General features: G+C 35.5%; 1 non-coding gene and 1 pseudogene across 1 annotated transcript; one reads left to right on the top strand and one right to left on the bottom strand.

Moving 5' to 3' along the window:
- Positions 1-3,048: 3,048 nt before the first annotated feature.
- LOC107874415 lies at positions 3,049-39,997 on the top strand (annotated as a pseudogene).
- On the bottom strand, positions 36,377-36,532 carry LOC124899817. Its single transcript, XR_007057381.1, has one exon. It is a non-coding gene; the product is annotated as a 5.8S ribosomal RNA (ribosomal RNA).
- Positions 39,998-72,089: the final 32,092 nt, after the last annotated feature.

Consider the following 72,089-nt stretch of genomic DNA (forward strand, 5'->3'; position numbering starts at 1 on the left):
ACTCCAACTGTCGCTTCTCAAACTCCCGAGGAGCCATTATCTTCTTAAAGGCCAGCACATAGTGATTTTCCTTTTGGGACAGGGTTACGACTTCAACATACATAACAAGTTCTCAAGAAGAGCTTAAGTATTATCTTCGATAGTCGATAGAGGATCGTAGAGTAAGGATCAACATGTTGAATTGGTGAAAGAATAATGAAAGTCAATATCATGTGCTTCCAACATTAGTTAGAGATATATTGAATGTTCCAACGTCAACCGTTACATCAGAGCATTTTTAGCCAGGGACGACAACAGCTTGGAGACAACCAACACTCATTGGGAAGCAATGCTATAAATTCTAGTTTGCCTTAGAGATTGGATTAGAGCATAACGAAGAAATCAAGGAATGGAGGTGGAGCCGAAAGACGAACAGAATCTTGAAGAAATTATGACTTCAAGGGAGAACTCAGCACAATCAAGTCCAATGCATGGTTTTGCCCCCATTGATTTTGACTTTCCTATGGCAGTTCCCATTAATATTAACATTCATGAGTTGGAAAAAATTATGCATAATATGTAGATTTTTCATTCATGTAAATTATAAGTTTTGAATCATTTTGCAATCAATAAAATACAACATTCATTCACTCCTTACTTTGTAATTTTTTCATTAAATTGAATTTCTAATTTGAATTAAATACTTTTAATATATTACTATCAAATTTTACACTAAGTAATAAACATAACAAACATATATACACATAATAAAAAAATAAATATCTTTTAAGTTCAAATATAATGAAAATATATAATGAATATATGTTCAAAACTTCAAGTATTATTATATTAAGTAGCATATATTGTAATCTTGTATGTATATATGTGTTTTCTAAAGTAGTATAACATGTAATGTATATTTCTTTCAAATTTCAAGTGGTATTCAAAGTAATATATATTCTCTATATATGTGTATAGATTTTTTATAGACTCTAAAGTAGTATATATTTAACATATACATGTCTATATGTTTTCTAAAATAGTGTATGTATGTATATATATAAATATATATATATATATATATATATATATATATATTGTATATATGTTGTATGTATATTATTTCAAGTGGTATTTAAAGTAGTATATATTCTACATATATGTGTATATATTTTCTATAGACTAAAATAGTATATATTTAATGTATACATGTGTATATGTTTCTAAAGTAGTATTATATGTAATATATATATATATATATATATATATATATATATATATATATATATATATATTGTACATATATATGTTTATATATTTTCTATTGAATCTAAACTAGTATAGATTTAAAGTATACATGTTTTCTAAAGTAGTATATATTTAGGGTATATATGTTGTATGTATATTATTTAAAGTAGTATTTTAAGTAGTATGTATATTATATTGTACGTATATATGTGCATATATTTTCTATAGAATCTAAGCTAGTATATATTTAAAGTATACATGTGTATATATTTTCTAAAGTAGTATATATTTAGTGTATAGATGTTGTATGTATATTATTTAAAGTAGTATTTTAATTAGTACACATATTATACTGTACGTATATATGTGCATATATTTTCTATAGAATCTATAGTATATATTTAAAGTATACATGTGTATATGTTTTCTAAAGTAGTATATATTTAGTGTATATATGTTGTATGTATGTTATTTAAAGTAGTATTTTAAGTAGTATATATATTATATTGTATGTATATATGTGCATATATTTTCTATACAATCAAAACTAGTATCTATTTAAAGTATACATGTGTATATATTTTCTAAAGTAGTATACATTTAGTGTATATATGTTGTATGTATATTATTTAAAGTAGTATATATATTATATTGTACGTATATATGTGTATATATTTTCTATAGACTTTAAACTAGTATATATTTAATGTATACATGTGTATATGTTTTCTAAAGTAGTATATATGTTGTATGTGTATTGTTTAATGTATTTAAAATGTATAAAGGTGTGTATATATTGAAGAAAATATGTAAATTTGAATTTAATTTTTTTTTTAAAGTTTTGACCGGTTTTGATCAATCAAAACCGGATACACTCTAAGTGGGCCGATTTCGATCCAAATTTCACTGTTTGGACCTGGATCGGACAAGTCCGTTAAGAGTGATCCGGTACCGAACCGGCCTAGAACCCAATAAAATTATGTGGGCCGGTGTTGGTTTGAGCCGGATCGACCCGATTAACAGTATTAGATGAAACAAACTCAGTAGATATATCAGTTGTACTTTCATTTTGATTGGTCAATATTCCCTCAGACGGATAATTAAGTACCACTTTAACATATTTATGTCAATTTTATAACATCATTGCAGGTACAAGAAGAAACATATTATATTATTATTGCATTGAGTATTTGAATAACTAAACATCAGGCTCTCAATGAGACCAACACAATGTACGAGTTCGGAGCCTAAGCGGAAGTTTTTTCATTCAAAATTTCACAAAGGAATATGAAAACGCGAAAATTCTAAAATGGACAAGGTAAACACAGGTGTTAACCTTTTCCATTATATAGTTAACGGCGTTAGTCACATGGTAAAGTGTAAGGTAAAACCGTGATTTTACCTTACAAGGTAAATGGAGTCACTTACCTTTAAAAAGTGATTAAAAAGTGCATGGTAAAATTATAAATTTACCTTACAAGGTAAATAGAGTTACTTACCTTATCGTTTGACTGAAAAGTGGAGAGTAAATTCCCGCAAGGAAGGAGTGTCTGCAAGATGGGACTTACCGTTGACAACGAACGGAAAAAATTTCCTTTTACTGGCTTATTGTAAGTCAAGTATGGACTCTTGTAAGGTAGGATCTCATGTTCACCTTGTAAAGTAGGATCTCATATATGCCTTGTAGCAGTTTTAAAATTCACGGTGCTATATAAAAAGTGTGAGTGTAGGTTTCTTTCATTTGTAAAAATTCAAAAACAAAAATTGTGAACCTTCATAACTCAAAATATTTGTTGAACCTTATTCATTTCTTACTTTAAGATGGATGATAATAAGGTAAGATTAAATTTACATTGGAGTGGTGAATTTTTGAATGATGGAGATTCGGTGCGATATAGTCGGTGTTCTATAATGGTTCAATTATTTTCTTTATCTCTCAAATGTGATTGTTTGGAAAGGTTGTTTAGGAGAAAAATGAGTATTACTAATCCGTATGATGATGTGCTTATTTTTGGTTGATATCCGAATAATTTTACGGCCAATGGACAATCAATATTTGGTGAAACTCTTATTTAGAATGATGATTTTTTATCCTTTTTTGTTTGCACCATTGAAATCTTTGGTAATTGCCTTAATCACCAGACGCTTGACATGTATGCGTCTGTTGAACATTCCCCTATTGTTGAAGAACTCACAAATAGTGAGTTTGATCTTTTAGTAAGTCAAAATTCATCGAATTTAAATATTGATTCTTCAAGAATGGCAATAGAACAACAATTTGATGGTGAGTTTGAAACAAATTATCAAAACTCACCCGAACTTGTGAATAATTTCGATATGAAAGGACCTAACAATGCATCTATGAATTTAAAAAGTTCTAATTCAAGTGGTCCACAATATCCTTCTTCGGTGGAGACAATTGAGAGGTAATAAACAACCCATTTTATTCAATTAAGTAGTTTTTTTTTCTTATAGTTAATGAGATGATTTATCCATTCTGTAGATTTAATGATTGTGAAGGTGTGCTCACCCAACTCAAAGAATTTGTGAACAACAATAATGACGTACGAGTAGAGTTAGACGGTGATGAACCTTTACAATATTAATCATCAGATGATGATCAATCTTCTGATGATGATAGTAATGATGGAAATGTTAATGAAGAGTCTTCTCGAAGGGAATTTATTTCTCACTTTTTCAGTCAATGAATAAGTTAAATGACTCCATTTATCTTGTAAGATAAAATCATGATTTTACCTTGCACTTTTTCAGTTACTTTTACAGTCAGAGAATAAAGTAAGTGGCTCCATTTATCTTGTAAGATAAAATCACGATTTTACCTTACACATTACCATGTGACTAACATCGTTAACTATATAATGGACAAGGTAAACACCCGTGTGTTGGTGAAATTACAAAAAATATTATAACTTAAAAATTACAAGTGAAGAAAAATCAAAAGTTATCTTCTTCTTTTTCGGCTGAGGCGTGGATATCTCGCTCTTTTTAAGAAGATTCAAGCACACTGTAGCAAAATTATTTCACCAGTCCAATGGTAATCTTCTAGACTTGTCCCCTTCAGGATGCAACAGCCTTCTCACAAAGATCAACTCAACAACTCTGGACAAGAGTTGAGTTCAAAGCTCCACAAAAAGAACACCTCCCTTCAACTAATAAACTCTCTTTTTTACAAAATTTTATGAACTCTATATTATCTTGTGTCTCAAACCATGCAAGGTCACCTCTATTTATAGGTGAAGAAATCTTCCATGTAATGAATAGGAAGATAAATGTGGTGAATGAATGGCATAGAAGTTACAAGAGTTACAAAGATTACAAGAGTTACAAGTCAAAAAGTATAAGATAATGGAGGAATAAAGACTTAGAGGTTACATGAATTTTAAGAAAAATAGTGGCCAAATTCAGCCACTACTTTTCAAGGGTCAAAAATAATCAAGAAACAACATGCATGTTTCGATCCCTTAAAAGGGACATTTAATTCAAAGTGATGTTTATTAGCATTATATGCTATTAGCAGGTGCCATAACTCAAGAATGTTGTAATTGGAATTAGATGCTATTACCCACACGAAATGCATGCAACAAAGGAGAGTAAAGGCATTAAGTTACTGCTCAACTTAAAGGTAAACTAATGCATGATAATATTAAATAATAATAATATTAAAATGCAACATCAATTCTCCACTCATTTTAATATTAATATAAGAGAGTCTACTATCTAAAGGAAGAATACCATGCATAATGAAGGCGTGCTCTGCATTGAACCTCCATGTAGTAATACAGTAATTTTTACTCCAGAGCCGTAGCGGTCTCAGACTTGAACTATGACTGCTTAAGGGAAATAAAAAATTACTGCTTACACATAATAGTCAAGGTGTTAACATGAACTTTATAGCCAGCACGTTACGGCCTTATGCTATCTCAATTTCATGAGTGTCTTTGAGAATGAGCCTAGTTCTCATGGGAAGCGACTTACATCCACACTCACATAGGTGAAATCTATCGAAAGTGCTCCTGTAATTTTAGTACCCCACTCATACGAGCTATAGATTTTCATTATGAGTTTTTAAAACTCAACCTCACAATATTACAGGTAAATGTACTCACACCATAGGGAGGGATAATAAATAGTGCATTTTTCACAACAAGTCATCATGTGATTAGTTTTTTCCATTGAACCTGGTTATAGGATCTCTAGTCCCTAGGTTGGGTTTTCTCACATATGACTCAAGATTCAATAGGCTTCAATCCCATTTCCCTCGATGTGCTCCAGACATTTTCTCTTTCTAAGTTCTTAGTCAATGGATCAACAAGATTATCACAAGATTTAACATAATCAATATTAATGGTACCATTTGTCAAATATGATCTCACATTACTATATTTTCTCCTTATAGATCTGAATTTACTGTTGTAATAACGATTTTGAACTCTACCAATTGCAGCGATGCTATCACAATGAATTAAAATAGGATAAATTGGTTTTTCAAAATAAGGTATTTGAAATAACAAATCTCTCAACCATTGTGCTTCCTCACTCGCTGAAGCTAAAGTAATTAGTTCAACCTCCATGGTAGAGCTAGTAATTATAGTTTTCTTCTTAGATTTCCGAAAAATAGCACCACCACCCAAAGTAAAAGTATAACCAGTAGTAGATAAGGAATCACCTGATAAAGTATTCTAAATCGTATCACAAAACCCTTCAAGTTCAATAGGATATTTATTATAGAACAAACCATGAGTTTTTGTTCTAGCTAAATATTTCATTACTCTAGTTATAGCATGCCAATGTTCATTACCTGGCTTACTAGTAAACTTGCTAAGTACTCCTACTGCATATGCAATATCAAGCCTAGTGCAATCAGTCATATATCTCAAACTTTCAATTATTCTAGTATATTTCTTTTGATTTATAACATCATTTTCACTTTCAACAGGAAACAAGTGAACACTAGAATCAGATGGAATTACAACATGCTTGCAATCAAGGAAATGATATTTTTTAAATATTTTCTCAACATAATGTGACTGGTCAAGAAAACTTCCATCACATTTTCTAGTTATTTTTATTCCTAGAATAAAATTTTTCTCATCAAGATCTTTCATATCAAAATGGCTTCTAAGAATATTTTTAGTTTCACCAATAACATTCATGTTAGAGCCAAAGATCAATAAATTCTCAATATATAAATAATAACATGTGAATTATTCCAAGACTTATGATATATGCACTTATCACACTCATTTATTTTAAACCCATTGTCATACCTTGTTTATACCAAGGTTAAAAAAAACATGACTCATGGACTCTAAATGACTTAAAATTTATACAGAGTCACCACCTAATTTTCAAGGAAAATAAGGAAACCTATTTATTTATTAGCATGTGTGATTGATGTTTTAGTCTGCCAAAAAACAATTGAGATTCTAAGTAAGGGTTCAAATTATTCCGAAGGAAAGGGGTTAGGCACCCTTTGAATGTGAAAAAGAAAAGTATTTTGTGATGTATGAAAAGAAATGTATTTTAATATCTCATGAAAAAATAAATATTTATAAATAATATTCTTTATTTTGATTAAAATTACGGAGAAAGATAAAGATTTACTTGAAAATAAATGATCACAATATTTATGATGTAAAAGTGTGCAAATGAATTGATTAATCTAATTTGTTTGAGTAATATTGACGGCCTAAATTTGCCTAAACGTGTGCTATGTAAGTAAATAAGAATGTCCCGCCCGACACCCCAAAAGTAAAGTTTTCACTATATTCGTATTTTATGTACGATCACATAAATGAGAAATAAAAGACAAACATAAAGCCCGGGATTCCCTTTCGAGTAGCACCTTGAAATATGTTACCGAGAATAGGTACAAATATTTGATAGAAGTAAAATAAACAAACAATCATTAAATAAATGAACCCATATACACACATACATATATGCGGATGTATATAGAAAAATAGAATTTTGTTATGAGGTGGGCTCGGATTAAGTTTTGGATGCGCCATGGCTACGAAGTGGTTGCTCGATTTATCGGTCGTCCTAAATTGCTTTGCCAAGATACAAATCATAAAACCTTTTGTGTTGTCATGATGTTATAAAACTTTTGTCATTGTCCGAGTTTATTTATTTTTGTTACGTATTTATATACGTAATGTCCGTCTTTTATTTGGGAAGACCTCAAAAATCGACAGAGAATTTCTTCATCGACCATGTGTTGACCCTTGATATAAAATAATAAATTTTGGAAAATAAAGTCCTTCTTTGTAATAAGGTGGCCTCAAAAATCGAACGGAGAGATATCGTCATCGGTCAAGTATTTATTTTGATGTAAATAAGTACAGTTGAGAAATACAAATTCCTCTTTTGTTATGGGGTGGCCTTAAATATCTGACAGAAAGATAATGTCATTGGCCAAGTATTTATTTTGATGTAAATAAGTACAGTTGAGAAATAAAAAATCATCTTTTATTACAGGGTGGCCTCAAATATCCGATGAAAAGATAATGTCATTGGTCATTATAATACAATATTGTAGTAAAAATTGTACAACAGTAAAAGGGCAAAATCAAACCAAAATTTATTTTAACGCAGCCAATATGTGATGCTACTGAATAATGAAATTACCAACGACGGCATATCAAGCAATGAGCAATGAGCGAAATAATCACACAGCTAGCCCAAATAACAATATGATCAATATCAACATGAGTATCAAGAATGAACCTGTAATGACCCGAGACTACCCCCTAGTCATCACACAGTGCTTAGGGCCACAAGTGATCCCAAGCTAACCCTTCTACTGGAATAACTCATAAGAAACTAATAAAATACATAAATCTGAATAAAATAAGCGGAAGATAACTCTTTTCTGAATTTGATCAACACAGAACTAAATTAAAATGATTACAACTCTGCTTTTACAAAATAATATTCGAATCAAATACATTAACTCTACTGACTGTCTATGAAGTCTCTACTAGTATTGACTATAGGTAGCTGGGATATGACCCCCAACTATCTCAAATCAATACAATTGAATAAATAAAAGTAAATTACTACTCAAACTATATGACTGACTCGAGCCCTAGAATCAAGAGGACTCGTCACTTTCTGAATAGAAGCTGAAAACTGTCTGAATATGATATGCGTGCTACAACTGAATTGATACCTACATTATGAGACAATATAGCACATAGGCATATATGTGGATCAGTACTTTGAGGATATACTGAGTATATGGGGGTGAAATGCATAAGTAAAATATCATCTCACCATCATGATTTATAAAACAATGCATGCTACATGTAAATGACTCACATAAGTTGGAATATCTGAAATACTGAGATAATGAATAATAAATCAATCATACTTTATAAATCTGGTGTGTTATAACATTTAATTCTAAAAGCTATACTTGTATTCTGTCTGTAAATCATTCTGTCTAAGTGTAGAAAGAGCTCACTTCTGAAATCTGAAATCTAAGAGCTGAAGTCTGTAACTGTTATCTTTCTGTAAAGCATTATCTGAGTAAACTGTGAGCCTTTACACTTAGTTTTCTGAAAATCTTTACTATTAAACTGTAGGAAAATCACTTTATCTTAAGGGTTTAAAAATCTAAAAACTTATTCTACATGGGAGATTCTTCTGACAGACATAAACCATGTGAGCACGTTCTTATCCCCCTAAGGAGGAATCCTCACATTAGAGAGAGGAGTCATACACTTGCCAGAGAGTATAACCTATCTAACTGATCACATATCTATCATCCACGTAGAAGTGGGAACAATCTAAATCCTATGTTGGCACGTAGTTCTAGGGTATGAAACCATAGTAATATACCCATCTCGGTGCTAAATACTACTCCCATTAAATTTGTATGCTCATTCTGATGGAAATCCACTTCTAAAATAGTTTAATAGTTTATAATGAAAACCAAATATATATCTGTAAAGCTAAATCTGTAATCTAAATCTATAAAGTGGATTTCATATCTATTCTTGAGACCAAAAGGTCAAATCCTTATCAATAATCTGAAAAGGATCTAGTCATAAAGTGCTATAGCACAATCAATCTTGAAATAACAATCTTTAATTAGGGCTTAATGACCCATGCATCAAACTAATGTTAAAACATCATAATATTCATGCTTGGTAATGTTTGCATTTATAAATCAACTTAAAATCTGGAAATTTTTGCAATATGCATGAAAATATGAACATAGATATGCAATTTAACTTCTAAATCCCTTGAAATCTCATAATTAGCAATACTGGGTGTAAACCCTAACTTTAATTTCATGGGAAATCACATAAAATTTAGTAAATTTATAATTAAAATAAATTTTGGGCACAAGGATGAAAGGATTATCCTTGTTGAAAACCCCCACATACTTTGATTGATGATTAGATTAAGAAACTTGAATTATTGATTCCTTTTGAGTTCTTGAAGATGATTTCTTGATTATCATGCCCTGGGAATCCTCCATTTGGATTTTTTTTTTGGAGAATCAATGGAGGATTTTGATTTCTTGGAGAAGAAACTCTTGAGTTGTAGGGTTTTGTTTTGAGAGAAAATTGATGAAACAAGCATAAAGTGCTTTGGAATATGGTTAATGTTGTGTTTTACACGAATTGGGGCCTTGGGGATTGACCAAAATGGCCCTATTAGACTTCTAAATAGAACTACAAAAGAAAGAAAAAATCTCGATTTAATAGGCCACCACGACGCGCCACTATCGCAGTGGCTCACTGGAAAAGGACGAGTGGGAACTGGGCCTTCACTGTGACACATCACAATCGCGGTGCCCCTTTGGAATGCTATTTTGGCCACTAGTATGACTTGCCAGTATTGTATTGGGATACAGGATTTTGGACGATTGGGAATTTGGACCTCTCCGCGATGTGCCAATATCGCGGAGGTCCACTAGAATTGACAATTATGAAATTTTCCTTCTCCGGGACGCGGTGGTTTCTCAGGTGGGACACTTTCAACTTAAAAATGCCCTAATTTCCTCAATCGAGTATCGGATTAGGGAAAATTTGGTATCGATGGAAAGCTTATTTGATTTTCCACACAATGGGAGGTCTAAATCTGGAAATTCCACATGAAATAAATATTATTCATTTTGGAAGCTATTCCTTAATGTTCTAAGAATGAATTCAAGCTAGGAAAACTATAGGGTGTTATAATATCTCCCCTTTGAGAACATTTATCCTCAAATATGGCTAGATAAACTGAAAATACGGAGGAATTTGGGGCTATAAGCTATCATGCACAACAAAAATAAACTAAATAACTGAATCTCAACATAATGAGCTACTGAACTAATTTGTGAGTGCATGAACTTACATGAAAATAGATATATGGCTGAATCTAAGACTGGAAAAAAATGAATGAAGGAATACTATTACCTTCGAATGAATTTGAGTTCGTGGAGAAGAGATGAGGATACTTGGTATGCATGTCTACTTCTGCTTCCCAAGTAGCACCCTCAACGGACTGATTGGAATTAGAGTTCTGAACTAGGGCAACTTAGATTACATATTGAACATTTGCATCTGGGAATATACTTACATGACTAAGTCTGGAACATTAGAAACCTCTATCATGTTACTAATTTCTGAGCTGACTTGCCTTTATTATAAGAAGTAGATTCATGCTGAGAGTTTAGAATTTGCTTGAAGTTTTCATGATGCAATTATTCATGTATAACGGTGAAGTGATAAATTATGTAGGCATGAATCATAAGAAAATGTAATGCCCCAAATCTAGTACCCAAAATGCTACATAGTGCTCATGACCCCGAAGGACCACAAGCTAACCCATAACTGATATTTGTACATGAACACTGCATAATATATTATATAAATGCAGAAATAAAGGTTGTAAGGATGTAAGGTTCAAAACTGATACATAATATCTGTTAAAATATAATATCTAGGTGGGGTATGAAATACCCAAAACAACTAAAATAACTGTCTGAATATGCTAGTCTGAAATGCCTCTAACTGACTGAACTATCTGAATAAGGAGTTGATGGGACATATCCCCAACTAACTCCAACTACTAAATAAATTAATTAATGAGATAATAAAGTAATGGTCATGTACTCGAAGGATGAGGACTCACTTCTAACTCTAACTGGTGAGACTGGAATACTACTGAAGCTCTAGAGATCATACTTCTGAACCTATGGAATAAAACACCATAGCGCAAATGTGTCACTATGATAGAATGTACTGGTATGCATGTGAGGTAGGATGAATGCAAAGGGTTCACATGCATGAACTATACTAACTAACTGAATAACATAAGCATGAGAATACATGCATGAATACATAATAACTGTAACTGAGTTCGTGATAACATAATTACTGAGTCTGAGTACTGATAACATAAGATAGTGATAGTTGTATAACTAAAATAACAAATACTGAGTGACTGTATCTGATAGTTTAGGTTCAGATAAAACTAGCTGAGTTTCATACTATTATGAGTTGACTGTATATGACAGTCCTAAAATCTGAAGAACTATCTGAGTTCTTTTACTGAGACTGAATGACTGTAGCTGGCAGTCCTGATCTTTAACTAAAACTATGGGAAGTAGTCATCTAACCGACATTCCCCAAATAATGCATTATAGCTAAGTTAGGGTCCAATCTGTAACTCCAATTGGAAGGGTGTCAATACCATGCCACTGGTAAGGACAAGCTGTGGGTGATCCTCATCTGATAGTTTCCCCAAAAGAGAATAGTGGGACCCTCATCTAACAATTTTTATACACTTCATCAACCCTCATCTGACAGTGTTGATGTCTCAACCTATGCTAGCTACATAGTTCTGGAATGCAAGGATGACTTCTAAGAATCCCACCCGCATCTGACAGTGTGTGTTCCCATCCTTGGGTTCACTCAGTGTTAATTCCTACTCCTATCTGAATAGACACTGAACATGGATTACTGAACTGAACTGGACTGAATTAACTGAGTTCCGTTGACTAGAAGAATACGACTGAGATTACTGAGTTTACTGAGTTTTCTTGAGTCACATGACTGACGAATTTCTATAAACATGGCTCGACTGAGAGTATCTTGAAAACATGACACTGGCTTTAGCCACACAGCTAAATTATAGGGTACAAGTACCCCTAGGACTCGATAGCATGAAATTGACAAAGTATAACTTTCTTGAATACATGACCAACATCACAATCCATAATATAATAAGTTGGAGATTTCATGAAGTAGAAGTTCTAAAGCACCACAAGGGTTACACATATATCCATAATTCATTGACTAAGGCATTTCATCAAACACTTGACATGTATGAACTTGTACATGAATGGGGATTTCATATTATTATACTAGTATGACACTTTGCCTTTACATAGGCATTTAATCAAACACATGGGGAGCATGCTTTAGTTATACAATCATCAACATATCTGATAATCATAGATATATCAATCAATGTGTAAATTTAAGGATTTATCATGATTATTATGCAAATCACCACATCCTTGGGTCAATCATTGGAATATGTAGTTTCAAACATGAATCAAAACCCCACAACATCATAAACATGAATTTCAATTTAATTTAAGTCATGAACATTCATAAATACACAAATAATAGATTTTGAAAAGAGTTTCTTGAGTTTCATGGATGAAAGGGATCCATGAATCAACACATGACATACCTGGGTTGTGAGTTTCTTGAAGTTCTTGGACTTGAAGAACTTGGAATCTCTTAGTTTCTTAAAGAATGATTTGGATCTTGCTCTTGGGGATTATCTTTAAGAGAAAACCTTAATTTGTTGTTGTAGATAGATAATGAACTTATGAGCCTTTGTCTGATATAATTAGGGGTTAAAACCAGTGAAAAGAGACCCAAATACCATTTTAAAAATGACTTTAAAATAACTGAACAAACTATATGATGGTGGGTATGATGGTCCATCACTGCATCAATGGTCAGTCGATCCTGACAATCGCACCTGGGTAGAATAAGGGTTCACTGCCTCTGCTGTAATAGCTTGGGTGACGGTCCGTTGCTAGCTCAATGGTTCATCGGCTTGAGCCATCGCCCTTAGGTAGAAGGTGGTTTCATTGCCTCCTGTGATAGTTTAGGCGATGGTCCATCGCTAGCTCGACGGTCCGTCGGCCCTCATCATTGTACTTGGGCAATTTTGACTGCTTTCTGTAAAACGGCCATAACTTTCTACCCCGATATCAGATTTAGACAAAATTGGTATCATTGAAAAGTTAATTCAATTTCTCATATGATAAAAAGTGAAAATCTTAAAAATTCCACACATATAAAAGTGGATTCATCTTTCAAAGTAAGTTTTTAACATACTTAGGATGATTTCAAGATAAGTAAAAGTACGGGGTATTACAATATCTTCCTCTTGAGAACATTCAGCCTCTAATAAGACTGAGTGAGAGGGGAAAAGATAAACTTATACACATACTGAATATGAATAACTGGAACATAATATCATGACTTACATGACTGATAACTGAATATATTATACCGAACATGCATATCTGATGCATGTGTAACTGATTTATGAATGCATGACTGAGTGTTCTGATAAACCAAGGTTCTTACAATGAGAATGCATGTTTGATACATGATTATATAACTGAACCGATACATGAATGTATGACTGAATATACAATGGTATTTAATACCAAGTTTATAATGGAATTCTGAACATGAAATGGATACCAAGCTTATCACTAAAATCTAAACATGAAACTAAAAAAGCTTAAGGAGAACTATTACCTTGAGATAGATCTGATTTAGCAGTGAAGAGGTAAGGATACTTGGTACGCATATCTGTTTTTGCTTCCTAAGTAACTCTCTCAACGGACTGATTCTGCCAAAGAACTTTGACTAGAGGGACTTCTTTGTTCCTCATTCTACGAGTCTGGTAGTCAAGAATTTTGACTGGAATCTCTTCATAAGAGAGGTTGTTCTGAACATCTATACTCTAAATAGAGACTACAACTGTTGGGTTACCTATGCACTTCTTAAGCAAACAGACATGGAAGACTAGATGAATTGAGGCTAGATCTGAAGGCTATTCAAGCTCATAAGCTACCTTGCCAAAACGACTAAGAATTTTGAAGGGACCGACATATCGGGGACTGAGCTTTCCCTTCTTTTCGAATCTCTTCACTCCATTCATGGGAGAGATATTTAGATAGACATAGTCACCAATCTCAAACTTGAGATCCTTTCTATGCACATCTGTTGGCTCTGAGCAGCCTGGAGTCTTTCTCTAATCAACTGGACTTTCTCTAAAGTATCAAATACTAAGTCAAGCCCTATGACTGAGGCCTCACTAATTTTGAACCAACCGATTGGAGATCTATACCTCTTACCATAGAGAGCTTCAAATGGAGCCATTCGAATACTGGAATAATAGTTGTTTTTGTATGTAAACTCAATCAAAGAAAAATGGTTATCCCAACTACCCTTGACATTGATTGAACATGCCCTTAGCATATCTTCTAAAGTTTGAATGGACTTTTCTTCTTGACCATCTGTCTGAGAATGAAAAGCTATACTGATATGAACTTGGGTACCAAGAACTTTTTGGAATACTTTCCATAAATGAGAGGTGAACTAGGTACCTCTGTCTGAGATAATAGATAACGAAACACCATGCAATTTGATCAACTCTCTGATGTAGAGTTTTTCGTAATCCTCGGCTGAATAAGAGGTATGAAATGAGAGAAAATGAGCTGTTTGGTCATCCTATCTACAATGACCCAAACTGAATCATGCTGGCGATGAGTACGAGGTAAACCCATCACAAAATCCATGAGCACTTCTTCCTACTTCCAAGTATGAATATTGAACTCCTACATAGACCCACTAGGATTCTGATGCTCTATCTTAACTTGTTGATATGTAGAGCACTTATCCACAAACTCTCCAACATCTCTCTTCATCCTACTCCACCAATAGATCTCCCATAAGTTACGGTACATCTTAGTGGCCCTTGGATGAATAGAGTAGTGCACACCATGCGCTTTTGCAAGAGTTCGTTGCATTAAGTGATCTAACCCTGAAACATACAGACAGCCCTAACAACGTAATACACCTTCTCTCCCTTGGGAGAAAACCTCTAATTTTTTATCCTTGACTGACTCTTTCAACTTGACTAGACTGGGATCTCTATCTTGCTTTTCTTTCAGCTCAAAAGCTAGAGATGATTCTGAACTACTCTGAACCCATATGTCACCCTCCTCTGAATCGACTAAGTGAATGCCTAGTCTAGAAAGATGATGGATTTCTTGAGCTAACTTCTTCTTACTGTCCTCAACATGAGCAACACTACCCATAGACATTCTGCTGAGAGCATCGACCCTGACGTTGGCCTTTCTCGGATGATAAAGGACACTTATGTCATAATCTTTCAAGAACTCTAACCACCTTCTCTGATGAAGATTAAGATCTTTTTGAGAAAAGACATATTGAAGGCTCTTATGATCTGTGAACATATCTACTTGAACCCCGTATAGATAAGGCCTCTAAATTATCAAAGAACAAACTATGGCTGCTAACTCAAGATCATGAGTAGGATAATTTTTCGCATGGGGTTTAAGTTGTCTGAAGGCGTAGGAAATGACCTTACTATACTGCATGAGGACACAACCCAAACCTACTCTGGATGCATCACAATACACTACGAACCCATCTGGACAATCTGAAAGAGATAAGACTGGAGCTGAGGTAAGTCAAGTTTTCAACTCCTAAAAACTCTTCTCGCAAGGATCTGACCACTGAAACATTACTTTCCTCTGAGTCAATCTGGACATAGGGGATACAATAGAAGAAAATCCCTCAATAAATCATCTGTAATAGCCAGCCAAACCCAAGGCACTTCTGATATCAAATGGAGAGACAGGTCTGGGCAAGTTTCTTACTATTTGGGTCTTTTGAGGATCAACCCTAATGCCATCACCGAAAACATTATGAAAAATGAATGCTACTGACCTTAGCCAAAACTCGCACTTACTGAATCTGGAGAACAACTGATGATCTCTGAGAGTCTGCAATACTATTTTGATATGGTCTACATGATCATACTTACTGTGGGAATAAACAAGGATGTCATCTATGAAGACTATGATGAACACATCCAAGTACTGCTTAAACACATGGTTCATCAAGTCCATGAAAGCTGTTAGGGCGTTGGTAAGACCAAATGACCTAACTAAGAATTCTTAGAGACAATACCAAGTACGAAAAACTATTTTCGGAAGAAAAATAGCTGGCACCCTGACATTGGTCAAACAAGTCATCAATTCTGGGAAGTGGTAGTCTATACACATTCTGGGAAGAAAAATAGCTGGCACCGTGACTTTATTGAGCTAACGGTAGTCTATACACATTCTAAGAGAACTATCTTTCTTGCGCACGAATAAGACTGGTGCACCCCATAGAGATACACTAGGTTTGATGAATCCCTTATCTAAGAGATCCTTCAATTATTCCTTCAATTCTCTGAGTTTTACTGGTGCCATTCTGTATGGAAGAATAGATATAGGTTGGGTATCTAGAAGAAGATTAATATCAAAGTCGATTTCCCTTTCGGGAGAAATTCCTGGAAGATCTTTGGGAAAGATATCTGAATATTTATTCATGATTGGGACTGATTCTAGACTGGGAGTTTCAGAACTAGTGTCCATAACTCGGACAAAATGATAGACACTTCCTTTAGATATCATTTTCCATGCCCGAAGGTAAGAAACAAGCTGACCTCTGAAAGTTAAAGTATTACCCTTCCACTCTAGGATAGGTTTATTCGAAAACTAAAATTGGACCACTCTATTTCTGCAGTTGACAGTGGCATAGCAGGAAGGAAGCCAATCCATGTCGAGAATGACATCAAAATTAGTCATCTCTAATTCGACTAAGTCTGTTGAAGTGATTTTCTAAGATACCATCATCATACAGTTTCTGTATACCCGTCGGGATATGATGGTTTTACCCACTGGTTTAGAGACTGAGAAGGGATCTGCTAGAATTTTAGGACTAAACCCTAAATCAACTGCTATATAAGGAATAACAAAAGACAAGGAAGCACCTAGATCTAGCAAAGTGTAAACATTTACATGAAAGATCTATAACGTGCTAATAACCACATCAAGAGAATTTTCCTGATCTTATCGGGACTGGAGAACATAAAGTCTATTTAGGCATTGCCCACTAGTAGCGCTGGAAGTGGCACCCTGCTGATTCGGGCGACTAGACTGGACTGAGGAACAGTTATACTGACCCTGATAGCCTGACTGGGGACAATCTCTAGCTCTGTGTCCTAGCTTGCCATATCTAAAATAGACATCGCTACCAGCTCTACAAGCATCCTTGTGGTTCTTACCACAAGTCTGACAAAGGGGATTAGTTTGGGCATTCCTGACACTACCCTGATACTCAATGCCTGGTGCCCTATCTCTATTACCATCCCTGAACTTAGGAGCTGGAGCACTGGCTGAAGAAGGAGCAAGAACTGATGACTTAGGATGAAACTGAGAACGATTTCCTCGTTGTGATTTGGGCTGAGCAAAGTTGAAACTACATGTCTTTGCTCTTATTATACTTCTTTCTCATCTTAATATTTTGCTCCTCTGTTTTCTTTGCATGAGTCATAAGTCTGACTAAATTCATGTCACTATTCAACATCGCAAACCTACACTCGTTGACCACACTATCATTCACCCCAGAAACAAACTTACTCATCATGGCCATACTATCTGCAACAACATGAAGGGTATATTTGGCTAATTGCATAAACTTAAGAGAATACTTTTTCACCGTCATGTTACCTACCTGAGGTTGAGAAATTCTAAAACCTTAGCCTCTCTCAGATCTTGGGGAAAGAATCTATCTAAGAATGCGGTGACAAACTCCTCCCACTCAATAGGCTCTACATCATCTGGCCTTTCTAACTTCTACCAGTTAAACCAAGTGTAAGCAACATCCTGCAACTGATATGCAGCTATCTCCATAATCTCACTAGAAGTAACCCACATGATATCTATAACCTTCTGAACTTGATCAAAAAATTCTTGAGGGTCCTCATCTGACTTAGACCCAAGAAAGGATGGAGGATTCATTTGGGTGACGTCTCGAATCCTGCCTACAGCTGAATTGGCCATTAGGTTGGCCAGAATGATAGTTGGTCGTTCATTCTGAGTAGCAACTAAATGAGTAGGAGTAGTGAATGTAGCTCTGAACTCTGCATGAGAAACATGTTCGACCAAAGGATCTTCGGGCTGAGGGGCTGGCTGATTCCCATTTCTTCTTTTAGGAGGCATGTTCTGAAGAAGAAAAGGGGAAAATGAATTAGACCAAACTGAGAGATTTACTTGAGATTATGCTCACTGGCATGACATGAATACTAAAAAAGGGAAATTTTTCCTAAAACATCTTATAGCCTCCTGTACATAAATGTGATGCGCAACACTCCCATGTACAATACTCTATTAGATGCAGCTTTTAGACTTCCTAGGAAACTATTGAACCTTAGGCTCTGAAACTAAGTTTAAACTAAGTTTGTAACGCCCTGAATCTGGTACTCAAAATGCTACACGGTGTTCATACCCCTGAAGGACCACAAGCTAACCCATGACTGATATCTACACCTGAATACTGCATAATATATTGTATAAATATGGAAAGAAAGGATGTAAGGCCGTAAGGTTCAAAACTGATACATAATATCTATTAAAATATAACATTTGGGTGGGGTATGAAATACTGAAAACAACTGAAATAACTATCGGAACATGCTAATCTAAAAAGCCTCTAACTAACTAAACTATCTAAATAAGGAGTTGATGGGACATGTCCCCAACTAACTCCAACTACTGAAATAAATTAATTAATAAGATAATAAAGTAATGGATATTTCCTCGAAGGATGAGGACTCACTTCTAACTCTAACTGCTGAGACTGAAATGCTACTGATGCTCTGGAGATCATACTTCTGAACCTATGGAATAAAACACCATAGCGCAAATGTGTCACTATGATAGAATGTACTGGTATGCATGTGAGGTAGGATGAATGCAAATGGTTCACATTCATGAACTATACTAACTGACTGAATAACATAAGCATGAGAATACATGTATGAATACATAATAACTGTAACTGAGTTCATGATAACATGATTACTGACTCTAAGTACTAATAACATGAGATACTGATAGCTGTATAACTAAAATAACTGATACTAAGCGACTGTATTTGATAGTATAGGTTCTGATGGAACTAGCTGAGTTTAGTACTATTTTGAGTTGACTATATATGGCAGTCCTGAAATATGAAGAACTATCTGAGTTCTTTTACTGAGACTGAATGACTGTAGCTGATAATCCTGATCTGTAACTGAAACTATGGAAAGTAGTCATCTAACCGACATGCCCCGAATAATGCATTATATCTGAGTTGGGGTCCAATTTGTAACCCCAATTAGAAGGGTATCAATACCGCGCCACTGGTAAGGACAAGCTGTGGGTGACCCTTAGCTGACAGTGTCCCCAATAGAGAATGGTGGGACCCTCATTTGATAGTGTTTATCCACCTCATCAATCCTCATCTAATAGTATTGATGTCTCAACGTATGCTGGCTACATTATTCTGGAATGCAAAGATAACTTCTAAGAATCACACCTTCATCTAACAGTGTGTGTTCCTATCCTTGGTTTCACTTGGTGCTAATTCCTACGCCCATCTGAATAGACACAGAACATGGATTACTGAACTGAACTGGACTGAATTAATTGAGTTCCATTGACTGACGAAATACTACTGAGATTACTGAATTTCTGAGATTACTGAGCTTACTGAGTTTTTCCTGAGTCACATGACTGACTGAATTTTTATGAACATGGCTCGACTGAGAGTATCTTGAAAACATGACACTGGATCTTGGCACACAGCTAAATATTTGGGTACAAGTACCCCTAGGACTCGATAGTGTGAAATTGACAAAGCATGACTTTCTTGAATACATAACCAACATCACAATCCATAATTAATAAGTTGGAGATTTCATGAAGTTGAAGTTCTAAAGCACCACAAAGGTTACACATATATCCATAATTCATTGACTTAGGTAATTTATCAAACACTTGACATGTATGAACTTGTACATGAATGGGGATTTCATATTATTATACTAGTATGGCACTTTTCCTTAACATAGACATTTAATCAAACACATGGGGAGCATGCTTTTGTTATACAGTCATCAACACATCTAATAATCATGGATACATCAATCAACGTTTAAATTTAAGGGGTTATTATGATTATTATGCAAATCACCACATCCTAGGGTCAATCATTGGAATATGTAGTTTCAAACATGAATAAAAAACCCACAACATCATGAACATGAATTTTAATTCAATTTAAATCTTGAACATTCATAAATATACAAATCTTGGATTTTGAAAAGAGATTCTTGAGCTTCATGGATGAAAGGAACCCATAAATCAACACATGACATACCTGGATTGTAAGTTTCTTGAAGTTCTTGGACTTGAAGAACTTGGAATTTCTTAGTTTCTTGAAGAATGATTTGGATCTTGTTCTTAGGGATTATCTTTGAGTGAAAACCCTAATTTGATGTTGTAGATGGATAATGAACTTATGAGACTTGGTCTAATATAAATAGGGGTTAAAACAGGTGGAAAAAGACCCAAATACCCTTTTAAAAATGACTTTAAAATAATTGAACGAACTATGAAACAGTGGGTGCGATGGTCCATCGCTGGGTCAATGGTCTGTTAGTCCTGACCGTCGCACTTGGGCAGAATAGGGGTTCACTTCCTCTGCTGTGACAGCTTGGGCAATGGTCCATCGCTAGCTCGATGGTCCATCGGCCTGAGCCGTCACCCTTAGGCAGAAGGTGGTCTCACTGCCTCCACTGCAATGGTTTTGGTGACGGTCCGTCAGCTCTCATCATCGCACTTGGGCAGATTTGACTACTTTTTGTAAAACGACCATAACTTTCTACCCTGATACCAAATTTGGACCAAATTGGTATCGTTGGAAAGCTAATTCAATTTCCCACTTGACAAAAAGTCAAAATCTTAAAAATTCCACATATATAAAAGTGGATTCATCTTTCAAAGTAAGTTTCTAACTTACTTAGGATAATTTCAAGCTAAGTATAAGAACAAGGTATTACAGACAACGAGGCTAGGATCATACAATAGGTATTACATTGTCTGAGTTGGGATGCTCAGAAAACTAAGATCATTCACTGAATTCTTATGAACTAAATCATGACTAGATATCTAAATCTAAAACTGATGCCTAATGTATATACTGAGTTGAATTCACAATTTACCTGGATACGAATAAACTACCTCTTGAAATGGCCATACTCATGAAATTTCATGTAGTAAGACTAGACTAAATTGAAAGATGGAAAACTATAGAAATTTGTCTGTCTAACTGTTAAACTGGATTGTTGGCTATACAAAATGAATCATACTGAATGCTCATACCCAGATGGACTATCTCTTCAACATTTTTCTAGGAAATTTCTAATGTTATTAGGGAGTAAAGAACTTTGGTCATGATCTGAATAAAACATCTGAATAAGAAATCACAACATTGTTATCACCCTATAGCATAGAACATAGACCCATAAATCATAAGCTAGGATAGAATTACTAGGCCTTAAGCAGTGCAACTTCTTACTTTCAAGCTTAGCAACACTTTTCAAATACTCCCTCTCCTATAATATCCCTCTTTAAATACCATACTCGCTTGATTTAACTTATAATTTTCACATGTATTGATAATTCCGCCTACGAATGTCTAAACTGAACTAAATCCTCTCATTATGGTCGGGCCTAACTCAGAATCATGAGGTACTGGACATAACACCATAATACTAGTCTGAACCATGGATTCAATACCCCAAGCATTGTTATAACAACTCACTCTAGGATGATTCTTTTTATCACTTTAATAACTAAATTCAACCTCTTACTAGAAATTCATTAATGCACCATACACTTATCCTCTTATACTCCAACATGACGTTCAAGCCAATCTTTATAACCACATATGCTCTTATAAATGAATACCTATAAGAGTATCTTTCTCGTATTCTCTAACACCTCTATCAATAACAACTTCCATGCACTATTCTTAATAAGGCACACATAAAATTTTCTCAACTAACCAAGTCATACATAAAAAGTTGCATCTCAATATTTCTTCATTTCTAGACTTACATAAACTGGCATACAACCATCTCTCCCAATATAACATATTTACTCTCTCCCATCTATGCAATTGTTCATCATCACTATCTTAACCTTAGTAAAGGTCACTGAACGGTTGGAATACGAGGGCCTAAAACATGAAGAGATACCAAGCATAACTTAACACTTTACCGAGGCTTGGGGAATAGAGTGTTCATAACATTGATTCATTAAAGAGATCTAATCTGTGGACATACATAATATAAATCTAAATTTTACTGATCGCTAAGAGTGTTGCCTGAGTGCTGGAACTGAACATGCTATAAAGCATAAGTGCATAAGTCATGAGTTGCATGACCTGAATTTTGGAGTTCATAACTTTATGGAATATGATTCCAACTGTTGAATAAACTGGAACACCTCATACTAGGAACTGGGAGAGTACATAATCCTCTATTACGTATACGAAAATGAATTATGATCATAGAACTAACACGTAATGAATGAGTAGATATTGGGATAACTAAAATATCAATACTGAAATAAGAATGGGTTGAGTCTCACCCCTACTCTTTGATGTTCTATAACATACTGGCATCGCTACTAAAATCTGAGAGCTTAACTTGGTCACTCATTATATCATCTCCCCCTTAGCTTTAAGCCATCATTCTAAGTCTAAGAAACCCTTTACTAAAATCAAAACTAGACTACACTCACTGCACTTTAGAGTCGGGAACACAATGATACACGCAAATAACAAACTTACTCTGAAAGACTACACCTGAAAGTGTAAAACATACTCTTAATACTTCCTTTTGGGGTACAACTCTATCTTTCTATAGCCCCATTAATCATCATATAATATCTTGAACACTTACTAACCTAGATTCTTCATAAGTATCACCACATCTTGAGTTCACACCTTCTAGAGCTTCAACTCTCATTTCTATTCGCTCAATCTTCAAAGATTCAAACTTAGATTCTAACACTTAACACGAATATCTCCAACCTTTAGTAAACCATACTGCTTATCTATTAATATCGCATCTCTAAACTTATATTTCTAAACCATGAGAATCAAGATCATACCAAAAAGGCTCAACATTATCTATCCATAACTCAGCTCCTTAACTTAGCCATTAAGAACATCATATACTATATAACTAGTCTCCTTCCTCTTAGCAACTTAATAGTACTACTATCCACACACAACACATAATAACCTTAGAAGATAATGCAACCCCATATCACCTTGGGCATACTTCTTCATCATACATACAACATCATATTTAATTACGAATTAAAATGGACTCAAAATCTTGCACATGTTGTTCAAGCTTACTAAATCACTTCCATATAAATAGCACCACTAACCAAGAAATCATTACATTCACCTTGACGACCATCAATTGTTCAAACTTAATGTCTAGTGCTAAACATGATTTAACAACCCACCTTACATACAATTCTCACTTGGAAGCTATAAAATTAAATATCAAGAAACTCTAGTCCACTAGATCTTCATAATAATAGTAATTAGTCAAAATCATATGACCTATCTCATTATAATCCATTAGCACATACTATTTCTACACATCACTACTATTTACCTTTTCCCTTCCATACGCCTAAATTAACGATACTCAATCACCAAATACTTCATTAATATCCTATACTTTTCAATCACCATAAATATCATCAATAACTCCTTCCGTACTTCAAGCAAATAACAAGTCACCTTAACTAATAACTCCTTCTCTGCCTTCCACTAAACTAGCACGTAAGGACATATCACCTTAACAAAACTGGACAATATGCCTAAGTTTATCTCTATACTTTCTACCAATCGCCATTCCCACTTTCTTGCCACTACTCTTCTATACCCATACTTCCAACTATAATAGGGTTCTACTATTCATAAATCATAACACTGAAGTTCATAATACCTCTTGAATGCATATTTTATTTAACAGTCTAGGTTCATACTATCTCCTCTCATGAGCATTATTAGTATTAAAAGGGTCAATGGGCAATCTGAGTACATATCTAATTCTATCTTAACTAAACAACTCATAAGGATAAGGACATAAATTTCAACTTAATGGACTTATGACACACTAGAGAGCTCCTCTCAAGCCCTTTGGAATTGGCTAATCATGTTATCTCAAGAATAAGTCATAGACGAGGAATTTTGGGGTAACACACGAGTAGACAGGAATTTCTAAGAGAACAACTTTACTGCACAATCTAGAGTATGGAAGAAAGAAAACTTTTCTTAATTGTCTCGTAGCCTCTCGAAGAAAAATATAGATGTCTCCGTACCGTTCCGTAAGACTCTACTAGACACGGCTTCACAGACACCCTAAGACACTTGAATCTTGTGCTCTGATATAAAGTTTTTAATGACTTGAGACTATCCCTTAGTCGTCACATGGTGCTTAGGGACAGAAGTGACCCCAAGCTAACCCTTATACTAGCATAACTCATAAGCAACTAAATAAAATACATAAATTTAAACAAAATAAGCAGAAGATGACTCTTTTCTGAATCTGATCAACACAGAACTAAATTAAAATGATTACAACTCTGCTCTGGAATTAAATATATTAATTCTACTGACTGTCTATGAAGCCTCTACTTGTATTGACTATAGGTAGCCTAGACATGACCCCTAACTATCCCAAATCAATATGACTGAATGAATAAAAGTAAAATACTACTCAAACTATATGACTGACTCGAGCCCTTGAATCAAGAGGACTCGTCACCTGTTGACTGGAAGCTACAAACTGTCTGAATATGGTATACATGCTACCATATTTAATGCAGATAATACCCTCGATACCAGCATATGATATCTCATGCATCATCAGATATTTAATGTAGATGATACCCTCGATGCCTGCGTATGATATCGTGTGTGTCAATAGATATTAGATGATAATGATATCCTCTACACAAGCGTATGATATCTTGCATGTCAAAAGATATTAGATGATGATATCCTCGATGCCAGTGTATGATATCTCGCGTGTCAATAGATATTAGATAATGATATCCTCGATGCCAGCATATGATATCTCATGTGTCAACAGATATTAGATGATGGTATCCTGGATGCCAGCATCTAATATCTCATGTGTCAACAGATATTAATGATAATGATATCCTCGATGCCAGCATATGATATCTCGTGTGTCAAAAGATATTAAGTGATGATATCCTCGACGCCAACGTATGATATCTCGTGTGTCAACAAATATTGGATACAATGGCCCTCTCACCAATGAGATGATATGAAATGGTTCTTTTGGTGATTTGAAAATAGTTTCACCTGAGTTCGTTTGTCTGCGTCATGCTTTCTGCATGTACTTATACTCAAGGTAGACAATTAGTAGACACAATATCGCTCTCACTGGCGACCAAAGTCAAGCTTTATGATAGTTTAATGACAAATTTTGAGCATCATAATTTGAATGGTTTATTCTGCTATTAATCTTCTCTTTTTGAAGAAATGATTAAATAGAAAATCCACTGGATGCAAGTAAATGGGGAAAAACCCTTGTATGGGGATTACCCTAACACCGTTGCTTTGCTTCAAGGTGAATTTTGAGGATGACTTTCCGCTCTTCCTCCTATTGAGTGATTCTTTTATTATTGTATTTATTATGCAACCTCCCTTGAATATACCTGCGCTCAAGGTAAATATTTAGTAGACACAAAGTCGCTTTTGCTAGCGACTATTTTTTAGAAAAATTCTAAATAAAATATCAAAAAAGAAGATAAGATGTCTTTATTTGTCCTTCAAAATCTCAAGAAATGAGATAGACAATTCAAAAGGCCGTCGATAAATGGGTATTAAACCCATTTTTGGGGCTACCTAAAAATATCGTTCTTGAGCATTATGTTCTCGGGTGTGGATACCAACTTGCTAGGGTATTTTTGAAAAGGGCTCTTATTTTCATGTATAGATCCCTGCATCCATACAAAAATAATTAGTTTTGAGTAAAACTACTCCATGTTGACCACCTTCGATCATTGGTTTGCTCCTTACCATCTTTCTGGTGCTCCATTGTGTTGGAACTTCCACCCGGATCCCCATCCCAGTAGATGCCTAGGCAATCACTAATTAAAAATATTTGCATAGATATTTGAAAGTAGTTTTAAATTTTAAAAATAGTTTTAAAAATTCTGTAAAAGATTTAGAAAATCTCTGTTATTCATGTCATGTACTAGCTTCAACAAACGTTTTCCTCTTAGTTTTAACTATATCTGATGGAGAATTTCCAAAACTCATCATCATTGTTGGAGGGTTCTTCAAACAGTTCTGTCATAGCCTGAGATTGAGTCTACCTAGCCTTTGTCGTAGCTAGTGACTTCAAAATTTTAACTTTGACCTATGGTGATGGGGAATTTGAAATATATTCCAGTTCTTGGTGGAAATTTTGAGGCCTTTGTAAAAATTTCAACCCCAGTTTAAAGTTGTTTGAGATGATCTCAACTTGAGAGGATCTGAAGCCCTTTTTAGTCCTCATTCTCTTTGTTGGATGATGATATTTCTCCTATGAATTTTTGAGATTCCTTCTCAAAATTCTGCCCTAGTTTCCATTTCCTGGGGTTACATGACCGAGTCGTTGGGGCGCCTACGTATCCTGTTGAAGTAGGAATCAGGTCAAACATAGTTCGTATATGAAAGGAAGGGATTCTAGGAAATTACACATCATAAAATAGATATATCATGAAAGCGATTACAAATAAGCCAAGGAAATAAAAACTAAAATCTCCTTCAAAGATAGTATCTCTTTACTACATCAGAATCGATTGGTTTGGTCCACTCTTGATCATCCATCTCAAGTAGGACTAGGGCTCCTCTAGGTTGGGCTTATTTCAATTCTCGAACTCTTTCACTCTTCTGTTGACTATTCTAAGGCTATTGTCTTGTATTTGCCATTATTTTGCTTCTTGACATGACATTACAATGGCAAGTTTTAAGTTATTGTTGTATGATGGGCGACGAGTCACGGGTTGAGTAGAGGTCCAATTCAACAATGTTTCCTCCAATTAATCTTCCATAATCTCGGTTGTCTTGGAAAATTCTTCCCTCGAATTTTCCTTATCCCATCCTCGAGACCATCATTTATAGGTTTGAAAAATGATTGGTAGAGTCCAGTTTTACTACTAGTCATTTTACTTTTCCTATAATGAAATAATAGCCAAGAAGGGGATCTCTTATTTATTTTGATCTAGTAAACTAGGGCCATTTTGTGCCAACACAGATTAGTTTCTATTACCTGCAAAGTAAAAACAACTCAAAGGCTGATGACTTAGATTTCTTTAGTAATAAGCAAAGAAAAATGATAAAGTAGGAAGTAAACACATAGAGTTGTTTCTCATCTCATGAGAATTAATCCATAAAATAATGATGACTCGAGAATTTCAATGAACAGGATTTTGCTCAATGATATGGATAGGTGGAATTTATCAGGAAGGTTTAACTTTTCTACTTTTTGACCTTATTACTTCTTTCAAAGAAAAAATGGAGGACGACAGAGCTTTTGAAGACATGGGCTGGGCAGGAAGGCTGTCTCCGTATCTCACAGACGAGAAATCAGGCCCTACATAGTTTGAAACTATAATGGATTTTTCTGATTCTAAAGTCAACTTTCCTAAAACGGTAGCGATCATTTTGGAAGTTTTAAGAATGACTGTGGACTTTTCTGAGAAACTTGAGAGACTTGGAGTACGTTTGGTCGAATTTTTGAATAGTGGGGTATATTTCTGCCTAGAGATGCTTTGTGGAAAGTGAAGATTGGATCAATTCGCCTTTGATTCGAATCAACATAGCACGTATAAGTTCATAAGCATTTATATCACACAAACATATTGTAATAAACGTGCATCCTAATTGGGTGACCCTTTTGAGCCAAGAGTTGGCCTAATGTATTTGAAGGAAATATAGGCTTTTTAAAACCAATTCATTATCCCCTAAAAACCTTCAGAGGTAAAAATAAATGACATAAATGTCTACAAACGTTGTATAAAAAGTGATACAATCTTTAGAAAAAGGGAAAATAACATAAGAAAAAGAATAATGTCCCATGCAGGGGATAGGAAATACTAGTTCCTGAATGCTCTGCTATCGGCCTCCGCCCTCTTAACTTTGTCCACTTTTTGCCATTGGCGACATCCATTGATGATTAAGCGATTTTCGTGTAACTGTGCTCTAGATGAAATTGTCCAAATTTATCAATTTCTTTCTTGGCTTGCTCCAATTCTTTCCTTAATTATTGTATGATTGAGGCATCCTTACACAAAAGTAAACAATGCAAGCCTTCTCTTGACCCCCCAAAGGATAATGGATTGGATTAAACAAACATATATTTCTTTAACACTTAAATATTATTCATATTTAATTAACTCGAGGTCAATAGACGCAGGGCAAGTTTTATAATGGGCCCAATACCCCTTTCGGGTATTGGATCATCCTAGGCTTATGCCTAAAAGAGGGTTTTCGTTTAGCTCTATCCTAGGTGTCTAGAGTGGGTTTGAACATAGGTTCCCAAGCAGACAACTTGAGTTTGGTAACACGAACAGCCTCCGACCGCCTAATATACCGATAAACTGTTGTGTTTCCAACATTTTATTTGGAATTGAACAACAGGGGCCAGGACATCCACGAAACCTCACAACAATATAATAATCAATGCAGGAACATGCCATGAAATGCAATAATTAAATTCTGCAAAATCGAAACACATAAACACGTAAGTAATTTAAACAGTTAGTCAAAAGATAAATTCAACTATTTGGTTAGAACCTAGTTAAATATCCCCAACAGAGTCACCATTTCTATTTTGCGAAAATTTTTGTCTTATTTAGAGAGTCTCCACTTAGTTTTGAAAAGGAATTAAGAAACTTTTATTACTTTAAATGATCCAAAAAAGAAAAAATGTTTAAGCTAGATATTCTAGATAAGCGATTCCTATTAACGTTTTAGGAAGGTGTTAAGGCATCGAAAACGTCCACTAACTTGCGGTTATCCAGACTGTTTGAAAATGTATTTTGACTAACTTCAAAAAAGATTGATTTGTTGAAAAGTGATTGAGTTTTAGAAGAGACTTGTGTAAAATAGATTTAGGCGACTTAGTAGAGATTTTAACTAAGTCTAAATATAATGAATAAGCAAATAAACACATAAAAGGGGAAAGGGAAGGGAAAGTAAACGATTTAGGCCATTGGGCCCAAATCAACGAAACCTGTCCTAATCTAATAAGGCGTTCGGCCCATAACATGTCCTAAGCTACTTTCCTTGAACCTTCGGCTCGAGTATTGCTTCACCTGTATTAAGTACAACTTTATCTTTGAGGCCCAAATGAATGAATGAATAAAGAATGATACTTCTGAGTCTCTTTGCCACTTCAAGGATGATACTTCAACTCATTCTTCTTCTTTCGACTCCTTGTATGCCATGTGGCTCGTTTAGACTTTCTTTCAGGGTTTGAATCGAAAGATGGGCCCCATTGGACCATAATGGATATACGAAGGGAAAAAGTCCTTGTAGGACTCAAATGATTTCCATGCAAGAAAAGTAAAAGTAAAGCATATTAATACATATAAAATAAAAAAGAAAAGGAGGAAAAGTAAAGGAAGTCAGCATATGATCAATAAAAAAAAATAAGAGATGGTTATTATATGATCAACCATGGAAAATATGAAGAAAGTTAATACATAGTTAACTATAGACAGTAACATGACATAGTTATTAAATGATCAAAAGCCGATCAGAAAAACAACAGGACATGTTCATATCAATTTGACAGTGAAAGGCAATATTCCAAAACAATGCATTTTATATTTTATCTAATCTAACATTCCTCAAAAATGGTAAAATAGATTCAAAAGCACATAGGCAGAGAATGTTATGCTTTGGAATAGTCACTTTAATCAAGTGGAGATAAGATGAACCCAAATTTGAGAATACCAATCAAAGGGAAAATACCATAAGTATCTAGGCGGAAGTTATTTAGTTCAATCAAAGGTTCATTCTTGGAAGTAAAGCCATACTTTGGGGAAGTCAATTTTGATATTTCAGACAGAAGCAAATAAGCTTTATCCATATACATATTGAAACTTCAAATGAGAATCTTTTAGAAATAGAAGAAAGAAGAATTGATAAAGAACGCCTTAACAAAAGAAATGATCGATTAGGCACTTATTAGAATGATGCACAAATAAGACTTTTACAAATCCAAACCTAATATATACATGGCTACCTCTGACATTGTTTGCATTGCTCAACTAATAACTTCACAGAAGAGTTAATAGAAAAACAAATTCAAGGAATTTCTAAGTATATGACACCACTTTGAAGAATCATAAACTCCGAAAGGACTTTTCTTTAAAGCAACAATACTGCTGGAAAACATCATTCAAAAGAGGTGAAATTTCAACAGTTATATGCAAAACTTCTGTCAAAAAATAGCGACAACCAGAACTAAATGACCATGGATATTAAAAGAGCCAACTAAACAGGGAAGGAATCAAGTCCAAAAACAAACAGAACCTATTTAGACTGACTGGAGAGAAGATAATAGATTATTATATGAAATACTCCAACAAATGAATTTGACAAATTAATTTCCATAATTCAAATTTAATCGTACAGTTACTACTATCTTTAGGCTACTATTAGGATCAATACGAGATACTATGTCAGACCATGAAGTCCGTTTACATATTCAAGCACAACGGGCATATATATACAGGTAAAAATATCAAGGACAGGTTTAAACAAAAATGGGCTAACACCAGCAAAGATATTATCATCGGATAGGGACATCAAAAGCCTTCAAAGCTTAAATAAACTTGGCTATCTTACATATGAACAAGTACTATATTTCAGAATATATTCACTATCATAATGAAAACAGATAACATCGACGGTAACAGCATGGACAATAAACCCAAACGGAAAGAGCTACCAAAACAAAATCACTACAGCAAGGGGGGAACATCTATTTAAACAAGCGGCATAACAATTTGTATCACATACAAATCCTACGGCCTTTACAACCTCTACTGGGGAAATTAAAGGGGCAAGAGTACGTTTACCTCTTCCAGGGAAGCAAAATAGAATAATGAGCTAACATCGAGATGTGCCACCACCGGATATGTATGTTATCAATTTAGGAACCTCTGATTAATCGACCAAATTTTGAAAAGATGAACAAAATAAAAAATCTTTTACTAAAAAAGAAACTGTTTTCTCTCAAAATTTTCTCCCTTTTTTTTATCTGACTTTTCTCAAAAAATTATTCAACAACTTTTCTCTTAATAGTAAGTTGTTTATAGAGAGGAGGAATAGAGGTATTTCCTTAGCTTTGAATGTTGTGGGAAGAAGCAAATAGAGGGCAATTTGGGGAATTTTTCAAAAGGGAATTCTAAATTGAAACTCAAGACCAAGTTTTTTCCCTAACAGATCATACCAAAACCGGTGGTAAATTCCACAATCTAACTAATAGAAATTAAGGAGAAATAATAATCTTCAAGAGCCAAAGAAAAATCTTCACCTATGTACGAATTCGTACAACTCTATCTGAGAATTTTGAGATTTGAACATTAGATGAGCCAACTCATCAATTTCTAAAAGCTCCTAGGATTTTCTTTCATGAATTCATGTGTGATGGAGTAGGTTGAGTTTGGTTCTTTCTGGGTTGGGGCTAGGTCGATGGATTTAGATCGATTTGGATGGGTTTCTAGTCGATTTGGATGGATTTTGGGTCATGAGTTGCTTGAGATTGTTGTTTTCTTTGGTCATTTATTTTTGCCGAATGTTGTTGTTGTTGCTGCTGTAAGGAACAGGGAAGATTAGGGGTGGGCTAGACTGGGTCATATTTTATCTTAGGCCTGTTATGGGTTAAGTTGGAACGGGTCTGGGGAAAAAGATGAGGAGTTGGGCTGATATGTTTGGGCCAATTGAGGCTGTTGTTGTGGAGGATGTTTGGTCATGTTGATGCTGAATTGTTGTTGTTATTTGTTGGATTGGGCTATGTGGGTATTGAGTTTTAATTGGGGTTATTTAACAACTCCAATTAAATTAATTGGGGTTAAAATAATCCCAATTAGATTTAATTGGGTTAATAGCCCTAATTAAATAAAGAATTTGGTAATCTTTGAAATTATTTTAGAAACAATAATCTCAATAAAAAATAATTTCAATTAAGACTTAGTCCATTCTATTTAAACTTTGACCAAATTAAAAGTCGATTGGCCAATTGCAATGTAATTGTAGTCAATTTAGGTTCAATTATGATCAAATTTAATAGGTTGATTAAATTAAATTAAAATTTGATAAGAATTAATTCTTCCTTTATTCCCGATATTCTTGATTTTAATAAAAATCAAACACATATTTATACAAATAAATTATCTTTGAGAATAAATTATATTTAAATCAAGATTTTAGTTATTATATTTATTTTTCAAAATAATCCTTAATTAAAATTCAATATTCCATAGAATAAATATTTAAGTAATCAAATCATGCAATATCATATAATTGAACACGATAATATAATCGCTACTTAAAATGAGAAAATTTCGTACAAATATATTTTGAAAAACTTTTATTCGGATTAAATACGTATTTTGATTTTATTAAGAATTGAAGAAGATCAAGATTAAATCTAGTCGTGGAGGAAAAAAATTAGGTGTCAACAACTTCCCCCTCCCTTTGTGTAGGGTGGATGTAAGTAATCCTGGGTAAAAGAAGGTTGACGTTCTTAATTTTTGCCCGACCATAAATTTGAATCTGAAAGAGGATGGTTTTCGCACAAGTTTTGGAGTTATGGACGGACCTTGGTATTAGGTTTCCTACATATCTCAGGTTACATGAGAATTCAGGTCACTTGTAGTTCATAAAGCTTGATTTAAAGCACGATTTTTGAAAGATTCACCAGCTATCTCGGTTTTGGAGTTTTTGATAAAATTGAGAAGCTGGAAAGTAAGGGATTTAGGGGGAGAGGTTGGAATGCAATCGAGTTTTCTACATAGAGCACAACCTATATATCCCCGAGACTCATGGAATCAGATTGTTTGTAGTTCGACTCAATCGGTAGAAAATATAGTCTTTTATTTTAGACTATCTTTGGCTCAGGAGGGATGGCAAGTTGATTGAGTTACGGAAAAGAGGCTTGTAACCTCTTAACCATGAATGTGGGATCCTTCACATCCATAGGTAAGAACTTACCTGGACATAATTTCCAAAACTCTAGGTGATTTGTCACCCGAATTTGAAAGAAAGGGGGGTCTACCCTCGGTATGAGTTTAGGAATATCCCGATGGTGAAGTTGAAACCATAATATTTCAAAATGCCCATATTACTTCTAACATGGTATGGTTGGATGGTGGTGGCGATCATCTTTTAGCTCGCGTCTAAAGAGTTTGATGTCCCTCTCTAGACTATGTTCCATTTTGCTGCTAAGAAAGAGTTTCACATTGTGTTGCATCCTATCTGGAGTCATTTGCACCTGTGGTTTTGATTTGAGATTGTCATCCTCTCGGATGCTCTCGACAATGTTTCAAACAAAGAGTGTTAATGCTAAACATAATTCACAAAAGAGGTATGTAGTCTTTTACCATATCTCCACGTGAGTTATTGCTTAAAGTTATCCTCTCATGTACCTGTTTGGAAGGAAATAACTTGCAATAACAGACACAAAAAAACTCTTGGTTTTTGCACAATTATCTCATTTGTTGATTGAATATGTCTTCAAAGTGGGGAGGCCCCTTTTGGTCACTGACGACACTTTATGCAGAATGGTCCCTGCAATCGTGCAATCTTTCGTTGGCGCGGTAACCCTTTGGTCACCTATAATGCTTGTTGTAAGATAACCTATCTGGTTATTTCTAATGGTTATTTTGTATATTATCTTGGGTAAGTCTTGCGTATCTTTTGTATCGATACGACTTATTGATTTCCCTTAAATTGATAATCTTTGGATAATCTCACACATTATTTGATGTTGGATACGAGGTGACTTATAGATATCCTTTAAATTGCTAGCCTTTAGGTAATCCTGCACATTATCTGACCTTGTATAAGAGATGACTTACAGATATCCCTTGAATTGGTAACTCTCGGGAATTCCAGCACATCTTCTGACCTTGGATACAATATGACTTAGAGATATCTCTCAAATTGCTAGTCTTTGGGTAATCCTACACATAGTGGATATTGGATATGATGCGGCTTATAAAGAACCCTTAGACTTATTAATTTGATCATCTCGCATATTCTCCAGTAAAGATTTAGTTGCGACTTATGGATAACCTTCAGACTACTAATTTTTTGGTGACCTTGCACACTATCTGGTTAGGATGTTGTTGCGGCTTACGAATGACCTATGGGCTATCAAATCATAGGTAATATTTCACACTATACTATTTCAAATAATATAATCTATAGATGACCTACAAATTGTAAATTTCTACGAAATCTCATATGTCATTCGATTTCAGATAGCGACTTGGAGACGTTCCTTTGAATCATTTACTTTTATGTATTCAGATGTTGATTCATAACATGATGAGATATTCTCAACGTCAGCGTATTCTATCTCATGTGTTATCAGATATTAGATACTGATGATATCCTCGACTCCAGCTTAAGATATCCCGTGCGTCATTAGATATTTAATGCAGATGATACCCTCGACACCAGCTACTAGATGGTTTGATTAGTCTTTCGCCCCTATACCTAAGTCAGATGAATGACTTGAACGTCAATATCGCTGCAGGCCTCCACCAGAGTTTCCTCTAGCTTTGCCCCGCTCAAGCATAGTTCACCATCTTTCGGGTTCTGACAGGTATGCTCACACTCGAATCCTTCTTAAAAGATCAAGGTCGGTCAGTGGTGCACCCCTCAGGGGGATCCCACCAATTATCTCATCCGTTGACTGGCATACATGTCAGACTCTTTGGTCTGTGTTTTAAGATAGGTCAAATAGGGAGCCCACGGGCTAGTGTCTGGAGCGCGCAGATGTCGAAGCACTCCAAAGGCGTGTGCTGCCTGCCATAATTGAGGAGATGGCATTTTACAAGCGTATCGAGAGCCCAAACTTTGGACGCCCCCCCAATCCACGCTGGTCCATGCCCCCAGCCGATCAGCGGACCGCCTCATTGCCGTTCCACATCCGACTAGGGCACATCGCCGGCCCCCATTCGCTTCCCTCCCGATAATTTTAAAAAATCTTTGACTCTCTTTTCAAAGTTCTTTTCATCTTTCCCTTGCAGTACTTGTTCACTATCGGTCTCTCACCTGTATTTAGCCTTAGACGAAATTCACCGCCCAATTTAGGCTGCATTCCTAAACAACCCGACTCGTAGATAGCGCCTTATGGTTCAACAAGGTCTGGGCACAACGAGGCTCTCACCCTCTCTAGCGCCCCCCTCCAAGGTACTTGGGCTCGTTCCGCCACTAAGGATGCTTCTTCAGATAATAATTCAAAGGATGGAGCCGCACGAGTCTAAGGTTAGGCTATTCCCAGTTCGTTCGTCGTTACTAAGGGAATCCTTGTAAGTTTCTTTTCCTCCGCTTATTAATATTCTTAAACTCAATGGGTAATCCCGCCTGACCTGGGGTTGCGGTCGAAGTGTCTAAGCGTAATAGGGTCCTGGAGTCAAAATGCATGATGGGCTGTAGCCACAACAACAAAGAGAGTTGAGTTACAACCATCACTTGCATGACGCTCATCGACGTGGACTCATATTTAGGCCAACCGCGAGTTCGAGGCTCACAGAAGACTAGTATCTTCCCTATAACGACAGCTCACCCCATGATTAAGACACGATGCGAGGGGGAAACGCGATGTGTGATGCCCAGGCAGACGTGCCCTCGACCTAATAGCTTCGGGCGCAACTTGCGTTCAAAGAATCGATGGTTCATGGGATTCTTCAATTCACACTAAGTATCATATTTCACTACATTTTTCATCGATACAAGAGATGAGATATCCATTAGTGAGAGTCATTTTTGTTTATAAAAGAAGCCCAGGTCCCCTTGACGCGCGCAGCGTAAGGGGTGCGAGGGGCAGGCTATCAATATAAGTATTCCTTGGCGCTTTCAACGCCGGGGTTCGTTAGTCGTCCGATGCGCATGCTGGACGCGCGCACTAGGGATGAGGGAGAGGCAATCGTGCAGAGGGCTGAAGCATACTATCTACACGGACTCCCCAGTTGTTAAACACGTTTGTAGGTCATTTTGTTGTATAGGTTTTTACAATGATCCTTCCACAGGTTCACCTACGAAAACCTTGTTACAACTTCTCCTTCCTCTATATGATAAGGTTTAATGGATTTCTCACGACGTTGGGGGAAGCGAACCACCTACATTTCCATGATTCAAATATTTCACCAGATCATTCAATCAGTAGGAGCGATGGGCGGTGTGTACAAAGGGCAGGGACGTAGTCAACGCAAGCTGATGACTAACGCTTACTAGGAATTCCTCATTGAATACCAACAATTGCAATGATCTATCCCCATCATGATGAAATTCAAAAGATTACCTGGGCCTGTCGTCCAAGGCTACAAACTCGTTGAATACATTAGTGCAGACCAGAACATCTAAAAGCATCACAGACCTGTTATTGCCTCAAACTTTCTCAGCCTAAAAGGTCGTAGTGCCTATAAAAAGCTGGCAGCGAAGGGATACCTCCGCATAGCTAGTTAGTAGGCTGAGGTATCATTTGTTAACAGAATTAACCAGACAAATCACTCCACTAACTAAGAACGGCCATGCACCACCACCCATAGAATCAAGAAAGAGCTCTCAGTCTGTCAATCCTTACTATGTCTCGACCTAGTAAGTTTTCCCGTGTTGAGTCAAATTAGGCCGCAGGCTCCACTCCTGGTGGTTTCCTTCCATCAATTCCTATAATTTTCATCCTTGAGACCATACTCCCCTCGGAACTGGAAAACTTTGATTTCTCATAAGGTGTCGGCGGAGTACTAAAACCAACATCCGTCGATCCCTGGTCGACATCATTTATGGTTGAGACTAGGACGGTATCTGATTATCTTTGAGCCCCCAACTTTCATTCTTGATTAATGAAAACATCCTTGGCAAATGCTTTCATAGTTATTCGTCTTTCATAAATCCAAGAATTTCACCTTTGATTATGAAATACAAATGCCCCCGACTGTTCCTGTCACCTTGGAGACCTGATGCATTTATGAGTAGGATTGGGAATGGATGGCATTCGATCCTCCAGATTTTTAAGGGCCTCCGGGAATGCACCGAACACCACGCGACGTGCGGTTCTCTTCCAGCTGCTGGACCCTACCTCCGGCTGAGGCAATTCTAGGGTGGGCAGGCTGTTAAACAGAAAAGATAATTATTCCCGAGGCTCCCACCGATGTCTCCGGACTTTCTAATGCTGTCGTCGACTACCACGTCTTAGTTCAGGAATTTTAACCCGATTCCCTTTTGGAGAAAGCGCGAAATGCACTATCTGTTGGGGTTCCCCCGACCCTTAGGATCAACTAACCCTTGTGCAAGTGCCATTCACATGAAATCTTTTCCCTCTTCGTCCTTCAAAGTTTTCATTTGAATATTTGCTACTACCACCAAGATCTGCACTGACGGTCGCTCGCGCTCGAGCTCGCGCCCAAGGTTTTACAGCGAACACCACACCCTCCTACTTATCGAGACCTAGTACTTGCCCCGATGGTCAAGTGTAGGTCACGCTCTTAAGCGCCATCCATTTTCAGGGCTAGTTGATTCGGTAGGTGAGTTGTTAAACACTCCTTAGTGGATTTCGACTTCCATGACCACCGTCCTGCTGTCTTAATCGACTAACACCCTTTATGAGATCTAGATTAGCGTGCAATTTGGTACCATAACCTAGCTTCCGGTTTCAGGGGCGGAGCTATATTGTAGCAAGAGTGGTTAGATGAACACCCTTCGCCGGAAAATTATACAATATAAGTACATGAAATGTTGCTTTACAGGCTTAAATATACAATATGAACAATCTTGACATATGCAGTTGCACTGGCCTAGTGGTGGTAAGCACACAGGGAATGGAAAATTCTCCTTTAGTGCGTGGGTTCAATCCCCTGCGGGCTTTTTTTTTTAAAGATTTTTTTCTCATATTTAGAAAAACTTCTAAATGATTCAAAACTCACGGGAAAATGAAGGATTAGTAGACTTTGGTCCTTTACTTTAATTAAAAATTTATATAAAATTTAAAAGTAATTATTTAATTTAAAATTAATAAGTAAATCCTAAAAATTCTCTATAAAGTTGCTAAAAGTGAAAAAACTTTATATAGAATTTTCTTTTAAAAAAGACCTCATTTAATTCTGCTCTTCCTCTTTTATGTTTCGTTGTTATTATTGTCGTCACCATAGGTCGACGAAAGCTTGAAGCATAAAATTGATTTTTTTTTCTTTTTTTTGCTTATCGCTTTACTTCATATTAAATTAAACATGAACACTAAAGCTGAACATTATGTGGTTTGATTTTAAATTTTGGATACATTTATTCATGAAAAAAAATGATTATTTGTATTATGCAGTTTGATTTTAAAATCTTCAATGCACCATTCGTAAAAAAAAAATTTCTTTGCTAATGTAATGATTTGCTCTGCCACTGCCTTAGGTTCAAGGATCTTCCATTCATTTTCACTTTCGAAATTCCAGAGTTTGTATTACAATTACTTGAAAAAGTGACTGATTTAGGATCTTCTGTGGCTATCATTTGGAACACTATCGAAAGCTTTGAGAAACATGCACTGTTATAACTTTACCAACATTATCAAGTTCCTATTTTCACAATAGGGCCTTTACACAAAATTGTTGCCTCCTCGCGAATGAGTATAGAAGAGGAGGATGGCAGTTGTATTTCATGGCTTGATACTCAAGCCCCTAATTCTATTCTTTATGTAAACCTCAGGATTTTAGTAGTTATGGATAAAAATAAGTTTATTGAGACTGCTTAGGGATTGTTCAATAGCAACCAACCATTTCTACGGGTAGTTAGAAAGTCGATTGAACATCATGACCTACCCGATAGATATTTGGAAGCAGCTGGAGATCGAGGATCGAGGACATATTGTGAAATGGGCACCACAAAAAGAAGTTTTGGCACATCCTGCAGTTGGGGGATTTTGGAGTCATTGCGGTTGGAATTCAACGTTAGAAAGTATTCTCGAAGGGGTTCCCATGATTTGTTGGCCTGGTTTTGGTGATTAGAATGTGAATGCAAGATACTTGGCACATGTATGGAAAGTAGGCCTTGAACTAGGACCTGATGATTTGACTAGACCTGTCATAGCAAATACAATAAGAAAACTTATGGTGGAAGAAGAAGACCAGGAATTGAGACAAATAGTACTTGATATGAAACAGGAACTCGAGATGTCTTTTCGTGATGATGGCTCATTGCATAACTCCTTGAAGAGTCTAACTGAGTTCATGCCTTTGTTATGATTAGCAGTCTCTGATGAAGATACAAGTTTGAAAGATCGTGTACTCTTGCAATGAAATAGCTCAAAATAACAGTTATATAATATAGTCCCAAGTCACTTTATTTGGATATTGCCATTTTACTTCGACCTAACTTTTAATTTTTTTTGCACGTCATCCATTTTGGAATAACTTTAGATATGCTGTGTATGAAATTAGGTGCATACACTGCAACATCCCTTGTAAAATCAAACTACTTCTTTCATGTATTTGACATTCCATTGAGGTATTTAAGGTAACCCAACATTACACCCATCTGTGTAATACCCCAAAGATTTTTAGCAAATTTTATCCCAAGAATGCCTAGTATTAGCTTCAAAAGTGAATGATAATTATTCCATGACGAATTTTAAAGATTTTTACTTTTTTTCATACGGAAAATTCAATAAGCTTTCCATTGATATATGATTTGATTAAATCCGATAATCGGGTAAGAAGTTATGACTATTTCAAGTTCCCATCGTAAAACAGCGCCATATTAGTCAGTGGTGTGCCGCGCCACAAAAGGAAATGGCATTTGGCAATTTTCAGTAGGTGTCCACAATTATGGCGCGTCGCGCCAGCACTCAAATTTAGAATTGTCCTTTTTCCAGTGTCTCAGTGCGATTTTCCCCACGTCGTGCCAAAGTTCCAGGTCATGAAGGAAGGGGCAACGCGATGGCTCTGAGTCACGCCATCCCTCAATTTTACAATTTTCAATTTCCAGTGACATGGCACAATAATGTCGCGTCGCTCCAGGGGGCCAGTTCGGGAAAATTTTACTTAAATTAAATGATGCATCCAGGATTAAAAGGGTCAATTTCCTACCCCTATTTAAACCTAATAACATGTGATTTAGCTATTCTTCACTCAAAATATACTATTTTCTCTCAAGTTTCTCCAAGAACAAGCTAGGGTTTCTATTGGGGATTCAAATTCAAGAAGGTTTCACCATCAATCTTCATGAAATCACGAACTAAGGTATGCATAGTGTTCATTCAGGGACTCCTTTCGTCTATGAAGCCCAAGAATCCTTTTTCTAAATTCAAGTTATGGATTTTCTTATGAATTTTATGATTGGGTTACTTTTGTTCATGTTGATAATGAGTAATTGAATTGTATTCCATGAATGAGTGTTAAATTCCATATGGGTTGATTTGTATCGGTATACATTCATGAAACCCTAGGACTAAACCCTTAAATTATTAAATTGGAATTGAATCACGACAGTTAATTGTTGTATGATGTTGCTTACACATTTTATGCCTACTATGTGTTTGGTTGAATGCCTAGATGAAGGTAAAGTATCTAACTAGCATGATATCATGAAATCCCCATGTACGTACAAGCTTATGCCTATCACATGTATGATGAAATGCTTCAGTAAATGTATTATGATGATTATTATGTATTCAAGTAAGTCATACTTTGTCAGTTTCCTTCTATCGAGTCCTGGAGGTACTTATACCTGAAACATTAGCTATGTACCTAGAGTCATATCATGTTTTCATGATACTACCAGTCAAGCTATGAATCCTTAGACTTCAGATAGTTTTATGACTCAGGAAAAATCTCCATGATCTCATGACTCAGTTTGTTGTCAGATATCAGTAGTATTCTGTCAGTCAACGAAACTTAGTAACTCAGCTCATGTTTAGTTCAGTAAATCATGTTCAGTGTCCATTCAGATGGAAGTAGGAATTAGCTCCAAGTGAACCCAAGGATGGGGACACACACTATCCGATGAGGGTGTGATCCTTAGAAGTCATCCTTGCATTCCAGAACTATGTAGCCAGCATAAGTTGAGACATAACACTGTTAGATGAGGGTTAATAAGGTGGATAACCAGTGTCAGATAAGGGCCCCACCATTCTCTTTTGGGGACACTATCAGATAAGGGTCGCCCATGGCTTGTCCTTGTCAGTGGTGCAGTATTGACACCCTTCCAATTGGGGTTACAGAATGGACCCCAACTCAGCCATAATGGCATACCAGGGGCATTTCCGTTAAATACTACCTCCCACAGTTTCAGTACCAGTCTCAGTAAAAGAACTCAGATAGTTCTTCAGATTTAAGACTGTCAGATACAGTCGACTCAGATATAGTAAGGAACTCAGATATAGTAAGGAACTCAGATAGTTCCATTAGATTTAGGACTATTAGATACAGTCACGCATGTTATCAGTTACATTCAGATACATATATTTATGCTATTAGTTATTAGTATGTCATGTCATCAGTATTCAGATTCAGTAATCACAATATTACAGTGTCAGTTACAGTTACGTGCTTATGTATGCAATCTCGCATTCATGTTAGACAGTCAGCTAGCATTATTCATACATGTTAACCCTTGCATTAGCCTACCTCACATGTATACTCAGTATATTTCATTGTACTGATGCATTTGCACTATGGTGCTTTCTTTTTATGTTACATCATAGGTTCAGAGACACGAGTTCCAGATCAACAGTAGATTCCAGTCTCAGCAGTCAGAATAGAAGTGAGTCCTCATCTTTTGATGACATGATTATTTCTCCACTATTTCATTGATTAGCTATTAGTTGGAGTTAGTTGGCGACATATCCCATCAACTCCTTATTTAGATTATTCAGACAGTAGCGGCTTTTAAACTAAATACAGACTATTGTGTTTCAGACTTCAATGTTTACAATTTTGTTTGGGTATTGTATTACCCTACAGATTTTATCTTATCTATGTTATGTTCAGTATTGAACCTTATGGCCTTTCAGTGCATATTTCCATATTATTCAGTATTTTATGCAGTATACAGGTACAGATATCAGTCATGGGTTAGCTTGTGGTCCTTCGGGGTCATGAGCACCGTGTAGCACTCTGGTTTAGCAAATCAGGGTGTTACAAACTTGGTATTAGATCCTAAGGTTCAATAGAGTCCTAGGAAATCTGAAAGTCGCATCTAGTAGAGTCTTGTACATGGGTGTGTTACGTGCCACATTTATATGCAAGATGCTATGAGATATTTAGGAACAATTTCCCTTATTTCAATATTTATGTCATGCCAGTGAGCATAATCATTAGTCAATCTCTCAGTCTAATCTACTTCTTCTTTTTATTTCAGAATATGACTCCTAAGAGAAGAAATCAGTGAGCCCCTCAGCCCGAAGAACCTTTAGCCGATTATGTTTCTCATGCGGAGTTCAAGACTGTATTTACCACTCTTGCTCAGTCAGTAGCTACCTATAATGAGCGACCAATCATCATTTCGGCCAACCCAATAGCCAACTCAGCTACAGCTAGGATTCGAGACTTCACCTGAATGAATCCTCCATCCTTCCACGGGTCTAAAGTAGATGACGACCCTCAAGAATTTATTGATCAAATTCAGAAAGTGACAGACATAATGAGGGTGACTACTATTACGAGTGATGAGTTAGCTGCATACCAGTTGTAAGATATGGCTCATACTTGGTTCAAATAGTAGAAGTTAGAAAGGTCAGATGATGCAGGTCCTATAGAGTGGGAGGAGTTTGTCACTACATTCTTAGATAGATTCTTTCCCCAAGAGCTCAGAGAGGCTAAGATGCTAGAATTCATCAACCTCGGGTAGGGAAATATGATGGTGAAAGAGTATTCTCTAAAGTTTACTCAATTAGCCAGATATGCCCCTCATGTGGTTGCAGATGGCAGAGCCAAAATGAGTAAGTTTGCTTTAGGGGTAAATGATAACGTAGTTAATGAGTGCAGATCCACTATGCTAAATAGTGACATGACTTTAGCCAAAATTATGACTCATGCTCAGTAGATAAAGGAGCAGAAGATTAATCAGAGGAAAAAGCAGAATAAGAAAGCTAGGACAGGTAGCTTCAATTTTAGTCAGCCTAAATCTGAAGAAGGAAACCGTTCTCAATTTTATCCTAAGTCATCAGTTCTAGATCCTTCTTCAGCTAGTGCTCCATCTTCTAAGTTCAGAGATAGAGTGCCAAGCTCTAAGTCTCAGGGAAGTGTCAGCAATACCCGAACAAATCCCCTTTGTCAGACTTGTGGTAAGAACTACAAGAGTGCTTATAGAGCTAGCAGCGATGTCTATTTCGGTTATGGTATGCCAGGCCACAGAGTCAGAGACTGTCCTCAGTCAGGTTATCATAGTTATCTCCGCTCCTTAGCTTAGTCTGGTCGCCCGAATCAATAGGGTGCCACCACCACTGCTACTAGCGAGCAACACCCAAATAGACTATATGCTCTTCATACCCGAAAAGATCAAGAAAATTCTCTTTATGTAGTTACTAGTACGTTACAGATCTTTCATGTGCATGTTTACATTTTGTTAGACCAGGAGCTTCTTTGTCTTTTGTTACTCCCTATATAGCAGATGATTTCGAAATCAGTCCTGAAATTCTAGTAGAACCCTTCTCAGTCTCTACCCCAGTGGGAAAAACCATTATAGCTCGATGGGTATACAAGAACTGCTCGATTATGATATTTTGGAAATTCACTTCAGCAGACTTAGTCGAATTAGAGATGACTGATTTTGATGTCATTCTCGACATGGATTGGCTTCATTCCTGCTATGCCACAGCCGACTGCAGAAACAGAATAGTCTAGTTTAAGTTCCTAAATAAACCCGTCCTTAAGTGAAAGGGTGGTGTATCTGCTTTCAGGTGTCAGCTTATTTCCTACCTTCGGGCAAAGAAAATAATATCTAAAGGATGTGTCTATCATCTCGTTTGAGTTAAGGACACTAGTTTTGAAACTCCCAGCCTTGAATCAATTCCTATAATGAATGAATATTTAGATGTCTTTCCCAAAGATCTTCCAGGAATTCCTCCCAAAAATGAAATAGACTTCGGCATTGACCTTCTTTTAGATACTCAACCTATCTCTATTCTGCCATACAGAATAGCACCAGTAGAACTCAGAAAATTGAAAAAACAGTTGAAGCATCTCTTAGGGGATTCATCAGACCCAGTATTTTCCCATGGGGCATGCCAGTCTTATTCGTGCACAAGAAAGATGGTTCTCTCATAATGTGCATTGATTACCATCAACAAAATAAGGTCACGGTCAATAACAAGTATTCTCTTTCCAGAATCGATGACTTGTTTGACCAACTTCAGGGTGCCAGCTATTTCTCTAAGATAGAACTCAGATCCGGCTATCATCAGCTCAGAGTTAGAGAAAGTGACATTCTAAAAATAGCTTTCTGTACTTGGTGTGGTCATTTTGAATTCTTAGTCATGTCATTTGGTCTTATCAATGCCCCAGCAGCTTTCATGGACTTGATGAACCGCGTGTTCAAGTAGTACTTGGACATGTTCTTCATTGTCTTTATAGATGATACTCTGGTTTATTCCCGCACTGAGCGCGATCATGCAGACCATCTCAGAACAGTACTTCAGACTCTCAGAGATCATCAGCTATTTACCAAATTCAGTAAGTGCAAATTTTGGTTGATCCTCAAAAGACGAAAGCAGTAAAAAATTAGCCAAGACCTATCTCTCCATCAGATATCAGGAGTTTCTTGGGTTTGGCTGGCTATTACAGATGGTTTTTTGAAGGATTTTCATCTATTACATCCCCTACGTCCAGATTGACTGAGAAGAGAGTCGATTTTTAGTGGTTAGACCCTTGTGAGAAGAGTTTTTAGTAGTTGAAGACTCGACTTACCTCAATCCCAGTCTTAGCTCTTCTAGATGGGTTCGTGGTATATTTTGATGCATCCAGAGTAGGTTTGGGTTGTGTCCTAATGTAGCATGGTAAGGCCATATCCTACACCTCCAGACAGCTTAAACCCCATGAGAGAAATTATCCTACTCATGATCTTGAGTTAGCAGCCGTAGTCTTTTCCTTGAAGATTTGGAGGCATTATCTCTGCGGAGTTCATGTAGATGTCTTCACAGATCACAGAAGTCTTTAGTATGTCTTTTCTCAAAAAGATCTCAATCTTCTTTAGAGAAGGTGGTTATAGCTCTTAAAAGACTACGACATAAGTCCTCTATCATACGAGCAATGCCAACATAGTGGCTGATGCTCTCAGTAAGCTATCCATGGGTAGTGTTTCTCATATGGAGGATAGTAAGAAGAAGTTAACTAAAGAATTCCATCAGCTTGCCAGACCAGGCATTCGCTTAGTCGATTCTTCAGAGGGTGGTGTATGTGTTTAGAGTAGTTCAGAATTATTTCTAGTTTTTGCGGTAAAAGAAGTGCAAGATAAAGATCCCAGCCTTGTCAAGTTGAAAGAGTCAGTTTAGGATCAGAAAGTAGAGGTTTTTTCCTAAGGGGGAGACGGTGTTTTGCGTTGTCAGGGTCGTCTCTTTGTTCCAGGTGTAGATGACTTGAGGCAGCAAATTCTTGCAGAAGCACATGGTGTACTCTACTCTATTCATCCAGGGGCCACAAAGATGTACCGTGACTTGCGGGAAATCTATTGGTAGAGTGGGATGAAGAAAGACATTGGAAAGTTTGTGGCTAAGTTCCCTACATGTCAGCAAGTTAAGATAGAGCATCAGAAGCCTAGTGGGTCCATGCAAGAGTTCAAATTCCTACTTGGAAGTGGGACATTGTGAATATGGACTTCGTGATAGGTTTTCCTCAAACTCGTCATCAGCATGATTTAGTCTGGGTCATTGTAGACAAAATGACCAAATCAGCTTATTTTTTTCAGTTCATACCTCTTATTCAGTCGAGGATTATACCAAACTCTATATCAAGGAGTTGGTCAGATTGTACGGTGTTTCGTTGTCCATTATCTCAGACAGAGGTACCCAGTTCACCTTTTATTTTTGGAAAGCATTCTAAAAGAGTCTCGGTACCCAAGTTTATCTCAGTACAGCCTTCCATTCTCAGATAGATGGTTAAGCAGAAAGAACCATTCAGACCTTAGAAGATATGCTAAGAGCGTGTGCAATTGATTTCAAGGGAAGTTGGGATGACCACTTGCCTTTGATTAAATTTGCATACAATAACAGCTATCATTTCAGCATTCAGATGGATCCATTCGAAGCTCTCTATGGTAGGAAATATAGATATCCAATTGGTTGATTCGAAGTTAGTGAGGCCTCAGTCATAGGTCCTGACTTAGAATTCGACGCCTTAGGAAAAGTCTAGTTAATCAGAGAAAGAATCCGGGCTGCTCAGAGCCGACAGAAGTATTATGCAGATGTTCATAGAAAAGATCTCGAGTTTGAGGTTGGTGATCATGTCTATCTAAATATCTCTCCCATGAAGGAAGTGAAGATATTTGGCAAGAAGGGAAAGCTCAGTCCTCAATATATCGGTCCCTTCAAGATTCTCAGTCGTTTCGACAAGGTAGTTTGTGAGCTCAAATTGCCTTCAGATCTAGCCTCAGTTTATCCAGTCTTCCATGTCTCTTTGCTCAAGAAGTGTATAGGTGACCCACCATTCGTAGTCCCTATTCAAAGCATTGATGTTTAGAATAGTCTCTCTTATGAACAGATTCCAGTTGAAATCTTAGACTATCAAACTCGTAGATTGAGGAACAAAGAAGTCCTTCTAGTTAAAGTCCTTTGACTAAATTAGTTCGTCGCGGGAGCTACTTGGGAAGCAAAAGCAGACATGCGTACCAAGTATTCTCACCTCTTCTCCACCAACTCAGAACAAGCTCAAGGCAACAGTTCTCCTTAATCTTACTCAGTTTCATGATCAGTGTTCATCACGAACTTGGTATTCAGTTTTATGTTCATGTTCCCAGTATAAAATTGCTATCAAGTACCATTGCACATTCATTCATGCATTCATGTATCAGCTAAGTTATATAATTATGCATCAGAAATGCATTCTCATTGTGAGAAACTTAGTTCCATGGAACATTCAGTCATGCATTCATGAATCAGTTACACATGCATCAGATATGCATGTTCAGTATGTTATGTTCAGCTTGTCAGTCATGAGATCATGTTTCAATTATTCATGTTCATTTCATGTTCAACTTATTATTTTCCCTCTCAGTCAGTCTCATTCGAGGACGAATGTTCTCAAGGGGGAGATATTGTAATACCTCAAAGTTTTCTAGCAAATTTCATCCCAAGAATTCCTAATATTAGATTCTAAAGTGAATGATAATTATTCCATGAGAAATTTTCCAGATTTTCACTTTTTGTCATGTTGAAAATTCAATAAGCTTTCCATCGATATATGATTCGCGTAAATTCGATAACTGGGTAAGAAGTTATGACTATTTCAAGTTCCCATCGTAAAACAGCACCATATTAGTCAGTGGCACGCTGCGCCACAAGAGGAAATGGAATTTGGCAATTTCCAGTAGGTGTCCGCAATTATGGCACGTCGCGCCAGCACTCAAATTCAGAATTGTCCTTTTTCCAGTGTCTCAGTGTGATTTACCCAGCATCACGCCAAGTTCTAAGTCACGAAGGAAGGGGCAACGCTATGGCTCCGCGTCGCGCCATCCTTCAATTTTCTAATTGTCAATTTCCAGTGATGCGGCACGATAAAGCTGCGTCACTCCAGGGGCCCAATTCAAGAATATTTTATTGAAATTAAATGATGCGTCCAGGGTTAAAATGGTCAATTTCCTACCCCTATTTAAACCCAATAACACGTGATTTAGCTATTTTTCACCCAAAATATACTATTTTCTCTCAAGTTTCTCTCACGAACAATCTAGGGTTTCTATTGGGGATTCAAATTCAAGAAGGTTTCACCATCAATCTTCACGAAATCACGAACTAAGGTATGCATAGTGTTCCTTGCGTTCCAGAATTATGTAGCCAGCATAGGTTGAGACATCAACACTGTCGGATGAGGGTTGATGAGGTGGATAAGAACTGTCAGATAAGGGCCTCACCATTCTCTTTTGGGGACACTGTCAGATAAGGGTCGCCTACAGCTTGTCCTTACTAGTGGCACGATATTGACACCCTTCCAATTAGGGTAATAGATTGGACCCCAACTCAGCTATAATGGTGTATCAGGGGCATGTCGGTTAAATACTACCTCCCACAGTTTCAGTACCAGTCTCAGTAAAAGAACTCAGATAGTTCTTCAGATTTAAGACTGTCAGATACAGTCAACTCGGATACAGTAAGAAAGTCAGATAGTTCCATTAGATTCAGGACTGTTAGATACAGTTACCCATGTTATCAGTTACATTCAGATATAGCTATTTATGCTATCAGTTATATCAGTTATTAGTATATCATGTCATCAGTATTTAGATTTAGTAATCACGATATCACAGTGTCAGTTACAGTTACGTATTTATATATGCATTCTCGCATTTATGTTAGACAGTCAGCTAGCATTATTCATGCATATTAACCCTTCTATTAGCCTACCTCACATGTATACTCAGTACATTCCATTGTACTGACGCATTTGCGCTATGGTGCTTTCTTTTTATGTTACACCATAGGTTCAGAGATACAGGTTCCAGATCAGCAGTAGATTCTAGTCTCCACAGTCAGAATAGAAGTGAGTCCTCATCATTTGAGGATATGATTATTTCTCCACTATTTCATTAATTAGTTATTAGTTGGAGTCAGTTGGGGACATGTCCCATCAACTCCTTATTCAGATTATTCAGACAGTAGAGGCTTTCAGACTAGATGCAGAGTATTATGTTTCAGAATTCAGTGTTTACAGTTTTTTTTGGGGTATTGTATTATGCCACAGATGTTATCTCATCCATGTTATGTTCAGTATTGAACCTTATGTCTTTTCAATGCATGTTTCCGCATTATTCAGTATTTTATGCAGTATACAGGTACAGATATCAGTCATGGGTTAGCTTGTGGTCCTTCGGGATCATGAGCACCGTGTAGCATTTCGGTTCAGCAAATCGGGGTGTTACACCATCTTTTAGGTCAATTTTCCCTAACGTTGTACTCTTACATTTCACACTGACTCTAGATTCTGGATCCACCAAGTTCAATTCCATCATCCCTATGATCCTCACCCTTGTGTTGATTGCAGTCTTACTCTTTTAGTTGCTACCAGTGTTTTTTCATGTGCAAGAAATCACTAGTCTACCATTTTCTATCATTTCATATCTATTTTAGACTACAAATCGTAGGGACTCTGTTCTATGTTGGACAGCAACCGGGATTGGTGATCCTGTTGTCATTATATAAGCAAGGTGTTTTAAAGGGTTGCTGTCACGGGAATTTGACAACATGATGAGTAGAGAAAGCAAAATCAGCTCAAACATCATAACCTGCCCAATCCGTTCAATATTTAAGTGGTTGTACCACTTATAGAAAAGTGTAGTTGTCAGGTCTTATTTTATTAATCCATATCAACGTAATCTATAAAGGCATTAACAATTTAGCTTTGTTTTAAGCAGTTGTATCTTCTATTAACAGACACATATAATCTGAACTACAAGTGAATATATACTCTACAATCTGTTATTGTAAATTTGTCCAAGTTTTAATAACACACATTATATCTAAGAACTCTAGAAAATCTGGCTAAATTGACATAGTTCTTACCATTAACCGGTCCACTCATGTTCAGTTTTTGAGTTCTTAACCCTTCTCATCAGAATAACGATTGGATGATTTTTGATTTCTTGATTTCAATTAATAAAAGGGAAATAACCCTATTTCTTTACCTCAATAATAGAAGCACACCTATCTCAGATGGGAGACCTGTTAAATAGTTAAGTGCAATATGAAGTTGTGTCAGACTGGTCAAGGTACCGATTTCTCTTGGGCAATGTTGCTATGCTGCATACCAAGAAGAAGATTAGTTGATGCAATCATATAAGAAATCCTTATTCAAAATAATGACATATGATAATTGGTTGAGGTTGATAAACAGAGTAAGCTGTATTAGAAAATAAAATTGTAACACGAAAAAACATCTGAATGTCACTGATCAAAAAAATTAATACCATGAATTTTGTGAATGAAGGATACGCGACTTTATACTACTCACTGATATACTTCACTTTTCATATTATAATTTTATCAAAACAATCCCATAATTAGAACTATGACACTGCGTCCCTCACACTCAAATGTATCTATATGTTTGGTGTACCCATCAGTTAATGGTGCAAAAACAGAATGTGTGAACTTCAATTTGATAGAGATGATGCAACAATTTGGCAAATCTCATTAAACTTGGAGAGTAATATGCTAATGAAGGGAATATCTGAGGAATAACTGGTACTTAATGATTTTCGTTCAGTGAAATAAACACAACTCTTTAGAGAAGCTATCTCTTCCAACCTTAATTAATTATCCATAATTTCATTTCCATTGAAAATCAATTTCTGGTAAGCAGAACACTACCGAAAAAAAAAATGTTCCTCAAACAAGTGAAAACATCACAATTTAAAAGATATGTAAAGGAGTCAGCTCTATGACCTGAACAAGAACAACAACAACAACAACAACAATAATCACCTTTTAAAAAGTGGATGAAATTGCCCGAGAAGGAAGGAGAGAGCCAAAATAGCCCAATGACTATTGTCACACCCTTTTTTTACCAAAAAGATTATGATTTAAGTTTCAAAAGGGTTTTTATTATTGAGTGACAAAAGATAAAGTTTGTTTTGAAAAGAATTCTTTTACATTTAACTCAGAGTTGCCACTTGGCATAATCGGGTGTGTCAAGTCACCTTTAAAAATCTTTTTTCAAAATGATTTGACTCTTTAAAAATTAATCCATAAACAGAGATTCCGATTAAGGAATTCTATTGACTGAGGGAAAAGTGTTATGCACCCCTCGATCCCATAGTTCGACCAAGGTCGCTTCATGAATTATATGGGCTAGTAGACACTATGAAATGAATATACCACATAAAACACACAAACCAAACAAACGAAAGTCCAAAAGTTAATGTCCAGTCCAATTTATTACAGAACCAAAATAAAAAAAGTATAAATAACATAAATATCAACCCTTTTGGAAGTAATTACACCCTCTCCCACCTTTTTAATTACTCTACACTCTCTCTCTGTTAATGTACATAACATAGCCGACATATACATAACATTCTGTCTATATGTTGAGATTTTTGTAATATATTTAGGGAGTTGAAATTTTAATAATATTGGAAACATAAGCTGTGTATTTGTGTAAATTTTAGATTAAAAAAAAAGTACTGAAATGTAAACTTACGCTAATCCTAAACTATTCTCCACCCGGTGCCTCGAGTCTTGATCACGAACACTCTCTGCGTACATAATACTTCGGGCACTCCCCGGCGAATGAATACAAATTTCCTTGAGTCATTCCCCAGCCAAATAAGTACAATTGATCCAAATATAATAAACAAAATCATTTAACAAATATTTCAAACATTCCACAATCCATAAGTTCAAAATTTGACTACCCGAGCCTATTGTTTGCCTACCCAGCTCGACCTACAACATGATACTATCGTGTTCAACAGAATTAACATTCATTTTTCAAATCCAACCACAATTGATGAATCAAAGCACAACAATATTCACTTTTATCGATTTACAAGTCCCGCTTCCCAATTTTATTCTCAAAATAATTAACTAATTCTTGGACTATCAATTTAATTTTTTAAATCCTAATCTAACATAAACCAACACACAACAAAGGATTCAAGAATGCTAAACACGCAAGTCATCACACCCACAACAACGATAAAATTCAAGATAGAAATAAAGAATGAGAGGAGAAATGGACCTTAAATTCAAACTTTCAAGTGTAATTGTTCCTTCCGACTTGAACCGCGATCAAAATCTCTGACCGAACCTTAATAAAACATATAAGTCTAGATTCAATCCAACCTTTTTTGTCCTATTTTCGCCAACCCAAACCAAAATCGCAAAGAAACAACGACCCGTACTCGAATTCCCACACCCCATTACTTTTTCAACCATTTTCCGACAGATTTTACTGGAATAGGACTGAAATGGATCAAACTTAATCGATTTGGTCAGATTATGGTGTTTTGGTCAGAAACAAGAGCCGGTGGCGTGTTGGTCAGAAATCAAAGCTGATGGCGTTTTTGATTGATTTAAGAGTTCAGTTGGTAAGGGGTTGAGTAGAAGGATCCAAACTACAAACTCAAACAAGTGCAAGGATCCATTAGATCATTTCTCCCATAGAAAATAACTTAAAGTATGTTGTGTTTCTCGAATTTCTTTTCTTTAATGGATTGTTTAATTAAAAGAAGAAAAAGAACTCAATGTAATTATTAATGCAAAATGAATTTGGTCTCTTTAAAGGCCCGTTTGGTCATAGAAATTTTTTACTTTTTTGAATTTTTTTTTCACCTTTTTCACTTTTCCAAAAATGGTGGTGTTTGGCCTTGAAAATTCGAAAAATTATTCCGGAGCTGGATTCCAAAAAGTGAAAACAGCTTTTTGTTGTTTTCATAATTTCCCCACTTCCATTTCCAACTTTTATTTTATTACATATAACCCCAATCTTTAAATTTTTACCCAAATCCCTCTTATAACTACAACCAACCACCAGAAAAAAAATTATTATTTGTTTTCTATAGTACAACATCATTTTTAATTGTTACAGATATTTTAATCTTTTTTTCTTCTTTTAACCAAAATTTACTAACGTGAAGTAAAAAATAATAAAATGACAATCTATGGCGGAAATATATCAACTTTTATTTTGAATGAACTATATTATAGAAATATAAGGCCTAATATATTATGTTATTTAAAAATGAGAAATTTAATGTTTTTTCTTGTCATTCTAATTTTATGTATATGTCATATAATGGCTATTATGATTTTAATAAATTATTAAAAAGTGGTCAATAAAGTCGCATATCAAACATAACGTAACGATCCATATTTACAATACAATAATATTCAAGGAAAATCAATATCATCAATAAAGAAAAAGCAAAAAATTAGCACTAATCTATTCAGAAATAATTCAGCCGTAATTTTTTTAAAAAAACACCAAATTCAATAAAATAATTAATTCAAGTGAAAGTAATTAAGAATTTTTATCAACAAATTTAAGAATATATAAAATATATTTATATCCATCAATCATATTTATCAAAATATATTTTCTCTATTCAATCGATTATGGTTAGATAAACTTATTTAGGTCGTTCTTGTGATATTTTTATTCAAATTTTAGAAGAATAAACCCAGTGTATTCCCACAAAGTGGGGTCTGGGGAGGGTAAGATGTACGCAGTCCATACCGCTACCTCCGAAGAGGTAGAGAGGCTGTTTTCGATAGACCCACGGCTCAAGATAAAGAATAGTAAACAAGGGGACGGATGACACAACAGAAAATCAAGAATAAGAAATAATAGAATAGAAATCAGAGAGAATACGAAATACGAGAAATAAGGGCAACAATAAATAAGAAAATAGAAACTAAGAAATAAGAAGTAGGACCCCCACCTAGTAGTAACATACCCTCACATACGAAATACACCTAAGTACACAGTCCTAGGATTACGAATCCGGCTACACAAGATCTCTCCACACTCACACTAGCCTTCTACCCTTATCCGAGACTTCCACACCTTCTTATCTAGGGTCATGTCCTCAGTAAGCTGAAGCTGCTCCATGTCATGTCTAATCACCAACCTCCAGTATTTCTTCATCCTACCTCTACTCCTCCTAAAACCATCCAGAGCTAGCCTCTCACACCTACGAACTAGAGCATTCGTGCCCTTCCTAATCACATGCCCAAACCATCTCAGTCTTCCTTCCCACATTTTTAATTTTGGCATCTCAATTTATGTTATTGGTATATAAGATTCCACATACAAATGATGTGTTTCTATAACTGTTTTAAGTGTACGAAAATAATATAGCACACAATACAATATCCACAAATTGCTTAATAAATTTTATTGAAATCAATTTATATGTATTCATTTCATACTTAACTAATTTTAAGTAATATTTTTCTTGAGTTCTCAATGTATGAAATTGATATTAAATTGGTATCGATGAAGTTTCATATATGTCACATTTGTATTGAATGAGTTTTATGAATGTGACGATTAATAATAAAAATTATGTTATATGTTACATAACTTTTTTAGTAAATGTAATGGATATTGCATGGAAAACTATCACCATACATATTGAAAATAAACTAATTGATAATTTTTTGATGTCAAATAGTTTTTTGTTGCAATAAAAAAGTAATCAGTATTAGTCATGGTTGATATTGATGTTTGCTTTGTGGCAAAAGAAGAAAAGTCAATTTCGGATGAAGAGTATAAGTGGTGAAATTAACGCATGATAAGAATATATACTGAAATTCAGCCAAAAAATTTGATAAATAAAACAAAATCGAATCCTCAGAGATAGAATTGTTTGATAGATATCAAACTCAAATAGTACCCCAAAGGAAGACATTTTCTTATGATGACGAATTAGAAAAAAAAGTACAGTTAAAATGAAATGTGTGATCTTTTTAACATCTCCCCGTCCACCATCTCTGATAAATATTAGGCTTTCCCATATTAAATCGCAAGCCAAAACGTTTTGATTACCAATTCCTCATTGATAATATGAGGAATAAACTCTCTTCTTGAAAATCTAAATTCCTCTCTCAAGCGGGTAGAGTAGTATTTATCAAATTTACTCTCGATTCTATCCCTGCCTATACGATGCAATACCACAAGCTACCCAAGAAAGTTTACAACACCATTGATAAAATCCAGCGTAATTTTCTTTAGAGTTCGACTACTCAAAAACGCAACATTCATTATCTTTCGTGGGATAAGGTTACCACTCCAAAGGAAAGTGGGGGACTCGAACTCCAAAAGCCGAGATTAAAAATCTAGCTATTATTTCAAGTCTTTCCTGGAGACTTTTCACCACCCCCACTGCTCTATGGGTGCTCAAGTTACTCCATAAATATAATCATAAGCATACTCGCCCCTAATTCGTTCATTTGAAATAACATTCTTCTTGGGGTACTACCTGCATCAAAGCTACAGCTTCATTGGTATTCTTTGAGATCCAAGCTGTCCGGTTTGCCAATTAGAATCGAAAATAATTTCTCATAAATTCACCCATTGCTATATAGAAAAAAAAACTCTGGATATCAGACTTCAGGTGCACCTTATCCTTTAGCTAATTATGTGACTTGTGATAACTTGTCTTTGCAACAGAGGAATTTTCATGTAGTTATTATCACTGAGAGTGAATTGAAGTAGTTTTTGGAAGGCATGAAACAAGCAGTGGAGGAAAGCGATGCAAAAAGTAATTCGAGCAATGAAAGATAATGAAACATGGTCAATAAAGATGTTACCTACATATGAGAAAGTGTTTGGGTGTAAGGGATTTACAAGATCACGTATCACTCGAATGGTACAATTGAGCACAAAGGAAGGTTGATTTTCCTGGGCAACCATTAGATTGAAGGATTTGAATACAACAAAACATTCACTCGGATGGCTAAAATGATCATGTTTCAGACATTCTAGGTTGTTGTTGGAACTGGGAATTATATTAGATGGGTGTGCATAGTGCTTTTTACATGATGATCTCAAGGAAGAAGTGTATATGAAGCTATCGAAAGGATTTTGGATTGAGTCTTTGGAGTAGTAGGCTCTAAAAATGTTTTTCCGGGTAAAAACGAGTGTCATGGTGTTGGTTTGCAAAACTGTTAAATGCTTTTACCAACTATGGGCTTGAAAAATCGTACTCGGATTATTATCTCTTTACCTTACACTGAGGTAAAGTGAAAAATGTACTAATATATGTGGACGACTTGATTATCACCAAAAATGAGCACAATATCATTAAATAGTTTAAAACTAAATTCACTAGTATGCCTTAAAAATTCACCAAAATATTTCTGTGTCAACGAAAGTATGCGTTGGATATCATCACTAAAGCCAAATTGTTGGGAACTAAACCAATCTGCACACCTTTTGAAATAGAATCATCAGTTGGCAATGGCCGTGTAGTTCAGAACTTCCGGTTAGATTTTTTGCTCTGATTTTCTTATTATATTTAAGTTTTATTTTTTTCTTAAAAAATAAATAAAAGTTATCATAATTACTTTACTTTACTTTTCCTGAAAGAAAAAATATAATTTTTTTTCTTATTTGGCTAACCTCTTTGTTGAACAAAAGGTTTTGGACATATAGAAGACCCTTCTCATACCATAACACAATAGCAATGTAGTCTTTTAATAGTTTCATTTAGGAGGAGATTTTCTCTCTTATTAGTTTTATGTTTTTTAATATTATTTTTAATATTAGGTTTTATATGTAGGCCAATTGGCCAAATCATATAATAAAATTATGTTTTTAGCATTATTTTTTGTTGTCATCTTATTTATCGTCTCATAATTTGCAACTAATAGCTTCTGCATGACGCATTTCAAACCCAACACCAAAGCGGTACTAATGATTGGTTGTTTGCCTTATCTATCTAGGTTTCACCTGATCAGCGTTGTCATATTGCATGCACATTTTAATCCTAGTTCACGCAGAACCCTGAAGGAGGCGCATTGACTCGGAGATCTCTTATTGGGCGGTTTGTTACTTTTAAATATTTACATGTCATGAAAAATCATAAAGCAACTCAATTTTCTTGCTCTACAACAGAAGAAAAACACCCGTTGGTGGCTATGACTATTTGTGAATTTGAATAGTTGAATGATATTTTGAACAGTCTGGCTGTGAATCACGACCATTCGGTTAATGTGCATTGTGATAGACAAGCGGCATTATATATAGCAAGAAATCTTGTATTTTGTGAACGAACCAAACACATTGAATTGGTTTGTCACTATCTATGTGCGGGATGAGAGCCATATATCTCCAAGCTATGTTCCCATGAATGAACGGTTGATACTTTTACAAAAGGCATTAGGCAAGTCATAGTATAAACATCTCTTTGGCAAGTTACACGGGGCATTTGGGATCCTCATGCTCCAGTTTGAGGGGATAATATTGTAGACACGGATTTTTGATCCTCCTCAAATTTTAACTTATTTTTATATTAAATATTTATATCTGGCATAATATTATTTAATTTCTTATTTTATTTTTTATAAAAATTTAGTTAAAAAATTAATAATTAAATAAATTTAATTTTTGAGTTTTGTTTAATCTTAATTTTTTAAAAAATAAAATATATATATATATATATATTATATTCATTCTAAATTTTAATAAATAAATTAGTAGTTTAATACTATTTTATTATATTTATTTTGTCTATTTACAATTTGTTATTATGTTTTGTTAAATATAAAATTAATTATTATTTTATTTATTATTGTTATTTTTTCTATTTATAAATTCTTATTATTTTTTGTTAAATATAAAATTAACAATTATTTTATTTATTATTATTATTTTATTATTTATTATTATTAATATTTTTAATTATTATTATTATTATTTTCTATTTAAAAAATTAATTAATTAAATAAATTGAATTTTAAATATTCCCTCCTCCTTATCTGTTGATGAAGGATTTCCCCTAAAAAACAACCGTTCCCCCTAAAATTCCCTCTACAAAAGGAACTCACTCACCCCAGAACAAAAAAAAGGATTCATCATCAAACAGAAAGAAAACCAAAGAGCAAAAAGAAGTCACAGAGAAAAAACAAAGAAAAAAAAAATAAGATAGGATTCTATGTACTTCATCACCCATAATATCAGAATAAGTTAAAAAAAAGAAGAGAAAACATGTGAAGTGAAAATTGAGATTGTGTTCAAGTTTTTGGTTGATGATTTCTGTTCAAATCAATTACAGGTTTTTATTCGAATCTAAATCATTTATATATAAATTTCATTGTGTAAAAGTATAAATAAAAATGTTCAAATAATTTTCTGCTTTTTTAATATATGTAATTGAATAATTGATAAATTTTTGTCATTATATGTTATATAATTATGACACTGGATATATCTGTACACGGAGATAGTTTCCTATACATGCAGTCATATCATGTCAATTAAAATAATCACAGTTCGATTATATATTGAATACATATATTCATACACATTACACAGATTTTACATCTTTACTGTTTCATGTACATATTCACAATTTCTCACGTACATAAATCGATGGAAAAATAATTAAGAATAAGGAATAAGAAAGGAGAGGAAATCAGTGAATGAAAAGTCCAAACCAAACTGATTTTGAATTTTTCGGTGAGTTTTTCACCAGAATTGACCATTCCCCACCGAAATTGGTCACTAACCATCATTAAATCACCAAAATCCGACCCATATGGTCGGTTCTGTGAAGATCCGTCGAAAACATACTAGATAAATCGCTGTCACCTTTCTCCCCCAAAAAAATACCCGCCAGCGTCACCCTCTTCCTTCTCCTCTTTCCCGTCGCTAAACCAATGACTCCCTTCCTTGCAGCCCCATTTTTTTTCCTTTTTCGTCATCAACATCATCGGTGAAACTAACCGGTAACCAACCCATCCGAGCTGTCTTCACCGTTTCCCTTTTCCCGCTGCACTAATCGACCCCTTATGCTCCAGATTCGGTGGAGAATCACCGAAAAATAAGCCCAAATAATCAGCAGCAACTAATTCAAACCGCCTTCGATCGATGAACTCAATCACCATCGCGCCTGGCCAGAGTTAATCACCGGCTAGTAGGTTTCGATGAACAACCATCGTCACTTGATTTATCTTCGTCGTCACTAGTTAGAATTTTATGTTGAAAGAAATTTTTTTTTTGTTCTTTTTAAGAACGTGGGTATAATAAATGTAGTTGGTATAAAGAATTTTTTCTTTTATATGTTAAAATTGTGTTTCCTTTAAAACATCTGCTAAGAATATTTTAAAATATAATTACATACTTAAAAAAGAAGGGTCAACTTTTGTGTAATGTCATATTCATATATATTCTTTATTATTATTTATTTTATTCATTTAACTATCCATTGTTATTAATAAATTTTAATAATTATTTATTAAATTAGTTAATCATCTCAAATGAATTTTGTTCAAACTTACTTTTAAAGTTAGATGATATTTTAAGCAAGAAAGTTCTTTGATGCTAAGTAAATTTTAAGATAATCGTCTTATTTAAGAATGCGACGTACTCATCTTTGTGAGAAATTTAAAAAGTCAAGGATGCAATAATGCACCTTGACAAATATTTTTATAAAATTAATTTTTACCGATTTAATACAAGAGTTATAGATAGCTATTAGACATTAAAAATGAGTGAATTTAGGCCTTGACATAATTATCAAAATAGTTTTAGTCAAGATAAGTCAATAAAAGCGATCGTGCTAGAACCACGAGACTCGAGGGGTGCCTCACACCTTCCCCTCGGTCAACAGAATTCTTTACCTGATCTTCTATTTTCGCAGACCAAAATAAAAGAGTCATTTCCTTTTGAATAGGGATTCAAAAAGGTGACTTGAAACACCAAAACTCAATTCCAAGTGGCGACTCTGTTAATAAACTAATCCCTATTCAATACTGTCACTTTAATTGAAAAAACAGTTCGACTCGATCCCATCGGGCGAAAAAGAAGTGTGACATCTCTGGCGACTCTGCTGGGGATTAATAAGAATTCGAGCTTTTTATATGGACTTATACTTTTTTTAATTATTGTTGATATTGTGTTTGTTGACCTTGTGTGCTACTTGTTGCTCATTTACTGCTTTGATATTATTTGAACTTTATTATATATTGTCTTCTCTCACGTACCCCCTCTGAGTCTCTAAAATAGGATAGAGGGAATGCAGCATATGCATCCCACCTTTTTTTTGAGATAGCCGGAGTGTCAAGGCACCTGGTGAAGGATATAGTCACACATGTTAGGTGGGGTTCGGATCGACAACGAAGGCGGTGTTGCCTTGCTACCGACCAAGTTGTTCCTCCCCAGCTCGAGTTTTCGCTCGGGTAAGTTAGTCTAGACACTTATCCCTATTAGGTTTAAACTTAGAAAAATTGAAAACTCAGAATCTGGTTATCCCAATTAGGTACCGCTTTATTTGCATCATATGCATTTGACTTAGCGGGACTTGGCACAGGGGTCAGGTCTATCTAGGACAGGTGACCTAATTTATAAAGACCAACATGTGCATCCTACGTGCTCTTTGACATTTGCTTGGAAGACTATTTATTTGTTGACCGGCTTTAGGCAATTTTAAAATACGAGAGATTAATTTATTCTCAAATTTAGTTAATCATTTTTTAAAGAAAAATTTTATTTTTAAAATATAGAAATTTTTTAAATATACAGCAACATAGTTTTTACAATCTTTATGAACTACGAGGGTCTGATTCTCATATTTTAGTGGGATACGTAGGAAGTCCTTCCTAGGATACGACCCTATCTTTTGAAAAATTATTCATAGATTTATTGGGGAATATTTTGAAAATATGATTACTTTCATAATTATTTTTCTAATTCTCAAGTCTAATTTTTATATATATTTTAATAGCCCTGAATCTTTAGGGATCATGAGGCTAAGGTTTTGCAAATAATAATAATAATAATAATAATAATAATAATAATAATAATAATAATAAAAATATATTTCAATAGCCCGGAATCTTTAGGGATCATGAGGCTGAGTTTTTACAAAAAATATATATATATCAATTTTAACAGTCCTAAATCTTTAGGGTCGTGAGACTAAAATTTTTATACAACTTCATACATAAAACGGTCATTCTATTTTTCTTTATTTCTGAGTCTTTTTATTTTATTTTTGTACTTAAGGAATATTGTCTTCAAACATATGGATAAAATTGTCTAGAAGTCTGTTATAGCAAAGTTTTTGATAGAGTCAATTTAAATAAGTGTTTTCTTAAAAAAATATTATCAATCTTGTTTCTCTCGCTTTGATTTTTGATAAAATTGTTCTTTGCAACTAAGTCCAAATAATGGTTGCTCTAGGTTTTACAAGTTAAGTTATAAATTCTTTTCAAAATTAATAAATTAAGTTATGTCTAAGTCTAGATATTTATTAATTTTATGTCCCTGTCAATAGGTATAAAATATCCCCTCTGTTCGTGGAAAGCGTTAAAGAGAAAGAGAGATGAGAGTGTACCGCTTCAGGTTGTGGATTGTACCCCTCTGCAACTTTGGTTATGGTGGAATGCAATCGATACATTCGATTATGGAGAGATACATAAGTATTTGAGTTTTTTGACGAGTATCATGAGAATCAACCCTAATAGGGAGGTGATTGTTGCATTACTGAATTTCTGGGACCCGAAAAATAATGTATTTCGCTTTTCAGATTTTGAGTTGACACCTACTTTAGAAGAGATAGCAGGCTATGTTGGATATGGTGATATGCATCGGAAGAAACTTATAGCCCCAAGACTTATTTCGATAAACAGATTTTGTAAGCTCATGAACATACGGAACACAAAAGAAGAATCAATGAAAAAAGGTTGGATTTCCTTGCAGTTTTTGTATGACATATACGGAAGGCAAGAGGGGTTTCAAAAGTACGGTAAACAACTTTGTAATAAGGGAAGTTTTGAGGCTTGGAAAATTCACAGAAAATTTGCATTCATGGTAGCCTTTTTAGGCACTATGGTCTTCCCTAGAAGAGAAGAAAAAATTAATATTCGTTTAGTGGGAGTGGTACAGATACTGATTAAGAAAGATTACACTATGATACCAATGATCCTAGCTGATATTTACCGTGCTCTGACTGTTTGTCAAAAGGGAAAAAGTTTTTTCAAGGGATGTAATATCTTGTTACAGATATGGATTGTGGAGCATCATTATCAACATCCTACATTGACAAAGTTCGATCCCGTGTGATTTAATCTCATCAACGATTATGAGGAAAGGATGGAGAAATATGAATGTCCAAAAGAAATTGGAGATTGGGTTAAACTTTTTCATTCTTTGACAATAGATAAAATCACTTGGAATCTCCATTGGTTCCCTTGGAGGCAAGTCATACATAGTTCTGTCATTCGTCCGTTCTTGTTCTTAATTGGTATTAGAGGTGTTCAATCGTATGTTCCATTGAGGGTTCTATGTCAGCTAGGCAGTCGTCAAATAATTCCCATAACGGAAAACATGAATGAGTTTGTATTTGAGTTCAGACCAGAGATTCCACTTCCAAAAGATTTGGCCCAGCAGATTTGGGAGGGTTGCCGTATTATAGGGATTGAAACGATGGTCATAGAGCGTGAGAAAGAAGAAGTGCACCCAGATTACCATGAATGGTTTGAAGAACAGTCGAGTCCGCCAGTCAGACCAGAAAGATCGTTTAAGGGACCTATAGATCAGGAAGCTGCAATCAGGATAGGAATTAAAAGAGCCATGCGAGAACATCATGAAGCCAACCAAGTTTTGAGAGCAGAATTAGAGCATGCCAGGGAAAAAATAGACGAACAACAAAGGGATTTTGCTGAAGAGAAAGCTAAATCAGCAGATATTAAGGTTGCACTTTAGGGACAAATCAAGCTTACTACCACTAGGGAGTCACACGTTGCAGAGCTTGTCGCATATCTCCGACAACAGTTGGAAGAAGTTGAGAAGAACATGAAAGAAGAATTTGATCGAGAGAGATCTCAATGGATTCATGAAAGAGGAATATTGCACGAACAGTTGGAGGTTGCTTCTGCTCATGAACAACGTGCAAGAGAGATGGTTGATTTCCAAGATCGACAGGCCCAGAAATGGGATCAGGCCTTCAGTTCTCTTCGAGGGAAGGTCTGCCGTGTAGTACAGGGTACTGCTAGAATGGGTTTGGATTATCAACAATTGGATTGTAAGGACTTTTTGGCAAAAGTACCAGCTTTCGCACAGCGACTCACTACTTCATTGGAGGATATATATTTGAGTTTGGGAGGACATATTAAATCGAAGTCTCCTTGAATGGATCGTTGTTTTCTTTGTCATAGTTTTTCATTTTCAGTTTTAAAACTTCTTGTTTAGATATTATGTCTTTTAGTTTTCAGATGTCAGTTAGTAGATTTTATTTTAGGAGTTGGGTCAGTTATTTTATCGTATTTATATTATAGAATGTAATGAAGTTGATTGTTTATTTCTATATATATGTTACATATGTTTTACTTCACTTACTTTATTTATTTTCTTCAATAATAAAAAAGAAAAAAAGAAGAGACAAAACAATTTTGTTAAATTCCTCCCGAACTACGTAAGATCTGATTCATGTTCTGGCATGATACATAGGCAACCCTCCAAAGGGTTCAATCATAATTTTTGAAAAAATATGCCTAAAAAGCTGGGATTAAACACAAAGCCTTCCATGATAGGTTGGAAAATGCATATAGAAGTATGACATATAACGTGGCATTATAATGTGTTAAATATATAACACTCACCCGTTTGCTACTTGGTAATAGAAAGATAAAGTTATTGGTGGTTGGTTTGTGGTTTAAACTGGCATCACATCCGTATAACACCAGATACAAGGGTAAAAGAAGAATGACCCACCGAGAAGGTATAGGGTCTAATACTGAAGAAGAGCAGAATCAGTTGATTTCACAGAAAGTAGCATCAATGGAAGAAATAAAGTCATTAAAACAACAGATGGCGGAGATGTACCAAGCTTGGTAGAATGGACAAGCCCCGCCTTCTTTAATCCCTGGACTTTCAACTTTAAATGATCCAAATTCTAACTCAGCTCAAACTGGTGATCCATTTTACCCACCAGGATTTGGCCCATTTGCTAATATGTCTGGAGTTGCTGGTACTTTTACCATGCGCCCACCAAATCCATCTGTCACAAACAACCCACTTTTTACTTCTGTAGCGCCAGCTACTACGGGTACTCAACCGACAGTACCGAAGAATATGGGAAAACCAAATCATGATATATTATATCCTCCTGAAATGACTTTCAAATCCCAAAATCCACTTTATCATGTTCATCAACACGATACACCTATCATGATTGAGAAGATTGCCAAGAATGAGGAATAGAAGGAAATGGCTAGAAAAGTTAGAAGCCTAGAGCAGAGCATGAGAAATATGCAAGGATTAGGTGGACCAAAAAGTGTTTCATACAAGGATTTATGTATGTTTCCTGATTTCCATTTGTCGATAGGGTTCAAAATGCCAAAATTTGACAAATATGAAGGACACGGTGATCCTGTAGCTCATTTGAAAAAGTTTTACAATCAATTAAGGGGAGCAGGAGGAAAAAAAGAATTATTGATGGCTTACTTTGGAGAAAGCCTTCCAGGGATAGCTTCTGAATGGTTCATCGATCAAGACATTTCCCGTTGGCACGTATGGGATGATATGGCTCGATATTTCATTCAACAATTTCAATATTACATTGAGATAGTGCCAGATTGCACTATGCTTGCCAACATGAGAAAAAATATGACCGAAAGTTTTTGAGAATATGCCGTCAGATAGAGAGAGCAGGCTTCAAGAGTCAGACCATCGATAAAAAAATCTGAAATGATTGATATTTTTCTGCAAGTACGAGAACCTGATTATTTTCATCATTTACTCTCTACTATCGGAAGCACATTTGTCGAAGTTATCAAAGTTGGAGAGATGGAAGAGAATGGAATAAAGTCAGGAAAGATCATCAGCCAGGCCGCTTTGAAAGCAACAACATAGGCAATTCAAAGTGGTGCAGGAAGTTTCGGAGGAAAGAAAAGAAAAGAGGATGTAGCAACCGTCGTGACAAGTCCACGACAAAATTAGAGAGGTGCACGTCAACCATACTCACAGAATCTATTATATTTCATTCCATCTCCCCAATATCCTATTTATAATGCACAACCATATGCTTGGGCTCCTTCTCACCTGCAGTGGCGTGCACCAGCAATCCAAAATCATCCAATGGCCCTGCAAGTTCAAAGAGGCCCTTCGAGGTCTAATTTCGGCCTAGAGCAGAACTTAAAAGGGATAATATGGTAAAAGATAATTTCACTCCTATTGGAAAATATCTTACACCAGTTTATTTCATAGGCTGAGAAAAATGAAAGTTCTAAACCCAATTGAGCAAAGGATCCCGAATTCTCCTTCGAAAAACTTAGACTATTCTAGAAGAAGTGAATACTTTCTGATGCCCCAAGGCACGACACAGAGAAACGTTGGTATCTGAAAAGCGCCATTCAAGAGTTGATTAATAACCAACAGATTATGGTAGAAAGTTCAGGCACTCCAAATGTCATTCAAAATCCATTGCCAAATCATAATGAAACAAACGTGCTCGAAATGATATTCAGTGGTGAAGATGCTATGATTTCATTTAAGCCGATCATTAAAATTAAAACTGATTCAAAAAAATCAGCAAATGCTGTGGATTTGACGAAAGAAAAGTCTGCAGAAGCGAGGGTGGTGATAGCAAAACTCGAATTATTGAATGATCCCTTGGTGATAGGGAAAGAGATTTCAAAATATATTGGGTCAAGTCAAATAAATCCGAAACTCATTATTCCCAAAAGATCCAATAAGCCTCTTTTAATCATAAAAGGAGCTCCCATAGCTCCTATTGTTATTAAACTAGTGTCACAGCTGCCTATGGTTGATACCAAGGCAGTCCCTTGGAATTATGATCGCATTGTAGTGATGCACAAGGTGAAAGAAGTGACTGAAGATATAGATAAAGTGGCGGGATTAACTCGATTCGAAAGATGTTATGCTCCAGTAGAGTTAAGAAAGAATAAACAATGCGGTGAAGAATGAATGACGTTCAAGAAACCTGTCACTGATGAAGAATCTGAAGATTTTTTAAAGAAAATGAAATTGCCAGAATATTCTATTATAGAACAGTTGAAGAAGACACCAGCATAGATTTTTTTTTGTCTTTACTAATATATTCAGAGGAACATTGTAAGGCTATAATGAAGATTCTTAATGAAGCATGTGTTCCCAGTGAGATTAAAGTGAATCAACTGGAAAAAGTTGTTGAAACGATCCTTGAAGCAAATAAGATTACTTTCTCAGATGATGAATTACCTGTGGAAGATACTGGACATAATAAAGGTCTTTACATTATTGTAAAATATGAGCACTCCATCATCACTCAAGTGTTAATTGATGGAGGATCAGGTGCTAACATTTGTCCTATGTCAACTTTGCAAAAGTTGAATGTTAATGTGGAGAGATTTCGACCTAACAATGTGTGCGTCAAAGGTTTTGACGGATCAAAAACTGATGCCATTGGTGAAATAGAACTCATATTGACAATTGAGCCTATGGATTTTGCTATGGATTTCCAAGTGCTGAATATTGATGCTTCATATAATATGTTATTGGGAAGGCTATGGATTCATAGGGCTAAAGCAGTAGCATCAACGTTGCATCAAATAGTCAAATTCGAATGTGACAGGCAAGAGATAGTTGTTCATGGTGAAGGAGACTTATCCATGTATAAAGACTACTCTGTTTCCTCCATCGAAGTAGATACTGTGAATGTGTTAATTCATCAAGCTTCTGAGGTAGTGGCTATTGAGCATATCCTCGAAAGGAATCTCATCGCAAGACCACAATTGTCCTCTGCATCTGTTATGGTAGTGAATGAAATGTTGAAGCATGGTTTTGAACCAGGAAAAGGTCTAGGGATGTTTTTGCAAGACATAGTTCATCTGGTAAACCTCTATGAGAACTTTGGTGCTTTTGGTTTGGGATACGAGCCTATTGCTGAAGATATAAAGAAGGCGTAAAAAGCATAAGAAAGAGTCATGGTCACTTACCCAGCCGATACCGCCACTTCATGAGTTTTTAATCAAATTCAGTGATGTCGGATCCTCCAAGTTACCTGCTGTAGAATCAATGAATGATGATGGTACAGAGTTGACTGACCTTTTTCAAAATATATTCATTGAAGCTGATATGGTTGAAATCGGGGAAGGTACCAGCAATGTAGATGTGTAGTTTGTCGGCCTTGATGTCCAACTTAATAATTAGGAGGCCACTCATCTCCCTATTATGAAGGAGTCTTGGTAGTTGGTTTGTTTTTCCTACAATCTTAGTAGCTTATTTTTCTTTCTGTAATTTGAATAATTTTAGGATTGTAATTCATACCTTTACCTTGGTATTTTAGGTTAAAACTCTTTCTAGTTTTGTTTTTAATAAAGTGCAGTCTCCTTTTGTTTTATTTTGGATCTGATGTTTATTTATTTATTTTCTATCATACAGTTCTTTCTATGCTGATTCTAATGATATGACATGCATGAAGAATTGTCAACTAGATTTAAAAACCTAATTTAATTTTGAAATAATGAATAAGGATGTTGAATACAATGAAGAGGAAACATTTGAGGATATAAGCAAAGATTTCAAACAGTTTGAGAATAAAACCAATCCTAATTTGAAAGAAACTGAGGTGATCAATTTAGGAGATCATGAAAATATTAGCAAAACTAATATAAGTGTACATGTTCAACCACAACAAAAGAAAGCTATAATTAAAGCTTTGCATGAGTATAAAGACATCTTTGTGTGGTCTTATGATGATATGCCCAGTTTGAGCACTGATTTGGTAGTTCACAAGTTTCCAATTGATCCTGCTTTTCCTTCTGTCAAGCAGAAGCTAAAAAAGCTCAAAAATGACATGAGTGTAAAAATTAAAGAGGAATTCACAAAGAAACTTGAGGCTAAAGTCATTCGAGTGGCCCAGTATCCTACTTGATTGGCGAATATTGTCCCTGTTCCAAAGAAGGATGGCAAAGTTTGGATGTGTGTTGATTATCCTGATCTAAATAAGGCGAGTTCGAAAGATAATTTTCCACTTCCTAATATCCATATTTTGTTGGACAATTGTGCCAAACATGATCTTGTGTCTTTTGTAGATTGTTATGCGGGGTATCACTAAATCATTATGGATCCAGAAGATGCGGAAGACATCATTTATTACACCATGGGGGACATATTGTTATCGAGTCATGCCTTTCGGACTAAATAATGTTGAGGCAACTTACATGAGGGCAATGACCACAATTTTTTATGACATGATGCATAAAGAGATTTAAATTTATGTAGACGACGTGATCATTAAGTCGAGAGAGCAATCTGATCATGTCAAAGATTTGAGAAAATTCTTTGAAAGGCATCAGAGGTATGATCTCAAACTTAACCGAGCAAAATGTGTATTTAGAGTTCCATTAGGAAAACTCTTAGGTTTTATTGTCAGTCAACGTAGTATTGAGTTAGATCCTTCAAAAATAAAAGCTATCCAAGATTTACCTCCACCAAAAAATAAAACGGAGGTGATGAGTTTACTTAGAAGGTTGAATTATATCAATAGATTCATTGCTCAGCTTACGACAACTTGCGAGCCAATATTCAAGTTGTTGAAGAAGAATGTTAAAGTTGAATGGACTGAAGAATGTCAAGAGGCATTTGACAGAATTAAGAGACACTTGTCGAATCCGCCTATTTTGGTTCCTCCAGAGTCAGGCCGACCCTTGATATTGTACATGTCTGTTTTATATAATTCTTTTGGCTGTGTATTGGGTCAACATGATGTCACTGGCAGAAAAGAATAAGTCATCTACTACCTCAGCAAAAAGTTTACCACTTATGAGGCTAAGTACAGCGCTTTAACTTGGGTAGCCCAAAAGCTGAAACACTACTTGTCATCTTATACTACTTATATCATCTCTCATATGGATCCTTTAAAGTATATTTTTTAGAAGCCTATGCCTACAGGCAGACTCGCAAAATGGCAGATGTTGCTCACAGAGTTTGATATTGTTTATGTGACACGAACTGTAATGAAAGATCAAGCCTTGGCGGATCATTTGGCTGAAAATCCTATTGATTGAAGACTTATTTTCCAGATAAAGAGGTATTGTATGTTGATGAGTTTATTTCTGATGATTGCCATTAGGGCTGGAAGTTATTCTTTGATGGAGCTGCTAATATAAAAATAGTGGGGATAGGAGAGATTCTTATTTCTGAATCAGGACAATATTATCCCATAGCAGCCTAACTTCGATTCTACTGTACCAATAATATGACAGAATATAAAGCTTGCATCCTGGGATTGAGATTAGCCATTGACATGGGGGTCCAAGAATTGTTGGTACTAGGAGATTTAGATTTATTAGTCCACCAAATTCAAGAAGATTGGGAGACTCGTGATTCGAAACTCCTACCATATAGAAGTTGTTTGCAAGATCTTTGTCAATGATTTATATTAGTGAAGTTCAAACACATTCCCAGAGCTCAAAATGAGATTACTAATGCTTTGGCAACCTTATCTTCGATGCTTCAACATCCTGATTAAACTTATATTGACCTTTTGCATATACAGATTCATGATCAACATTCATATTGCAATATGGTTGAAGAAGAATTTGATGGAGAGTCGTGGGTCTATGATATCAAAGAATATATTCAGACTGGAAAATATCCTGTACATGCTGATGGTAATCAAAAGAGAATCATTCGACGTTTGTCTAGTGGATTTTTCTTAAGTGGAGGAATCTTGTATAAGAGGACTCCTGATTTGGGACTTCTGAGGTATGTAGATGCTAAAAAAAGCTTCAAAAATCATGACTGAAGTACATTTTGGGATTTGTGGACAACACATGAGTGGGTATATTTTGGCAAAGAAAATACTCCGAGCAGGTTATTATTGGCTTACCATGGAGTGAGATTCTATCAATTTCGTTCGTAAATGTCATGAATGCCAGGTACATGGAGACTTGATACATTTCCCTCCATCTGAGTTGCATACAATGACTGTTCTATGGCCTTTTGTGGCTTGGGGAATGGACGTAATTGGACCAATTGAACCAAAAGCTTCGAATGGACACAGGTTCATCTTGGTAGCTATTGATTATTTCACAAAGTGGGTGGAAGCTGCGACTTTTAAGTTAGTGACCAAGAAAGTGATAGTCGATTTCATTCACTCCAACATCATTTGTCGTTTTGGCATTCCAAAGATAATTGTCACATAGAATGTTGCGAATCTCAATAGCCATCTAATGTAAGAAGTGTGCCAACAATTTAAGATTATGCATCGGAATTCTACTCCTTATCGTCCAAAGGCGAATGGAGTTGTAGAAGCTGCCAACAAGAACTTAAAGAAAATACTCTGTAAGATGGTTCAGGGTTCCCGACAATGGCATGAAAAGTTACCTTTTGCTTTGTTAGGTTATCGTACTATAGTTCGGACTTCAATTGGTGCAACTCCTTACTTGTTAGTGTATAGAACTGAAGCAGTTATACCTGCAGAGATTGATATTCCATCTCTTCGAGTAGTTGTGGAAGCTGAAATTGATGAAGACCAATGGGTCAAGACTCGTTTGGAGCAATTAAGCTTGATTGATGAAAAAAGATTCGCGTCAGTATGTCATGGACAACTGTACCAGAAGAGAATGGCACGAGCATATAACAAAAAGGTGTGTCAGAGACATTTTGAAGTTGGTCAGTTGGTACTAAGACACATTCTACCGCATCAGATTGAAGCCAATGGCAAATTTTCTCCTAATTGGCATGGGCCATTCATGGTGAAGAAAGTGTTACCTAATGGCGCATTATATCTGACTGATGTAGAAGGCAAAATGGAAGGAATACCGGTCAATGCTGATACAGTTAAAAGATATTATGTATGATATTCATGTACAATTATGTTATGTATGTTTTGTACTTACATTTTTTTTAAAATTTGAAATTATGAAGGCATTTTGTTCTACTATCTGAATAATATATCAACCTTTGCTTACCCCTTTGAGCTTTTATTTTTCTTCAAACCCCTCTTTTGGAATCAAATTAAAATAAAAAAAAATCAATCAAAAATTCAAAATCAAACAAAAGAATGATCTTTCCTGAACTACGTTTGACCTGATTCTTGTTATGACAAGATACGTAGGCAGCCCTATTCTGGGGTTCGGTCCAACCAAAAGAAAATTCAAATTACCCAGAATGAGATAAAACTGGGGCAAAAAGTTTATTTCCTTAATAAGAGGCGATTACAAAAGTTGTATGTTTCACCCAATGTTATATAAATTTTTGAGCCTCATGCCGACCTTTCTTTCTAACCCCTATTCAAAAGCCAAGTTACAACCAAAGAAAGACCTTCAGATCAATCTTTGAGAATGTCAAGGCTAAACATGTTATGAGTGCATAGTATTTCATATTTTGGGTGTTTATTTATTTTTTTAAAAAAAATAAAAATGAGAGAGTCTTATTGGTGAAAACCCTTTTGGGCACCATAAGACGACTGTGAGCTGAGACAGAAATGAAAAGGATATAAGCTCATTGGCAAAAA

Source organism: Capsicum annuum, chromosome 6 (assembly GCF_002878395.1).
Source record: "Capsicum annuum cultivar UCD-10X-F1 chromosome 6, UCD10Xv1.1, whole genome shotgun sequence".
In the NCBI taxonomy this organism is placed as follows: Eukaryota; Viridiplantae; Streptophyta; class Magnoliopsida; order Solanales; family Solanaceae; genus Capsicum; species Capsicum annuum.